This window comes from Symphalangus syndactylus, chromosome 14 (assembly GCF_028878055.3).
Source record: "Symphalangus syndactylus isolate Jambi chromosome 14, NHGRI_mSymSyn1-v2.1_pri, whole genome shotgun sequence".
NCBI lineage: Eukaryota > Metazoa > Chordata > Mammalia > Primates > Hylobatidae > Symphalangus > Symphalangus syndactylus.
The window spans coordinates 63014300-63084724 of NC_072436.2; the positions used below are offsets into that span (position 1 = coordinate 63014300).

Below are 70425 nucleotides of genomic sequence, written 5' to 3' on the forward strand. Positions count from 1 at the left end.
TATTTATTTTTTGAGACAGGGTCTCACTGTCACCCAGACTGGAGTGTGGTGGCACAATCTCGGCTCACTGCAACTTCCACCTCATAGGCTCAAGTGATTCTCCTATCTCCAGCCTCCCAAGTAGCTGGGATTACAGGTGTGCACCACTACCACCTGGCTAATTTTTGTATTTTTAGTAGCGATGGGGGTTTCGCCATGTTGGCCAGGCTGGTCTTGACCTCCTGACCTCAAATGATCCACCCGTCTCAGCCTCCCAAAGTGCTGGGATTACAGGCATGAGCCCCTGCGCCCTGCAGTATTTATTTTTAAAGATGGGGTCTCACTATATTGCCCAAGCTGGTCTTGAACTCCTGGGTTCAAGAGATCTTCCCGCCTTTGACCCCCACCGTGGACCCCCAAAGTGCTGAGTTACATGAGCCAGAATGCCTGGTGGCAATCCATTTTTAAATGAATGAAAAGGGGAAGAAAGGAAAGTAAATTTTCCATATGGGTATATCTGTCAACAGACACACCAGGCTTCTTGACTGATCTGCAATGTGGGGAGTTAAGAGACTGTGGCAACACCCCTGCTGCTCCTAAATTTAAGACTGTACAGCTTTGGAGGGGGAGAAAGCTCGTTGGAGATGAATTAGCTTTGGAGAAGAAACCACTCTGTTGGCTGCTCCCCGTGGGTAAGTTGTGGGCTCCAAATGACAGCCTGGGACGCTCGTGGTGAAAGCTCCACCCACTGTTCCAGGCAAAAGGGGTCTGGTGGAGTTTGCTGCTGTCTCTCTCCAGGAGCAGGTTAAGCTCCAGTTCCTCCTGCTAAGCTGGCTGTTCTGGGTCTGCAGTCAGGTTGCTGTTCAGAGGATGGCTGTTCAGAGGATGTTTAGGAGGGTCAAGGTGGGCCTGCCTGCAGGCTGGCAGGCAAAACAGGGGCCCAGAACCCACTTCCCCACCCCACTCCTTTCCCTTGTGGGAGAGACTAATGCAGCTGAGACGGGAAAGGGAGATGACATGCATAGTGATCAGACCACACTCCGGCTTGTGCATTCCCAAGGCTTCCTTCCTAGTTCGTGCAGGGCCGCCCAACAAGTCAGGTCCCACTCCAGCTCCGAGACAATGGAGGCCCCCAAAGCCAATCTCATTTGGGTACTGAGATGCAGTTACCGGCCGAGTGAGGTGGCTCACGCCTGTAATGCCAGCACTTTGGGAGGCCGAGGCAGGCGGATCACCCTAGGTCAAGTTTGAGATCAGCCTGGCCAATATGGTGAAACATCGCCTCTACTAAAAATACAACAATTACCTGGGTGTGGTGTCACGCACCTGTAATCCAAGCTCCTTGGGAGGCTGAGGCAGGAGAATCTCTTGAACCCCAAAGGTGGAGGTTGCAGTGAGCCGAGATGACGCTGCTGCACTCCAGCCTGGGTGACGGAGTGAGACTCCCTCTCAAAACAAAACGAACAAAAAAAACAGTGACCTTTAGGGGAAGTTCTGGAGAAAGATCAGGGCAGAAATAAGTCCTGTCCCTGGTCCTGTAAGAGCAGCTGGAAGCCATGCGAGAGCCCCATGACATTCGTTCAAGCCCCTCTTTCAGTCCTGGCACGGAAATCGCGACTGGAATCTGCTTCTAAGCCTCCCACCACATGACCCTGCTGGAGGGGACCGCTCCATCTTTCAATACCCTCATTATTCCCTGCAGCTGAGGAAGTCAGAGACGGAACGCACATTTTAGTACAAGTGGTTTATTTCTCTTCCAGGTGAGGCCGCACGTATATAAGCAAAGGTTTGCCCACCTGGTTCCTTCAGGAACTCCCCGAGGAATCTGTTTAGTTTCCATGCATTAAAAACAACCCTCTAGTTGCCAATAATGAAACTTTAAGAAGCAACACTTTGATGTCACAGAGCTCCTCTCTGCATGTGACGCGGACATACCGAAGTGAGTTTATGGTATACAGTATGCATGGGTTAATGTAGGTGAGACAGGGTGTCCCGGCTGCCCTGCGGCCCCATTCCGTTGTGGGGGCTTCGCTGGGAGCTGAGAACACCCTGCTTTGTCCATGTTTTGATGACAGGTGGTTCTTCCAAAACAGAAGCACCGAGTCACCCCACTCCCCTGCTTCAGTGTGCGAGGCCGTGGGGCTCTGGTGTTGTGAACTCCAGGTTGGCAGGAGGTTGGAAGCACCAAAGACCCCAACTCTAGTCCCTCAACAGGCAGTATTAGGGGACATTATTCCCTCCTGGCCAATAAGCTCCTGTGGCCTGGCAGGCCAGGGGCCCAGGACACTGGGTAGGAACAGGTGGTGGGGGTGGGGCAGGGCAGAGGCGTATCCTCCCATAAAGACAGTTGTACCACTTTGCTAAAACCTTTTCTGGCAAACTTACTTGGAGACAACAGGGAAGGGACAGCATTTGGCTAGTCCCCTAGAACAGGGAACTCTGGCTTTTCCTCTTGGCTTTTTTCTCCTCTTAAAGATCCTCTCTCTGTGGGTGAGATGAACCCAGATCCCCACCAAACAGTAGCTTGGGACAGGATGCCTCACTGATCCTTATTTAAGAATCGACTCCTCCCTGTCTCCTCCAGATCTGTAGATCTCCAGATCAGTGCCAGTAAAATCTGCAAAAGTAGTGACCTAACCAGGGTAAGGAATGAGCTGCAAATCTGTTGTAAAAACTGGATGTGCTAGGAGTTTCAATTCTTTGGATAATCAACGTGTTTAAAACACTGGAGAAAAGAAAGACCTAAAGTCGTTTCAAAGTGTCTGTTCATACCTGAGACCGTGCCTATCTGCAGCTAACACATCTGCAGCATTGATTCTGGAATAGAGGCAAGGCAATGGAGGGTTAGGGAGACAGGTGGAATGCGGCAGGCTTTCACCTCTGTTCCCACTGGGGTTCACCAGGCTGTGATCCCCCAGCCCCGGAGCCACTAGCCCCCCACTGCAGAGCTCTCCTGACGCCTCCCCTCTGTGGTCCAGGAGGAGCCTGTCTGGCCCTGGGAACTGTGATTTGGGCTGTTCTGGTGTCATCAGGGGCGCGACCTTCTTAAAGAGCATCTCCTGATCAGCCCTTCTCATGTTACCTGCAGCGAACAGAGGACAGAGGTGACTCCGAGAGGGGTTGTCTGGGCTCTTGGCAGGGCTGACAAGAGGCAGAGTCATGGTTCTGAGACCAGAGAGAACACACAGCTCTCTGATGGTGGCGCCTGACCTGGCCCTCTCCTCACTGCCACTCCCCTCCTGGCAAGAGCGAGGCGTAGGGGTGAGCAGGGCCAGGCAGCCAGCTCAGGGATGGTACCTCTGAGGCAGCCAAGCACCTGGGGGCATTTCTGGTGTGGAGCAGAAGAGAGAGGCTGGCCCACGTGGTGAGTCTTCTGACCCTTCTGGGGCTTTGGTCGGGGATCCCAGCTGCTCCTCTGCCACAGCAGGAGGCCTCTCAGGCTCCAGATGCCTTTGGTTTCTATTAAAGAAATGCAGCTTGTATTTGCACTAATTAAAACCAAAACGGAAAAAGGAGGCAGGAACCCCCGAAAGTCTGTTAGGCTGGAAACTGATTCCCGTAATGCCTCAGGTGCTCATCCGCCACGGACAGGTAGGTGGCTCTCATGCTGGGAGAGTACTGCCAAGAGAGAAGAGAGGGGATGGTCAGAGCTGGGTCAGCCAAGCACTGCACCAGCAAAGATGCCGGGGACTTCTCAGAGTGGAACTGGGCCGGGTGTCTTAGGGAATGAGGGAAACCCGGCCGTGCCTCCACCCCGCATCCATCAGGACTTCTGGCTCCCAGCCTCAAATAAAAAATGCACATACAGACCAGCTGTCCTCCAATGTCCACTCTGCCCCAGCACACACCCCCAGCACCCAGCCTGTCCCCTCACACTGGGGGCAGCGTCAGGGTCCACCAGCACACGGAGGAGAAGTCAGCAGCCAGCAGGCTGGGGGCAGAGGCCCAGAGACTCAGAGAAGCAGGTTCAAGTCCCAGCTGTGCATCTTACCCCGTGACCTTGGCTTAGGTTCTCCAGCCTTTTCTAGCCTCAGTTTCCCTACCTGCAAAATGGACATAAGAGCACCCAGCTCTTGAAAGGGCGAAATGATACGGAGCAGGAAGAGCCTTAACACAGCTGCTCTCAAACGGGGCTGCTCGCCAGAAACACCTGGGGAGCCTAAAAACATCCCGATGCCCAGGCCACACCCGCCAGTATATAAATATGTATATTCTTGTTGATGCAAAATGCACATAACGGTGGTGACCCATACCTGTAATCCCAGCACTTTAGGAGACAGAGGCAGGAGGATCGTTTGAGCCCAGGAGTTTGAGACCAGCCTGGGCAAAATGGCAAAATCCTGTCTCTACCATAAAAACAAAAAATTAGCTGGGCATGGTGGCATGCAGCTGTAGTCTCAGCTACTTGGGAGGCTGAGGCAGGAGGAGAAGGTACTTGAGCCCAAGAGATGGAGGTTGCAGCAAGCTAAGATCACACCACCGCACTTCACCCTGGGCAACGGAGCAAGACCCTGTCTCTTTAAAAAAAAAAAAAAATCACACACATAACATAAAACTAAGCATTTTAAAGAGCTATCAGTGTTTTTAGAGCTCTTTAGGCAATTCCAGTGTGCATTCAAGTTGGAGAAGCAGTGACCCGGGACAGAGTAGGTGCTTGACAGACCTTAGTTACTTGTCCTTGGCAGTGGAGAGGGCCTTTCACTCTATACCCTGCACACAGGCTACCTGGAGATCTTGTCCACAGGACCTGAGATTCTGCACTTCTAACAAGCTTCCAGAAGCTGCCACTCTCCCGACCCAGGGAAGTTTCAGGGGTCCAGTCCATTCACATCAGGGGAATGGAATGCTTCCACTTGGGCTGGTGTTGGGGAGGAGGGAGCATGAGGCTCTTCGACCCAGTGGGTCTCAACCAGGGGTGTTTTTGCCTCCCAGGGGAATTAGGCAATGTCTGGAGATATTCTGGTTGTCACAACTGGGGACTGGGGTGCCACTGGCATGTAGCAAGTAGAGGCCAGGGATGCTGCTAGACATTCTACAATGTACAGGAACCCCCCACCGAGAATGACCCTGCCCATCAATAGCTCTGAGGCTGAAGAAGCCGGCCTCAGAGCAGTGGTTCTCCAAGCGCAGTTTCCAGGGCAGCAGCATCAGCTTTACCTAGGAATATGTCAGATATGCACATCTCCGGCCGGGTGCGGTGGCTCACACCTGTAATCCCAGCACTTTGGGAGACCGAGGCAGGTGGATCACCTGAGGTCAGGAGTTTGAGACCAGCCTGGCCAACATGGTGAAACCCCGTCTCTACTAAAAATACAAAAAATCAGCTGGGCGTGGTAGTGGGGGCCTGTAATCTCAGCTACTCGGGAGGCTGAGACAGGAGAATCGCTTGATCCTGGGGAGCGGAGGTTGCAGTGAGCCGAGATCATGCCACTGCACTCCAGCCTGGGCAACAAGAGTGAAACTCCGTCTCCAAAAAAAAAAAAAAAAAAAAAAAAAGCACATCTCCAGGCTCCAACTCAGATTTTCTGAATCAGAAACAGGGTGGGTCCCTCAGGTGATTCTGAGGCATATGCAAGTATGAGACCCTCCTTCTTCTTTTTTATTTTCTTTGAGACAGAATCTCACTCTGTCACCCATGCTGGAGTGCAGTGGTGCAATCTCAGCTCACTACAACCTCCGCCTCCTGGGTTCAAGTGATTCTCCTGCCTCAGCCTCCCGAGTAGGTGCGATTACAGGCACCCATCAGCACGCCCAGCTAACTTTTGTATTTTTAGTAGAGACGGGGTTTCACCATGTTGACCAGGCTGGTCTCGAGCTCCTGGCCTCAAGTGACCCACCTGCCTTGGCTTCCCAAAGTGCTGGATTACTTATAGGCATGAGCCACTGCGCTGGCCAAGACCCTCCTTCTTAAAGCAGTATTTCCCAACTTGAATGATAATAAGTTTGTTAAACTTAGAATCTCCCAGGCTCCTTCCCCAAGATATTGTTTCTATGAGTCTGAAGTCTCAACGTCAGTATTTTTAACTGCCCTGGGTCATTTTTCTTCACTCCATTTTAATTGCCCTGGGTCATTTTTGTTCATCAAGTCCAGGAAACAGTGCCTAAAAGGATAGGAGAGATTATTCCTTGAAGGCAGAACTGGAGGAAGAAACATTTCCAGCAAGGGACAGGCTGTATATCCCGATCACCAGGTGTGACATCACCCACCCAGTGAGGTCCCCTCACTGTCCCAGAGAGGGCGCTCAGCAGAGGGAGGAGTTTATCCACCTCTCGAACTTGCTCAGTGCTAAGGAGTGTTTAGAGCAGGCAACCCGGGGAGGGTGGGGCACAGCCAGCTGTGCTGTCTTTACTGGGGCAGACACCCACACCCTCCACGCTGTGGGGTTCCTTGGTCTGCAGCATCATTAGATGTCTCTCTAGGTCCCTTACTGGGCATGGAGGTGGAAGGGTCTTCCCAGGGCAGGCTGGGCTAGGTGGGACTGGGCAGTCAACTTGGCCAAAGCAATAAGTGTTTCTGGGCAGGTCTTAAATCTAGGGAGGAAGTGTTTTCTGTCCTTGAGCCTTGGAAATAAGGTCAGTTGCTGATTATCTCTGCTAATGGCAGGACGAGTGGCCTGGATCTTTCAAACAGAAGGTAATCTGAAAATCATTTTTATTTGGCATCACAATGCATAGAGTCATTCTTTTTTCACAGCAGATTTCCCCTTATTACGTTGTGCTTAGATTAATATTAAAGTCAGTCTGCATTCCTGGGGCCACAGCAGCTGGTGGTTGGAAAAAGTAACCCGGGAGGCTTCTGATTAGTGAGAAGCTAAGCTAGCATTTAAAAGGTGCTGAGTTTTAGGCTGGGCATGGTGGCTCATGCCTGTAACCCCAGCACTTTGGGAGGCCAAGGCAGGTGGATCACTTGAGGCCAGGAGTTTGAGAGTAGCCTGGCCAGCATGGCGAAAACCCATCTCTACTAAAAATGCAAAGATTAGCCGGGCATGATGGCACGTGCCTGTAGTCCCAGGTACTTGGGAGGCTGAGGCATGAGAATTGCTTTAACTCAGGAGGTGGAGGATGCAGTGAGCTGAGATTGCGCCACTGTACTCCAGCCTAGGTGACAGAGTGATACTCTGTCTCAAAAAAATAAACATAAATAATAAATGGTGCTGACTTTGAATACAGGTTCAACCAGCCCACTCCCAAGGACGCCAGGAAGAAAGAACAACAGGAGGCTGGGGCTTGTGTTTGTAAAGCTGCGGGATGGGACAGCAGGTGAAGTGCTCCAGGCAAAAGCACCAAGGTGGTGGCACAGAAATGAATGACAGGGCGATTGGTTCCAGCAGGCTTGCTAGCAGGTAGAGGCCGGGGATGCTGCTAAATATCCCACACGCAGAGGACAGGCCCCATAACCTACGGACATTTGGGGCTGCACCATGCTTTGTGGTGGGGGCTCCACCCACTAGATGTCAACAGCATCCAGCCCCCATCCCCAGCCTCCAAGTGTGGTAATGAAAATGCCTCCAGACATTGCCAAATGTCCCCAGGGGGGAAAACTGCCCCTGGGTGAGCCCCTGCTCTACACTGTGGCTCAAATGCCACCTATTAAATAGAACCTTCTGGAATCCCCTAGAGCAGCAGCAAAGACAGCTCCTTCTTTCTGGTCCCAAAGAACCTTGTAGCACTTTCTACAGGCAGCCTTCTTGAGTGCCCCTTCTATAGACTGGAACTTCCTGAAGACAGGGACTGGGTCCCACTTGCTCTTTTCTCGGGTCTGACACTATGATTTTCACTAAGCGCCATGACCGGGAAGCTGACTCCCTGGGTGCCTGTGCGTGCACTTCCTGGGTTCTCAGGACCCAGGTCTATCACGCTGGTCCCAGGTATTCGGGCCCCAGTGCTTCTGCTTTCCTGTTGGATGTCCCCTTCCAAACTATCTGGATCGGGGCAGTGAAATGCCTCGCCCGGCCCAATGAAGGGAGACGCCTGGCTCCAGGACCCTTCTGCCCACCCCGTGGCAGACTTCTGGCCTTTGATTCCCCTTGTCCTTTCTTATAAATGCCACAGCTCTGGCCGGGCGTGGTGGCTCACGCCTGTAATCCCAGCACTTTGGGAGGCCAAGATGGGTGGATCACCTCAGGTCAGGAGTTCACGACCAGCCTGGTGAAACCCTGTCTCTGCTAAAAATACAAAAATTAGCCAGGTGTGGTGGTGCATGCCTGTAATCCCAGCTAGTAGGGAGGCTGAGGTAGGAGAATCACTTGAACCTGGGAGGTGGAGGTTGTAGTGAGCTGAGATGACATCACTGCACTCCAGCCTGGGCAGAGAAGACTCCATCTCAAAAAAATAAAAAAATAAAATTAATAAATGCCACAGCTCTGTGGAGAAGGTGGGGTGGAAGAAAATCACAAATAACAGCTCACTGTCCTACAGCACTCACTGGATGCTTCACAGGTATGCTCTGATAACAATCAATTTTCCTAATGCACACACCACCAAGGAGGAATTTGCTAGTATTCCCATACCCATTCTATAGATGGGGAAACTGACGCAGAGCAGCAAAGTGCTTGTCCAAAGTCACAGAGGCCATAAGCGATGAGCTGGGATTTGAACCCAGGCCTTTGGCACTGGAGTCTGTGTCCTTGAACCTTGGTGGTCACTTCACTGTCTGTTTGCAGCTCTCTTTGTCTCAGCCAGTATTTCTGTGTCCTTTGGATACTTCTCTGGGATGAGACAGCATGGTCTTTTCTTCTCAACCTCCCACCCTAAGCTACTCCCCTGAGGCTGCATCTGAGGTACCCTGGCTGGAGGTAGTGGGGTGGACAAGAGGCACAGGCCCCACTCGGGCACAGTCCTACGGACATGAGGAGCTGAGACGGATTGAGGAAGGCTGTGTTCGGGTTCGGCCCTCCAGACCCGCCACCACAGCCAACACACCCTCCAGCCCAAGAGAGACCAAGGATTAAGGTAAACAGAAATCTAAAAAGAAAAAAATGTCCTTAATTTTCTCTGGCGCAAAAAGGGAAAGAGACCCCCTCTCTTCTTGCAGTATTTCCTTTAGAAAACTTATCACTGTAAATAATTTCTGTCTTTTGAGATGTCTGCAAACCTTCTTAAAGGCTGAATATGGCCCTTGCCGGTGTTACAATCCAGGGATGGTTTCTTCAGGTCTGGGAGCCAACTCTTGAAAGTACAAACATCAGGAAGACAGCACCGCATCTCCTTCTCAGTGACAGTTCACTTAGGGGCCTGGCTCCAAGTTGTAGCTACCTGATTGTCACGGAAATAGTTTTATTTTTCCTCTGGATAAAGGCAATTAGCTGGCTGGGTGCAGTGGCTCATGTCTGTAATCCCAGCACCTTGGGAGGCCGAGGAGGGTGGATCACCTGAGGTCAGAAGTTCGAGACCAGCCTGGCCAACATGGTGAAACCCCATCTCTACTAAAAATACAAAAATTAGCCTGGCGTTGTGGCACGCACCTGTAATCCCACCTACTTGGGAGGCTGAGGCAGGATAATTGCTTGAAACCTGGGTTGCAGTAAGCCGATATTGAGCCACTGCACCCCAGCCTGGGCAACAGAGCGAGATTCCATCTCGAAAAAATACAAAAATAAAGGCAATTACTTAACCAGGATGGCCACCCCAATTAGCAAGTGGATTAAGGTAGACTACTGTGACAAATGGTGCCATCAAGTCCTCTTGCTGGATGACAGGTATGCAGCGGGCTGCGTCTTGTTCCTGCCTGGCTAAGGGAAGGAGTGAGATTTCTTGTGTCTTTGCAATCTCCTTAGCGGACTGCCTGGGATACCCGCGACGGTCTGGTTTAGTGCATACTCAATAACAGAACAGTTTCATTCTTTTCTGCCTTTGTGGACAGGATTCACTGGGTTGGCAGGAGGTTTGGTCTTTATGTATTACCCCAACAAGGAAGGGCCAGAGCCCCAATTACCGTAGGCGGAGGGGAGGCTCTCCCGATGAGTGGCACGTTCTCGTAGCATGGGTTCCTACCAAACAGCATGGCTTCGTTCCTGCGGGGATGAGAGGAGAGCTCAGGAGGGGATGGTGTGGGAGTGGGGGTGTGTGTAGATTTCTACAGGAGGGTCCCATGGGTGAGCACATGGGAGGTGGGGGATGGAACTGAACCACAGATAGAGTGGAGGGGGTGCAGTGGGCAGATATGGAGAAGAGCACCTTGGGAAGCCTAGGGACAAGTGGCTGATGGGCAACGGAGGCTGGGAGCAGCGTGGCCTGGAGAAATGCAGCTTCTCGGGCCTGGCACCTGTCCCACAGGCTTGTGGCAGAGGCTGCTGACATCAGTGGGTTCTTCCCCCAGCACATGTGGATGTGGAGGGGTGACCAGATGCTCCCTGGGAACCTTTCCTCCAGGCACCCCGTGGCTGTAGTGGGGACCACGGGTGGCCTTGGATGCCCTCCTCCTCCCACCTGGCGCTGTGGACCCCACCCAACATGCTGTCCGGGCAGTGCTACCCAGCCTGGGTGTGTGTGCAGGCCGTACATGTACTCGGAGACAGGGGCGTTGGAGATGGTCTGGGCGGGGGGCTGCAGGCTGGTCTGACTGCCCAGGCCACTGCTGTAGCTGCAGAAGCTGTGAAGCTGTCCCCTTGGGGGATTGTGGGCCGCCAGGTGCCAGGCTTGGGGGTTAAAGGGGTCATCATCATCAATGTCGTCGTAGTCTCTGTTTCTAGAACAATGGGTAGAAGATGGCCGGCTGTGAAGGGTGAGGGAGGCTCCAAGGCAGCCAGGGCCTGTCCTGCTTCCCTGCCCTTCCTCCCAGGACTCTCTGGCCACCTGTGTCTCCTTGAGGCTCCTCTAAAACGCGGCCCCCGGCCTGCCTCCTGCAGATCATTCTGGCCCATTCCCAGCTTCACGACCAGCTCTTCCAAGTGCCCCACCACGCTGACTGTGCACATGTGGGTCCTCCCTACCCTGCGTCCTCTTGCCTAATCCACTGACGAGGTGCCTACACACCATCTGTCCCTGCCCATCTCCTCAAGGGGACTGCAGGCTCCCTGAAAACAGTAACCCCATGTATCCTTCTTGGTATTCCTGGGGCACCCCTCCCAGCACCACGAACTCTCCTCATTCCAGATCGCAAAGTCCTGGTGAGAAGAGAGAAGGGAGGCCAGACTGTGGCCTGAGGGCTATCACCACCCTGGGCCCCAGCTCCTGCTCTGGGCCCCACCGAACTCCTTTGGAGGGTCTGTGTGGACTCTTGGGGAAGCTTCTATAGAAGTCAGCCAGCCTGTTGGGCTGAATGCCCAGGCCCTCTGCTGCTCTCCTCAGTCCTGGGTTATCAGCTAAATCGTAGAGCAGAGGCCCCTGTCTGCTGCTCTCCCAGGACAACCCCAGGCTGTGGGAGGCTCCCCTCCTTACTAGGCAGCCCACCTGGTGGTGAAGTGCTTCCAGGCCCTTGGCCCCGCACAGATCATGGTGGAGAAGGCGAGGGTGGCAGGAAGGAGAAGAGGCCAAGGTACAGCAAGCCCTGGAGGCCGTCGTAGCAGATGCCAGCAAGGGCGTCCAGATAGTCCTGGAGGAAGAGGAGGGACATGCAGCTAGTGAAGGAGTAGGGGCAAAGCCTGGGGGCCATGCTCTCCTCTGGAAGTCCCTTTCCCCCGAGCCTGGACCTGGGGTCTCCTGGCTGCTCCCCATCCCGAGCGCCTTGCAGCACCATTAAAGTCCGCACTCTGGAGCCTAACACAATGGGGCTTCTTGGGTTCACTCTGGAAACATTTGCTGAGCACTTATGTGCGCTAGGCACTAAGAAGCTGGCTCTGAACAGGGTGGAGGAGGTTGCAGGGTGGGGAACCAGAGACGGGGGCACTGAAGCCGAGGACAGGATGGCAAGAAGCAGCACACCTTAAGAAGAGGGGGCAAAGGGGACAGGCTTGGCCTGTTCAGGAAAGAGAGAGAACATAGGTCAGCAGGGGCCGGGTCATGCTGGGCCTTGCAATGCAGGAGAGGAGTACGGACTTTTAAAAGGCATCAGAAAGACATCGGAGGGTGTAGGAATGGAAGGGATGTGATCCAACCTAATTTGCAAAAGGACTGCTCTGGCTGCATGTGTGAAAGCTCATGGGTGGTGAGGGGGCAAGAGAAAGTAGGAAGAGGCCACTGTCTGCTGGAGGAGCAGGACGGGATCATGGTGGAAGCCATGAAGAGAAAGAGAAATGGATGGATTCAGGGTACAGCTGAGAAGAGAGCTGCCAAGACTTGCTGGGGATTAGATGTAGAAGGGGAAGAAGAGAGGAGATGGGTGACTTCCATGTTCTTAGCTCGGAGGTCAGACTACCAGGATCTAAACCCAAGCCCCTGATGGGCCAACTCAGGACTCTTCAGTAAGCCACTTTATAGATACACACACACACCCCCCCACACACACATGCACCGCCCACATGCATACATGCACCACACACACCACATACATGTGCACACACACGGGCGCACAACACACACACACCACATACATGCACACACCACACACACACCCCACATGCATACAGGCACATACACACACACATGCACAGCACACATGCGCACAAGCATGCACATACCACATACATACACACACCACATATGTGCACCCACAACTGCAGACACACACACGCACACACACACACGCATGTGCACACACGGATAGCTATATCTATGCATCTATCCATACACATGCACATGTAAGCCAATTTCCTAGGAAATAACATGTGTTTCACTGTGAGAACTGAATGACATACTGGATATAAAATGCACAGAACAGGGCCAAGCATGGAGCTGACAGCTATGATGATGACAAAGACTGTCTGCACTAAATCCATCTGGGAGGTGAAAGCTGTCGCCATACACTGGCTCACTGCTTGGGGGTGGGGGGCTCTCACGTGCTCCCCATGTGTTCCCTGCATCATTATCTGTCTGATATTCCAAGTTCCTGGAAAGAAGACTCTGGCAATGGGATTGGGACATCCACTTGCAACCCATGGAGACAGATGTGTTGACGAAATGGCCAGGAGTCTGGACAATGAGGAACAGCCTCCCTTGTATTGTTCAGGGTCCCCCAGTGACCCAGAGCCAACCGCATCCAACCCTCCCATCCCTAACCCCTGGTCCCTTGTACTGAGTCTCCCTGTCTCAGCCCCTGGAGAGAGGCCAGGCACCCCCTCCCTTCCCATTATCTGGCTTCAGTTCCATTCCTGGGCCTGAAGGGGGCCCAGGCCATCGCTCCCCTCGGCCTCTACTGGCTTTTCTCTGGAAGGTGTGGCCTGCTGGGTGCCCTCACACTCTCCACGTGCCCCCAGGGTCCCCATGCACCTTGTGCAGCCCTCGGCAGTCCACCATGGCGGTCAGCTGGTGAAGGCTGGACTCTGAAGAGCTCAGCAGGAGCTGGATTGCAAGCAGGTCTTCCTGAAGTGGGAAGAGAGAGGGAGGGAGGCTGAGGGGCTGTGGAGGAGAGCTGGTGGAGAAAACCACCACAGCAGCTGTGCTCGGGGCCTCTAGAGCCAAGGGAGGGAGCCGAGTCACGAGGGCGGGAGCGTAGAGCCAGCAGCAAGCTGTGCACAGCCTGGCCCTGGGGCCGGGGCAGGGGAAAGGGCTGTCAGGGTTCATCTGGGGCTCCCTTCTTCCTGCACAGCTGCCTTACCTCTGCGGTGGAGAAGAGGGGCACGGCAAACTGCAGCAGCCCCACGACCTGGATCTGCATGGTGGTGAGCGCACGCTGGAAGGTGGTCAGGGTCTGGGCCAGGAGAAACACAGCCCCACCGTGAGGCTCCATCTCCCAGGAGCCCCACAGCGGCAGAGGGGCCTATGCTCCTGCCCCTCCCACCCTCCCACCTGGCTGCAGCTGCACAGGCCCTTCCACTTGCAGAAGTCTCCCCCTACTCCTCTGGCTTCTTGAGAGCTGCACAGTCTTCTCCCTGCTTGCAGCTCAGATGTGGTCTTTGGACCAGCAGCCCTGGCCTCACCTGGGAGCTTGTGAGAAGTACAGAATCTCGGCCCCACCCAAGAGCTCCTGCACAGCATCTGCATGGGAACCAGCTCCCCCACTGAGCTGCATACATGTTAACCACCAATCTAGAACCCATGACCAAAAGCACGCCCCCCCTCACAGAAGCAGCTAAGGAGGGAACCAGGGTGAGGCAAGGAAGGCCCTGCCACCTCCGCCATCCTGGCCAGTGGTGGGGCTTAGGGTCAAGGGGGAGCAGCTGTGGGCAGGGTGAGGGCAGGCCTGGGGGGGCTGTACCTGCTGGAAGGGGCTGCTTCCACTCTGGCTGCAATACAGGTAGTAGCGAGTCACCTCTGCAGGGCAATGGCATGGCGTTAGGCAGCTCACAAATGACCAGATGAGATCTCTATCACCCTTGGTGGCCAAGCCAGACCTCCCTCCCCATCCCTGAGCTCCCAAGGCAGTTTCTAGCAAATGGCCTAGAGCATGAGCTGGACTTGAAGTTCAGAGTTGAGGAGGGGTTGCATGGCTACAGGGCTGAAAGAGGCAAGTAGGGGCACACAGTCCGGCCAGCCATGCATCCACAGCAGTGGCCTGAGAGTGTGTTACCTGTGCTGATCTGGCCCTCCGTGATGTTCAGGATGAAGGTGTCAGGAGCCACACAGAAATCACTGGTGGCCTGAGTGAGGGAGAGAGGGACAGGGTGGAGGAAAGTCAGATACCAGGACAGCGGGGCCCTGGGAGGAGCCAGAAGCCCATCACCCCAGCCCCTTGAGCTCCCTCCCAGGTGGCAAAGGACAGTCTGGAGCCAGCTCCTCGGTTCAAACCTAGCTCTGCCCCTTCCTAGCTCTGTTGCCTTGGACAAGTTACTTATTCTTCCTGTGCCCCGGTTGCCTCATCTGTGACATGGAGACGATAATGCTATTCACCCAATGCATGTAAAGTGCTCAGAAAAGTGACTGGGGCAGACAGCATGCTGTTACTCTTATTCCCGAATGCCTCTTCTGGGACAGACCCTTGGGGGCCAGCATCCTGGGCCCGAGGGCAGCTGCAGGCTGTGTGTGTGGGAGTTCATTACACCATGGCTTCATCTGCTCATGTCTGCTTTACATTTTGTCTTGCTGTGATCAAGTCCTACAGGGACGGGTGGTCAATCTATGAAGGATCCCCCAAACTCTTTCTAAAGAATGAGGTTGGTGCTGAAGCATCTGTAAGCCTTGGGAGTCGGTCCTCACCTGCCAAGACAAGGGGTGGGAAGGGCATGGAGCTGAGAAGCGGCTGCCACTTATGAGCTAAAGGACCTGGCCCCACAGCACGGCCTGGCTAAGTGACTGCTAAGGCCCATGCGGCAGGGTGGGAGCAGACACAGGCCCCAGGCCCCAGGACAGGTGGCAGCAAGGACATGGCCTCCAAGCCAGGCGCACCCCAGATCTGGCCTGGGGTGCTCTAGGGACTGGATAAATTGGGGGGCCTCTGCCTTCCAGAGCAGCCAGGGAGAGCTCAGGTTCTCTGGCCTGTTCCTTAGGGGCATCCCCCTCCTCTGGCGCATGCTCCCTGGGCAGGGGACCCCTCTGAGTGCCCTGCTCTGCCAATGGCCCCATCCTCCTTCAGGGGTCCACAATAGAGCATCACTCACTAACTTGCTAAGTTGATAGACATTTGTGGGTTACTTACTTGGTGCCGTGCAGGGTTCTAGCACCTAGAGGTTAGTGCGACACAGCACTTACGGTCTAGAAAATGTGTGTACAGCAAGGGTGGGGAATAACATAGCCCTCTAGATACAGACCTTCCTGAGAGCCCTATGTGTGCGCGGGCACGTGCACATGCACACACTCACACACGCACGCACTTAAGACCCTGGGAGAAATGCTTTATACACAAACCACTAGCATTCATAATACATCAACCTGGCTTATTATTACCTATCAGAGCTGTGGCGCCAGCAGGCCCGGTGGTGTGCCCCCACCCCCTGGCTGGAGTGGCAGAGAGTGCAGCCAAGCCCAAGTGGAGGATGGGGAAGCCTTGGGAAAATGAAGAGCGAGGCCACCATCTCAGTTTGGGTCACCCCCAAGAACTATGGGAACCAAGAAACGAGACGAACAGGAGGCCCCAGTCCAAGGCTTCACAGTGACGTGGTCTTCCTGCCTCCCTCCTTCCCCTCCCAGGCCAGGCCTGCTCTTCACACCCCTTGGCCACCCTAGAGCCTCCATCTCCTGGGATAGGTACATAGGATGGTTTGGGGTGTGGGACTCAGCGAGGAGTCAACTCTCCTATTAATGAAGACAAGCACCTGTGTGCGTGTGCATGTACATGTGTGACGCATATGCACTTGTGTGTGTGCATGTTGATATGGTTTGGCTGTGTCCCCACCCAAATCTCATCTTGAATTTCCACGTGTTATGGGAGGGACCTGGTGGGAGGTAACTGAGTCATGGGGGCAAGTTTTTCTCACGCTGTTCTCGTGATAATGAGTAAGTCTCACAAGACCTGATACCTCAGGTGATCCCCCTGCCTCAGCCTCCCAAAGTGCTGGGATTACAGGTGTGAGCCACCACATCTGACAGATCTGATGGTTTTAAAAACAGGAGTTTCCCTGAATAAGTCCTCTCTCTTTGCCTACTACTATCCATGTAAGACGTGAATTGCTCCTCCTTGCCTTCCACCGTGATTGTGGGGCTTCCTCAGCCATGTGGAACTGTGAGTCCAATTAAACCTCTTTCTTTTGTAAATTGCCCAGTCTTGGGTATGTCTTTATCGGCAGCATGAAAATGGACTAACACACGTGTGCATTACTCACGCCATGGTGATAGGGATGGCAGGAGAGGGGACAGGAAGGTGGTCACTGAGCATAGTTGGGGCAGGTGGGAGAGGTTGCCCAGTAACCAGCCCAGGCAATGGCTGAGCCTGCAGGCAGCTCCTGAGAATGGAGGTGTGGGTCTGAAGGGGCCCCGCATGACCCTAGCATGATGATGATGAATGCACAGGAAGCCAGTGGTGGTCACTGTTTATTGGACATTTTCTGTATGCCTCCCAGGATTAACCCACTCATCTTTCCCTAGCAACAGCCCTTTGAGGTAAGTCCTGTTATTCTCTGTGTTCACCTAGGAGGAAACTGAGGCACAGAGAACCTCAGGAGCTTTCCTGGGTTTCCACTGCTGGGAAGGGGTGAAGGGAGGATGTGGACCCAGACAGGGTGGCTGCAGAGACCACACTCCCACCCTCTGACTCAGGGGCAGGCCTGGCTGCCCCTTGGCTGGAGGAATCCCCAGAAGTGATCTGTCCCCGGGCTTGGCGGCCAAAGCACTTGTGACAGCCCTTGCCTCCCTCCCTCACAGCTGAACCCATTTCCTCCCTGTTCCTTCTTCCAGGGCTTCCCAGCCTCTCTGCCTGCTCTAGCCCCTCACCCCAGACACCTCCTGACTCGCAGTGCTGACCACGAGCAGTGGCCCCAGGGCCTGGAAGCTTGGAGCTCGGCTGCTCAAGTCCTGCCGGCCCTCCTCTCCCTGCCTCACCCAGAGCAGATCTCCAGGGCAGTGCTCTGTCCTCATGCAGTCCTTTCCAGGGACAGGGAGTGGTAGGGGTCCGGGGTGGGGAGGGGAGGCCTTGTCAGTCCTCTGGCCCCATGGCTCTCAAAACAGGCCTCAGAAGCAGGGTGGCATTGGGAGGCCACACAAAAGCTCTCCACAATAACCTCAGGACAGCTGGTGCCCTCCCCGCCCTCCTGGCTCCTCCACACACAGCTTCCTATTAAAATGCAGCAGCATCTCCAGCCAGTCAAAAGCCCATTCAGCTCCACCGCCTGCTCCCCCTCTTGCACACAAGGGCCTGACTAGAGGAATTAGGGAAATGGCCTTTCTCCCCAGCTCCCTGCATTCCAGGGCGCCCAGCTCGGAGATTAAATGGCCTCTAGTTTTCGTGAACACTGAAGCTGGGTGAGAGGGAGGAGCCCCCGCCGGGAGGCACGGCCACCACAGGGCAGCTCACAGCGGCAAGCTGGAAGCTACCACTGCCTCCAGGAGGCAGAGGCTGCCCAGAAAGCAGGAGGGGCCCTGGAGGAGCTCGACGTGCGTTCCCTGCCCTGTGTGCGCCCCTGGCCCCAGAGGAGAGGCTGCAGGCCAGGCAGCTGCGTGCGTCACCCTGGCCAGCAATGGCACTGTTTACAGCCGTCCCAGCTCCTGCATGTTTTCAAACATGACTTGGGCCTTTTCTCTACCCGTTCTTGGTCCGTGATCACTGCACTGGGGTGGCGGGGAGCAAAGACAGGACATACCCCCTCTTCTCCCTTCTGCACAAGCCTCTGCTTAAAGTGCTAAGTCAGGCAGTGCCAGAGTCCCTGAGGGCACTGTGTCCATGCCCAGAGCTAGTGGCCAGCCCCCAAGTCACTGGACAAGGTGTGAGTGTGGTTAGGGAGCTTCTGGTACAAGGCACCCCCATCTTATCCTATCAAGCCCCAGGTCACTATGGCAGAACAGATGCATGTCCCAGGGTTAGTCTGTGGACTTTGAATCAGTGAGGGGTTCCTTGAATTCCCCTGGTAAACTGTGCTCTCTTCTATCACATGCATGTGCATGAACACACACAGACACACACAAACACACAAAGACACACACACACACACACACACTGCACCTCCACTGTATCAAAGCCTGGGGTTGCAGTGATCTACCTACAAGTCTTGCTTCCAAAGGCTGGAACTTTGTCAACAGCAAACATCACGTCCTCTTGGCTTCCGCAACCCCAGGTGTCTTGTACCATCGAGTGCCACCCAGCAAACAACGTCAGCTGAGTGAATGAACAGCCTCTTGCACACAGCTTAGCGCCAGTGTTAGGTCCATTAAAGATCATGTGGACCTGCATAGGAAGCCCCCACCTTTTTTTTTTTTTTTTTTTCAAACCATTTTGAGGCATCACATCCAGAAATATACAGCACATGTGCTTCAGACTGCAGGAGTCCTGGGACATTGGGACGGAAGGCAAGTCAGACACCACATTCTACAGTCCCAGGGCCTGGGGAGCTGGCAAAGCAGCAGCTTCTGATGCAGGAGGGATTCCCGGTCTGAGGCTCGGACCCCTACCCACTCTCAGGAGACCCGGTCAGTTCTTCACACCCAGAGAGAAGCCCCCTGGTCACCCAGGCACGCCTAAGCCCAGGCAGGCAGAAGCCTAAGCATGCCTAGGCGGCCGGGGGCTTCTGAGTATGAAGCATGAGTGTCTTATCCTGGCTCTGACCCTGGGCAGTCCCCTTCCTTTCTCTGGGCCTGTTTCCCCATCTGTAACGAGAGGGGCCGGTTCAGACGGCACAAGTCCCTTTGGTTCTGAGATCCTGGGATTCTACGTTAGGAGCTGGGACCAGAAGCTGGCCCTGCTTGGAGATACACCAGAGTGTCCTGGCAGACCACCCACCACCCACCACCCACCCCCTCCCCCAACTCACCACTGCTGCAGCGGCATCAGCGGCCAGGGACGCCCAGCTGAGGAGCAGGCTCAGTGCCCCACAGCACAGCATCCTAGGAGAGAGGCAGGCGACAAGGTTGGCAGGTGGGGTCCCCTTCCTCTCAGCCATCACCCCGTCCACCCTGCCCCCCAGATGCTTGCAATGGATCCAAAGGCAGCCTCAGTCCCTGCCCTGCCGTGGGCCCTGCTCACTACTAGGAAAGGATCGTGGAGCCCAAGTCCTTGGAGCTAAAGAGACCCAGGCGTGAGGGCACAGGCTAAGGGGGCAATGGTGGCCAAGACGGCCAGAGGCTTTCATGCGTGGGCCCATGTCTCTTAGCTGCTCAACAGAGTCAGGCCCAGAGAAGGAGGAAAGCCTAATGCTTGCTCGTTTGGTGACCAGATGGTGAGTTGGTGGCTGCTGTCTGTCTCCTCTGCTGAGTGCTGAGGATGGGGCAGAAGGTGGCCTCAGGCAGCCTGGCTGTTTTCCCCACACTCTGGAGCTGGCCAGGACCTTGTCTCTCTCTGATGATGGCATCCTGCCCAGCTCTTTGTCCCAGGTCCACAGGTAGGGATACTCACGAGGCCAGGAGACACTTGGAGCGCTTGGCCAGTCCCAGGCAGGCAATGAGGCAGATGACCAGGTCCAGGATAAAGAGCAGGAGGTAGGAGAGCCACCTGGGTAGAGGGGCAGGGATGGTCAGGAGCAGCAGGGTGGAACTTCTGACCTGCTGGCCACCTGGGAGGCCTGCACGGCAGCCCTGGGACCCACTGGACCCTTTACTACGAACATGCTGCCCAGAGCCAGCATGCACCTAGCATGCGTGGGCTGAAGGCTCGGGAGCTGCACCCCCATTGCTGCCTGGACAAAGCAGTCACTTCCCACCCCCTGCCTTCACCTCTAGGCTAAGTGTCAAAACCAGCACTGTGCACTAGAACTTTCCCCAGTGGAGGAACTGTTCTAAATCCCTGCTGTCCACTCTCTTCTTTTTCACCACCCGCAGGTGGCTACCGAGAACTTGAAATATGGCTTGTGCAACTGAAGAAATACATTTTAAACTTTACTTAACTTTAATTAATTTCAATAGCCACACATGGCTGGGGCTACCACCCTGGACAGCACAGCTCTGAAGTGCCTTTCTGTGGCCTCCCAGCAGGCATCTTCTAGGACTCTGCTTCCCTTTGCTTCTAGAACTCGCAGACAGCATCAGACCAGCCAAGGCCTGATGTTTATAGCCACAGATCTAACACAGCCCCTAAGGTGACTGCCTCTTTGACAAACACTCAGCCTGGCTCCCCAAGGCCTCCCATCTTGCCCCCTCGCTGGATGGGATCCATAATTTAAGACTTTTAGGTTCAGGCCAGGCGCAGTGGCTCACGCCTGTAATCCCAGCACTTTGGGAGGCCAAGATGGGCGGATCACTTGAGACCAGGAGTTCGAGACCAGCCTGGCCAACATGGTGAAACCTCATCTCTACAAAATATACAAAAATTAGCCAGGTGTGGTGGCAGGCACCTGTAGTCCCAGCTACTTGGGAGGCTGATGCAGGAGAATCACTTGAAACCAGGAGGCATAGTTTGCAGTGAGCCAAGATTGCACCATTGTACTCCAGCCTGGGTCACAGAGTGAGACTCCATCTCAAAAACAACGACAACAAAAAACTTTAGGTTCATTTTCAAACAATATTTGTGCCAGGCACTGAGCTTGGCACCAGGGATACCCAGGTGAGTGGGCTCGTTTCTGACCATCAGAGAGCTCAGTGTGGAACTCGGGAGTCCAGGTCAGGGTACCTACAGCTCTACAGACCTCCAAGCTCCTCCAAGCCCTTCATTCCTCTGGTCTTTTTGTCCCCAAGGCTGGGCTGATGGGGAAAGGCAGTCATACCCCAGCTGGGAGACCTTGGTAAGCCACTTCACCCCTTGAGACCTTGGTTTCCATATCTGTAGAGGGAGCTGGAACCCCTCATCTGACAGGGCCAGAGTAAGGATTAAGTGCTTGCTAAATATAAAGGTTGACAGGGCAAGGCAGCCAGGGACTTCAAAGGCCCTGCCCTCCTGCTTCTCCAGAGAACAGGCTGAAGAATCAAAGTATCTTAAGCCCACGGGCACCGAGAAGACCCCAAACAAGTGCCCTCGTTCCTTTCCCTTCCACACAGGTCCCCAAGGTGGTCCTCACAAGGCCCAGTGGTCTCCCCTGGCAGCCATGCCCTTTGCCCTGTGCTGGGCACCAATGGGAGAGTGGACAGAGGAGGGGGGTGCAGAGACAGGGGCTTCCCAGTCCCCAAAGAGGGAAGTATTTTGATCATTATTTCTCTTGCTGCAAGAGCCAAGTAAAGTCACTGACCTGTCCTCTCCAGCAGGGGTTTTCTGCTTCACTGACATCATAAAGGGGAAGAAGGAGTTTGAAGCGTGGGCAAGGAGTGCCCTGGAGCTGGCAGAAAGTGGCAAAGAGGCTCCGAGGGAGAGAGGGGAGGGAGCAAGCTGGAGGCCTGGCAGCCAAGGGAGGTTCTTTCTGACTCCCCAAATCGAGGCTTACTGCCAAAAGAAGGGGACTAATCAAAGTCCTTGTCTCTGCACAAAGCAGGGGGCAGCACACACTAGGTCTCTGGGGTTCCCAGGAATGGAGCTGGGGGCTTTGGGGAGTGGGCAGAGCCTGCTGCCACCAAGAAGCCAGCTTCCTTAGACTCAGCTCAGAGCTGGAAGGAACCTCGCAAAACATTTAGTGTTTGGATCACATTCTTATTTTTACACACACACACACACACACACACACACACACACACACACACACACACATTATAAAGACAGGGTTTATGTTGTCCATGCTGGTCTCAAACTCCTGGACTCAAGAGATCCTCCTGCCTCAGCCTCCCAAAGTGCTGGGATCATAGGTGTGAGCCAGATCCCATTGTACAGATTGGAAAGCCAAGGCCCATGGTGGGCAGAGCCTGGCCCAGGAATTCCACGTTGTCTACATCAAGCTTCCTGCAAGGGACACAGCCAGCCACAGGGCACCTCTCGAAATACCCAGTTCATGCTTCAAACTTAAAAGATTTCTTCTCACCACTCGCCTCCGCTCTGCAGAGCAGCAGGAAATCCAGTTAGGGGTGCTTCTAACCCACTCTCTGTGGCTGTGATTCAATGTATTTTCCCTGCCTCCACGCCTCATGTTGTCAGGGGTTCCTGGAAACATCTCCTCTAGGCAGGTGTGTTTTCCCAGAGGAGCTGGGCGAGGACTGGGGGATATATTCCTAACCCAGAACTCGGCTCTGCCTGCCAGACCCACTCCCACCCGGCTCCGTCCTCCCTCAACCGTAGCCTCTCAAAGTGGAGCCCCTTGGCTTTTTATCTCCTCCAATACTTCGCCAGGCCTTGTATGAAAATGCCAGGAAATATTTGCTTTGCTGCATGGTTGTGCTCAAGGACTATCCCAAAAGCAAAGACAGGGGCCCTTCAGGGGAGGGCTTTTTTTGCAGAGCAGCTCAGGTGAGTGGAGATGCCACAGACGGAAGCAAAGACAGGAGAAGGGGTAGAATATCATTGCTGTTCAGGAGCCTTAGGTGCCAACCTTGGACTAGACCTCTGCTTTTTTTTTTTTTTGAGACAGAGTCTCACTCTATTGCCCTGACTGGAGTGCAGTGGCGCAATCTTGGCTCACTGCAGCCTCCGCTTCCTGGATTCAAGCAATTTTCCTGCCTCAGCCTCCCAAGTAGCTGGGACTACAGGCGTGCACCACCACATCCAGCTAATTTTTGTATTTTTAGTAGAGATGAGGTTTCTCCACGTTGCCCAGGCTGGTCTCGAACTACTGGCCTCAGGTGATCCACCTGCCTCAGCCTCCCAAAGTGCTAGAATTACAGCATGAGCCAAACCTCTTCTGCCTCAACCTGAATAAGCAGTGGGGAGTGGGGGATGGACTCACAGGGGGTCCTGTCAATCACCCATGCTGAAATAGCTGATGTGCAGTTGGCACCATCCTTCCACTATTTTAATAAAATCGCCTTAACAATAAGCCGCCTTTGATATGTAAATTCTGACTTAATTCCATCAGTGTCATTATCAAAACGCCCACATGAGGCCCTTAAACATACACAGTCCTCTGCTAGGTGTGCTCAGAGAAGAGTAAGGTCAAAATGGATACCTTTGTACCCCCTGCCCCTGCCTGACATAAGATTTCGAAGGCCCAGGCAATGAATGGCCCATGCATCAGGGGACTCATCAGACACCCCTGTTTTGGGGTCACGGGAGGTCACAGACTGTCCTTAGAGCTGGCAGTTTCCTTCTGTCCCTTGGGAGGGAGGCATTTTTGTCCATGAGCATCCATCTGCTGGGGAGCAGGACCAAGGTCCTTTCAATCCAGAGCATCCAGGACATGGCGGAGACACAGGGGCTCGACGGGCTGGGGAGGCAAGGTGTGGGGAGGACCCCCATAGCTGGGGACTTCATGAGCTCCCTCTGCTCAGGGACCTGCCACCTCCTATTTTTGGGAAGGGGAGAGGCCCCTGGACTCAGTCCAGCAGTGACCTCCTGTGGTGGGGCTTTATGACACATGGGGACACAAATCCAGAAAACAGGAGTAAGTTGTGCAACCCTGAGCTAAAGGCTCTGACTTTCATCAATGGCTTGAAGAGGAGCCAACAAATGGAGGGAGCGGGCAGGGATCCAAAGAACTGATACTCGCTCCTCGTGACTCATGCTTCCACTCCCCGTGACTCATGCTTCCACTCCCCGTGTGCCTCCTCCATGCTAGGCCCGGGCCCTGGGAGCACAAGCCCAGGCCACCATTCAGCCGAGAGCCCTCCAAAGGCTGGGGCTGCTGCCTCCTTCCTGTGCTCGCCCCAGAGCAACCTTCACTGGACCCTGCACCTGGAGAGGGGCAGCAGGTCCCTGCTCCGCTGACTGTGTCCAGTGCATCTGGCTAGGCTGGGGTTTGGCGAATGGGGAAGCAGGGGAGATGTAAACAAAGCCCCAGAGGTCAGATGACACGGGCATGAGTTTGTGCAACTAAGTGAGGGGGGTGCCCCTCAGCCCCCATCACTCAGGTTCTACATAAGTGAGGCTGGTCTGGGCATGGTGGCTCATGTCTGTAAATCTAGGACTTTGGGAGGCCAAGGTGGGAGGAATGCTTGAGGCCACGAATTTGAGACCAGCCTGGGCAACAAAGCAAGAACCCTATTTCTAAAAAAATTTTCTTTTTTTTTTTGAGATGGAGTTTCCCTCTTGTTGCTGAGGCTGGAGTGCGATGGCATGATCTTGGCTCACTGCAACCTCCACCTCCTGGGTTCAAGCAATTCTGCTGCCTCAGCCTCCCAAGTAGCTGGGATTACAGGCATGCGCCACCACGCCCAGCTAATTTTGTATTTTTTTAGTAGAGACAGGGTTTCTCCATGTTGGTCAGGCTGGTCTCGAACTCCTGACCTCAAGTGATCTGCCTGCCTTGGCCTCCCAAAAGTGCTGGGATTATAGGCGTCAGCCACCAGGCCCAGCTGCAAAAAAAATTTTTTTTAACTAGCCAGGCGTGGTTGTGTGCCTATAGTCCCAGCTACTCAGGAGGCTGAGGCGGGAGGATCATTTGAGCCCAGGAGTTCAAGGCTGCAATGAGCCATGATCACACCACTGCACTCCAGCCTGGGTGACAGAGTGAGATACTGTCTTAAAAAGAAAGAAAAAAAAAAGTGAGTCTGGGGACACAGCCTCATTCCTCCCTTGTGCCTCCTCCACACTAGGCCCAGGCCCTGGGAGCACAATGACTTGTTGGTCAGAGCCTCCCCTGATGGCAACTTCTTAGCACCCTTAGCTGGGTGCTCATCTCTTCAACCCCCCGTAACCCTGTGGCTGTGTCTGTGGGTACAAGAAATCCTGTCCCATGAACTCTGGCAGGCGAAGAACCTATGAAGCATGTGGCGTTTCCACCCTGCACCAGCCACGAAGAATGCTGGTCCCAGAGAAGCACCCCGTTGTGCACTGGAGGCCGACGCCGGGTCCAGCCTTTGGCATGGGGAGCGTGAACACATCCCTACCCTCTGTAGCCTCTGCTGCCTGTCTATTAAGGAAGCTATCCTGCATGCTCACCACATGGTCCCTGTAAGCTCCCGTGTTCTCTTGATTTTGGCCAATGGCTTATCAAGACTTTCTGGTGGGCCAGGCATGGTGGCTCACACCTGTAATCCCAGCACTTTGGGAGGTGGAGGCCAGCGGATCACTTGAAGCCAGGAGCTCGAGAGACTAGCCTGGCCAACATGGTGAAACTCTGTCTCTACTAAAAATACAAAAATTAGTCTGGCGTGGTGGCACACACCTGTAATCCCAGCTACTTGGGAGGGAGGCTGAGGCAAAAGAATCTCTTGAACCCAGGAGGTAGAGGTTGTAGTGAGCTGAGATCACGCCACTTCACTCCAGCCTGGGCAACAGAGCAAGACTCTGTCTAAAAAAAAAGAAAAAAAAAAGAAAAAGACTTTCCAGTGGCCCTCCTCCACCTGGAGCTCAACATGCAGGTTTGGATAAACAAAGCTGATGTAGCTGCTGCTGCCCCTCCCTCTGCCTCCCGCCGGCCCTTCACCTGTAGTACTCCACGTAGCCAGTCTGGTCGGATAGCTTGGTCAGCTCCATGGTGACCTCCCTCCACATGGGCAGTCCTGAGAGCTGAACAACAACGCTGCCTGCCATCTGCTATATGAACTTCAGGGTCTACATGTAATCGCCCCAGGCAGCAAAGATCTCACTGAGCTGGGCCAGGTGCTGCTCTAGGTCCACCTTCATCTTCTGGGTAGTTCCGGAAACCTAGGGAGGAGCAGGGGGCAAAAGCCAGGGAGGTAAAGCTTCTGATTCTCATCCCGGAAGAGGTCTTTGCAGGCAGCAGAAGGTGGCCTGGCCAGGTGCGATAATTATGCTCATGCCTATCATCCCAGCACTTTGGGAGGCTGAGGGAGGCAGACTGCTTGAACCCAGGAGTTTGAGACCAGCCTGGGCAACATAGCGGGACCCTGTCTCTACAAAAAACAAAATATAAAAATTAGCCAGGTGTGGTGGCATGTACCTGTCGTCCTAGCTACTTGGGAGGCTGAGGCAGGACAATCACTTGGACCCGGGAGGCAGAGTCTGCAATGAGCCAAGATCGCACCATTGCACTCCAGCCTGGGCGACAAGAGTGAGACTCTGTGTCGAAAAAAAAAAAAAAGGTGGTCTGGCCTGCTTAGGCATGAAGGAACACACCATGCTGCCCCAGCCCTGAAGATCTTCAGCCTGTGCCCCTGGAGGAAGAACTGAAGACAGAGGCCGCCACTACCCACCCAGCCCTCATGTCCCTCAAACCAGGGGGCAGTCCGACCTGGCCTTAACCAGGAATTAGACTCCAAGAGAGAGAATGCTGGTGCCAGAAGACCACACCATTATGTGTTGGAGGCTGGGGCCTCTATTGCTGTCAACTAAGGAGGCTATCCTGTGTGCTCACCACATGGCCCCTGCTGTAAAGGGCTGGAATAAACGTAAGCATTCATTACCATACTTTACTATATATAGAGAGAGACACCCAGATGGAGAAACCAACAAAATAATCCATTCTTTGAAGATTCTGTTAAAACTTTCAACACTTTGGCTTACGAATTCTCTTTTAGAGAAACAGACTCTATGTTGCTACCTTGACCTTGTATCCCCACAACAGGATTGCTAATTGTTCTATAAGAGAAAGGCTTTGTTGTGCGCTAGCCGCAGCACACTGGGTCCCGAACGCTGAGTGAAGGCAGGACAATGGGACTTTGCAAAAACAAAAACAGTTGCGATCCTGTCTCTGACGAGCCTGGACATGAGGCAGGAGGAGGAAACCAGCGCCTTCTCCTTGTATTCAATCCTCCCCTGGACATGTGTCCTGCTGGGTGGGCAGACAGGCTCCTGTCCCTTGGCTGAGCCCTAAGGGCCTGGGGTTGAGTGGACCCTGAAGGAAACATCTGCCTATGAAAAGACAGAAATAGAAAGTTGATGGCTGGCCATCCAGTTAAAAACATTATTTATTTATTTATATTTAAAGGTACTGCTCTTTGCAGAGCAGGGCTACCCTCTAGGCAGTGTGCCAGAGTAGCCTGTCCATCCATTTCTTTCTCTTTCTTTTTGTTTTTTTTTTGAGATGGAGTCTCGCTCTGTGTCACCCAGGCTGGAGTGCAGTGGTGCAATCTTGGCTCACTGCAACCTCCGCCTCCCGGGTTCAAGCAGTTCTCCTGCCTCAGCCTCCCTCCCAAGTAGCTAGGACTACAGGCGTGCGCCACCATGCCCGGCTAATTTTTGTATTTTTAGTGGAGACAGAGTTTCACCATGTTGGCCAGGCTGGTCTCTCAAGCTCCTGGCCTCAAGTGATCCACCCACCTCGGCCTCCCAAAGTGCTGGGATTACAAGCATGATCCTCCACGCCTGGCCATGTCCATCCATTGCTCATGGTCCTAGTGGTCGACCCTTGCTGGCTTCTGAAGAGCACAGGCAGGGCTCGTACTGGTTAGCGGGGCTTTCCCACGGCCCACACCCAGGGTGCCTGCAGAGCCCCGGGGTGCAGCTTGGCAGCCCCAAGCACGCCCTTGCTGGCAGCGAGGGGAGAAAGGGCTTTGTTGTTCTGAAACTGTCACGCTAAACCAAGAAGCATAATGGGCCGGGAGTGGGGCAGTGTCCGCTAATCCACACTCCGCAGCCTTCAGCTCCCACGGGTCTGGGAGATAAAAATGACACAGAAGAGGCAGAAACTTCCCACAGTGAGATTAGCAAGGCCGATTAGATTCCACTCTTGGAGGCCAACGGTGTTCTCTGTGTTATGGGGACTTCACATCAGCTGCGTGGCCTTTTACATCTGCGCTATGCTGGGAGTTCCTGGTTCCAGAAAAGAGAATGGCTCTCTTTGTTTCATTTTGTTTTATTTTTTTTCAGTGTCAGCGGCTTGTTCCGTTTTCTGGCTTATGCTTGGTTCTTACGAGCTGGTTAAGGACTAAGAGATACCAGAGTACAGAGACACTCTACCCTATACAGATTTGACAGCCCGTAGCACAGGGGAAAAGACCCCAAACCATGTAAAAGTACATTCAGTAACTAAATGTCATGCAAGATATGTCATGTACAAGATAAATGTACAACCACTTTGGAACCATTGATACAAATGGCACTATTATCAAAGAATAGTGCCATTCTGAACAAACCCAGTAACAGGTGACATTTCTATATTTCTATATTATATCAAGCAAACTTCAGAGCAAAGTGTTGTTAAAATATTATCTGTAAACTTTTTCTGTAAGGCCACTTGTTTTCTCCTTCACAGTTCTACATTTTAACTTCTCTATTTCTTAAACTCCTCCTTAGGGAAAAAAAAAAAAAAAAGGAAGAAGAAAGTATTTGTATTTGTCATGCCTTCTCCTTCTTCCGATATTTTTCCACAGGAAACAAAACTAAAAAAATTGTTTTTTTGACATGGGGTCTCGCTATGCTGCCCAGGCTGTTCTTGAACTCCTAGGCTCAAAAGATCCTAAAATTTTAAAAAATAAGAATGACAGCAGTGACCTACTTACAACTCCCCACTTATCTATACCATCCCCAATTCCTTAAAGGTTCGGGACATAGTACTCCCCACAGGGACAGGTGGGATGACCCAGAGATGGAATCAGGCTCTCTCTCATGGGAAGTTCTGGGAACAGGAGGGACAGGTCAGCTTTCCAGGCTGGGCAGACTTAGGGATGAGCTACAGGTGGCGGAGACCATGGTCTAGAGGAAAGAGCAGTTCTCAAGTGTGGTCCCAGGACCAGGGGCATAAGATGCACCCCCTGGGAACTCACAAAAGCAAAGGCTCTCAGCCCTGCCCCAGGCCCGCTGAATCAGAACCTCCGGGGGTGGGGTTCTATAATCAGTGTTTACCAACCCTTCCAGGTGATTCTGATGCAAGCTCAAGTATGAAAACCTCTGGGAGGGAGGACTCTCCAGTGCTGAGTGAGCTTATCTGGAAGGGTGGATGGGCCAGGTCAGTGGAGGTAAGGGGTTAAGACCAGGAGGCCTGGGTTCTGGTTTCTGCTCTGAAACATACATTTTCAACCTCAGACCAGCAATGCAGCCAGCCTGTGCCTGTTTCTTCACCTGAAGGCTGCCCATCAGCCTGCTGCGGGCTCACATGAGAGAGCCTGGAGGGGCCGTGCTGGGTACCAGGTACAGGAAGTTTTGGTATCCCGAAACGACTCCTCTCTACTCCCCCAGACTGGGGCATGCAGCCCTCCCAGGACCACCTGATCCCTGAACCACCGCCCCTACCCACCAAGGCACAGGTGTCCCTCTAGTTGGACGCGTATAGGTGTGGGGCTTCCAGTCCAGGAAAGGAGGACTTGGAGCAGGGCCCACCCCACTCTGTGGGTGCATCCCTAGAGGGCTTCTTGTTGGCCACTCAGCTGCATGATCTGGCCTCTGGCAAGGCCCAGATCCAGGTCCTGCCTGACCTGCCCACGAGTCCTCCATCTGCCTCTGCTGCCCACAGCGTCCCGGATCCCAGCCTCCCGTTGACCCCAAGGTGATTACAGTAATTACTCTAATAGCACGGTAATCACAGTCATACAGCTGAGTGTACTTTATAGTCTACCAGCACTTTCACTGACATTATCTCACTAATGTCATTTATCTGATATCTGGACTTCTCCCCTTGGATCTGGGAAGTCTTCTAAGATCTGCTGCCTCCCTTGGAGCCCTGAGGACTGGTGTGCTGGGTGTCCACCCTGAGGCCCAAACCATCCTCACAGGTCCTAGCAAGGACCCAGGTGCCGCCTTTCCACCTGGAGGCAGCAGCTACACCTGGGCCCTAGGGGTTCACACCAGAGGGGGAGGTGGCCACCCGCAGGCTGGAGGCAGCTATGGGCTGGCTGGACCACTGTGAAGCCCTGGGACTCCTGACCTCACTTCTCGGTAACAACAGAGAGGACAAGGGGCTGATCTCCAGGGATACAGAACCCTTCCCTTTGGGAACATGGGGGATTTCAGAGAGTGGGGCCTGCTGTGAAATGTCCAAACCTGGCCCTGGAGCACCATCAGGCGGTGGGGTGGAAGGCCCCAGCCTGGGGACTTGTTCCCAGCTCCCCTCCCTGGCAGCTGCCATCCTGTGGGATAGGGACTTCTAGGACTTGATGTTTTCCCATAAGGGAGTTCTGGGAGTTTCTCTAAACCCGTGAAGGTCATGGCCCTGGTGCCCTCCTGGGGAGGGCAGGGGATTTTCCTCTCAGGGCTAGGTTCCTCCTCCAGCGATCCTGGTACTGGTGGGTGAAGAGGAGGCAGGCAGCAGGATGGCAGGGAGGGGCAGAGAGAGCCTAGAGGGCAGTGACCATGGGGCCCTTCCCCGCCAGGGCCTGGGGCAAGGGTGGGTGCCCAGAGGCAGAGTTCTCCCCAGCCAGGCCACATCTCTGCCTCCCAGGCCAGAGCTGGCTGTCCCTCAGCTCCTCTAACCCAGCCACCCCAGCTCACCCCGCAAGGCTGTTCCAGACTAGCATCTACACACCGGGAATCAGCGCTCAGCTATGGGGATGGGTCCCAGTGGACACGGGCGGCGGAATGAACTCTGCAAAGGACCAGGGCCCCTGGTCTGGTAGCCACCCTCAGCCCCTTTCTGGAGGCCAGGGCCTCCTCCCACAATTGACTTGGTCACAGAGGAGCAGCACAGCTGTCTCTTTAAGGTGACTCCCCTGACCCCCCTTGTTGACTGAGGGATTAAAGCCTTAGAGGAGCTTAAGGGAGCAGGAGGGGGGTAAATGGGGTCCAATCCTCTTCTGGAGGATGCCGGGGCAATGGCCAAATTCTCCTGTTGGGGCTGGATTTTGTGGCAGAGGCTGCTGGGATAAGCAGCTGAAAAGGTCTGGTGCTTAGAGTGAGAATGACGTGTGTGGGGGTCAAGGTCAAAATGTGGGAAAACTCCAATTCCAGGCAGCTGGGGTAGAAAAGGCAGAGACAGTTTTTAGGGAACCAAGTCCTCAGATGTTCACCCTTGTCGTGCTCCTCCCTGGGCCAGGTCCCCAGCAGAGGGGTGGCAGCCCCAGCAAAAGGCTCGTGTGTATCAGGCAGCCTCTGCCACAAAATCCAGCCCTGCTTGGCAGAGTAGCCTTCCCCTTCCCCTAAGAGTCTGACACCTCCCCTGGCCAGGCCAGCGCATCCTTCACTGCGAGCCCTCACCTGGAAGCCAGAGCCCCGAGGAGCTGGGGCAGGTCTCCACCACCCTACGCCATGGGGCTCTTCAATTTTTTCTTTTTTGAGATGGAGTCTCGTTCTGTTGCTCAGGCTGTGGTGGTGTGATCTTGGCTCACTGCAACCTCCGCTTCCCAGGTTCAAGTGATCTCCCTGCCTCAGCCTCCCAAGTAGCTGGAACCACACCACAACTGGCTAATTTTTGTATTTTTGGTACAGACAGGGTTTTGCCATGTTGCCCAGGCTGGTCTCAAACTCCTGAGCTCCACATGCCTTGGCCTCCCTCAAAGTGCTGGGATGACAGGAGTGAGCCACCACGCCCAGCCCTCAGTTGTTTCTGAAGAGAGTTTTTTCCTCTTGGCATCTCCTGGACCCCGCAATACTCCATATGCAGCACTTAAAATGAACACAAAAAATGCAGTGGGGCTGATTTTCCACGTTCAAGGTCTCCTTTGACAAATCAGTGTTCAGCTTGCTGGAAAACGAGGTTTGATCCCACAGCTGCCTCCTTTGGTCCTCACCCTCATCCCTGCCACCCCTCCAGGCTTGGGATGCACAATTGCCCATTTGCCCCAGCAGAGGCAACTGCAGAGCAGGCGGGGGTCCAGCCCTCGGGCGTCACACAGCCCCTCCGTGTGCAGCTGAGCCAGCTGGGATCTGATGGGGACCCTTGCTCTGACCACACTGACCTTGTGGGCTGTGCCTGTACCCGGCCAGCTGCCTGGGAGACTTACCAGAGCATCGATCCCAGAGAAGGTGTGGTTGGCATCGTCCAAGGAGTACATCAGCTGGTACGCTCCATCGTTGGTCTCGCTGTTTCCATAGAAACCAACACCCACTGCAGCACTATAAGCAAGATCCCAAACAGAGGTTAGAGGTGATAGAGAGAGGAGAATGTTTGTTTATATTAAAAAATAAGCTTAGGGCCAGGTGCGGTGGCTCATGCCTGTAATCCCAGCTACTCAGGGGTTGAGGCATAGAATTGCTTGAACCCAGGAGGTGGAAATTGCAGTGAGCCAAGATCGTGCCACTGCACTCCCTCCTGGGTGACAGAGCTAGACTCTGTCTCCAAAAAAAAAAAAAAAAGCTTGTTTTTAGAGCAGTTTTAGGTTCACAGCAAAATTAAGTGGAATGTAGAGAGTTCCCATATATCTGCTGCCCCACACACGCACAGCCTCTTACTCCACTCTAAAATCCTGCACCAGAGTGGCACATCCATTACAACCATGAGCCCAGACAGACACATCGTCATCACCCAGAGCCCACAGCTTCCACTAGGGTTCATTCTCAGCGTTGCACATTCGATAGGTTTGGACATATGGATGACATGCATTGGCTGGGTGCGGTGGCTCACGCCTGTGATCCCAGCACTTTGGGCGGCTGAGGCAGATGGATTGCTTGAGCCCAGGAGTTGGAGACCAGCCTGCGCAACATAGTGAGACCCTATCTCTGCAAAAAATTTTTAAAAAATGAAAAAATGACGTGTCCACCATTACCATATCATACAGGGTAGATTCACTGCCCTAAAATTCCTCTGTGCTCTGCCCATTAAGTACCCCCTCCCCTTTAACCCCTTTATTTTTATTTTTTTGAGACAGAGTTTCGCTCTGTTGCCCAGGCTGGAGTGCAATGGCGCGATCTCAGCTCACTGTAACCTCCGACTCCTGGGTTTAAGTGATTCTCCTGCCTCAGCCTCCTGAGTAGCTGGGATTACAGGCGCCCACCACCACGCCTGGCTAATTTTTGTATTATTAGTAGAGACGGGGTTTCACCATGTTGGCCAGGCTGGTCTTGAACTCCTGACCTCAGGTGATCCACCTGCCTCGGCCTCCCAAAGTGCTGGGATTACAGGTGTGAGCCACTGCACCTGGCCTTAACCCTTGACCTTTTCACTTTCTCCTTAGTTTTGCCTTTTTCAGAATGTCATAGAGTTGAAATGATACAGTGTGGAGCATTTTCAGATTGGCTTCTTTCGCTTAGTAATATGGATTAAATATTCCTCCATGACTTATTCCAGCTGGATAACTCATTTTTTTCAGTGCTGAATAATATTTCATTGTCTGGATGGACCACAGTTTATCCATTCACCTATTAAAGACATCTTCGTTGTTTCCAAGTTCTGGCAATTCTGAATACAGCTGCTATAAACATCTGTGGAGAGCAGGTTTTGGACTTTAGCCGAGGAACTCTTTCCTGGGGGCTGCGGTGAGTAGGTGGATGACATCTCACATTCTGGCATGTAGGGTTGGGGGTGGGAAGGTGAAGGTTCAGGGTCCCTGGCAGGCTGGCTCTACAGGACATTTTATTCGGGCAATAGGAAAATACTGTCCTCTAGTCCTGTGACTCCAAAAGGTGGGAGACTGTAGCCAGCCCTAGGGATGCTGACGAAGTAGGTCTGGGGAGGGCCCAGGTTACCTGCACTTTTACCAGCCCCCAGGGGATTCTGACACAGGTGGGCCTGGGAATCGCTGAGGTCTACTGACATCACACACCCATTGCCAAACTTGGGTCTCTCTTGACACTGCCAGGAATTGTGCACTCCCTCGACATCCTCCACCCTTTCCCCCAACATCCTCAGGCCACCCATGTCAGTCTGTTCTTCCACTGCGAAGTCCCAACTTATAGAATGTTCCTTCTTCTACTGAGCTGACACCTGCCTCCTTAAGCCACTCGCACACTGGATCTTCGTTTGTGTTCTAGGGCAGCCTGGAAGAAGTTTCCAGTTCTGCACAGTGCCCCATCAGACAGCTGAACCTGGCTTCCTCATAACACTCTCACCTCATGCTCTCCAAGTGGGCAGGTGTCCTTCTTGGGACTAAGGTCTCCAGACCCTTGCCCACGCCATCACTGTCCTCGAAATGAAAGTCTAATTGGTTAATGTCACTCTTAAATGTGGCCTGAGTGAGTCAGTCAAGTCCAGGTTGTTAATCAGCTCTGAGAGCAGCAGGGCTCATGCCTTAGGTCCTCCACTTCCCGGGGCACTGACCTGAACTTGCGCCCGCCCTGGTTCCCCCCGCCCCCACTGATCTTGTGGTCTACAAACAGCCCCTGAATTTCTTCCCAAGAATTGTTGTTAAGCTCAGTCTCTCCTCCTTCCTGTAGTGCTGTATTGATTTTTGTGTTGTTTTAACCAAAAGCAGAACTTTAAATCTATCCCTGTGAAATCTCATCTAGTTGGTTTTAGTCCAAAATTCCAGCATGAACAATCATTTCAAATCTTGACTCTTGTCATCCATCATATTCCATCTGACCTGCACCACTTGAGACCATCTGAAGATTGATTAAGCAGCCTCCTGAGTTTTCATCCAAAATGCTCATTTGGGTTGGGGTGGGGGGAGATGAATGTACACGTCCACACTTATATTTGTTATATTGTTCTTCAAACAACACAGGATCTAGGACGGAACCCCCTGGAGGACTGTGATAGAAACCTCCTGCCGGGTGCAGTGGCTCATGCCTGTAATCCCAGCACTTTGGGAGGCTAAGGCAGGCAGATCACCTGAGGTGAGGGGTTCAAGACCAGCCTGGCCAACATGGCGAAACCCCGTCTCTACTAAAAATGCAAAAATTAGCTGGGCATGGTGGCGCATGCCTGTAATCCCAGCTACTTGGGAGACTGAAGCAGGAGAATCACTAGAACCCAGGAGGAAGAGGTTGCAGGGAGCAAAGATTGTGCCATTTCACTCCAGCCTGGAAGACAGAGCAAGACTCCATCTCAAAAAAAAAAAAAAAAAGCAAAGAAAAAAGAAACCTCCTTCCCAGGTGCCCTCGATTCCTAATTTAGTGTTTTTCAGGATGTGGTCCCCGGACCACAGGAACAGAATCACCTGGGGAGCCTGCTAAGTGCAGATAAGCAGCCCGGCCCATTCCATCAGTGTGGTCTGGGAATGTGCCTTTTAAAATGAGATTCCTGTATCATCCAAGATGTGGGGGCAGGAGACATTAAAAAAAACGAGGTTCCTGCCTGCTTTACGTATCTCTCTCTTTCACACACCCACTCTACAGTTTAGAAATCCACTGCATAAGTCAATATTCATTGGATTCAACCAGAGTTGTGTAACTAGCTTTGAACCCAGTTAAATGCACCATCATAGAAAATGCAACTGTATCCACACAGAGGTGAGTAGCTTCATCAAGTGCTCAGCTGAGATATTCATACATTAAATGAATTGTCTTCCCATGATCCTCCAACTTGTACTTTATTTAAAAGAAAATGAACCAATTGTATTGTGCTCTGAGAAGTCCTTTTGTTGACTCCTTGTGTTCATCCTTTTCTAGCTCTCTGAGTCACGATTTAGTGTTTTCCGGGGATTCAATATGATGCCAGCATTTTCCCATCCTTCTCATTCTCTCAGACCCTGCGGGCTCATCAGCGATGGGCCAGGAGGGGCTGTGAAATTATGCCTCGTCTTTGGGGATCAGAAATCACCTTGGGGCTCAAGCATGTAATCCCAGCACTTTGGGAGGCTGAGGCAGGCAGATCACCTGAGCTCAAGAATTCGAGACCAGCCTGGCCAACGTGGCGAAAACCCATCTCTACTAAAAATACAAAAATTAGCCGGGTGTGGTGGTGAGTGCCTGTAATCCCAGCTACTCAGGAGGCTGAGGCAGGAGAATCTCTTGAACCTGGGAGGCAGAGGTTGCAGTGAACCAGGACTGTGCCACCGCACTCCAGCCTGGGTGACAGCGAGACTCCGTCTCGAAAAAAAGAAAGAAAAGAGAAAGAAAGAAAGAAAGAAAGGAAGGAAGGAAGGAAAGAAAGAAAGGAAAGAAAGGAAAGAAAAGAAAGAAAGAAAGAAAGAAAGAAAGAAAGAAAGAAAGGAAGGAAGGAAGGAAGGAAGGAAGGAAGGAAGGAAGGAAGGAAGAAAGAAAGAAAGAAAGAAAGAAAGAAAGAAAGAAAGAAATCGCCTTGGCTGTTTAATGAGGGTCTCCTGGTCTCTCCTGGGGTCATTGGTCCCGCCTGGGCCATGGGAAAAACTGTTCTGCTTGAGGGAGAATGAGTGAGTTGGTGGTGTTGCCTTCCCCCTGGTGTGTTCACATTACTCTTTCCCAAATATAAAATCACTACCATACCCCCAAAATAGAGGAGCACAAACAGGTATATCCTCCTATCCCTTTTGCTTTTTCAGGAACCCCTTGTTGGTCTTTTCTTCTGTGGATTCAATCCCCCGCTTTCAGGTGGAACCACGTCAGCAGAGCTCATGTGTCCTCCCACCTCAGTTCCCCAGCCTTTACCTCCATCCCTTCTCCTGCTGCTGTCCCGACTCTCCTTCCTGCCCTTCCCATAACTCACAATCTGGCTGCTCCTGTGTCCCAGTGGACGCAGCTCCAATGAAGGTGACCAATGACCTCCCTGCCACTTAACCCAAGGGCTTTTCCCAACCCCCTCCCACATGCAGTGGTCAGCTTGGTTCCTCTTCCTGCAACACGCTGCCCCGTGACTCCTGTGCCCTTGCGGCATTCCCCGGCCCTTCCTGGTGGGACACTCGACACTCTTTCCTGGTCTCCTTCACAGGCACCTTTTGCATCCCAGCTGTTGAACACTGTGCTTCCTCCAGGCTTGGCCCCAGCCCCCTTCTCTTCTTACTTTGTGCTTCCTACGGCAGGTCACCCGTGTGTGTGACTTCCACACCGGCCACCCTCATGACCCTGGCTTTATAACTCCAACTCCACTTGGATGTTTCAAAGGCACCTTAAACTCCATCTGTGTACAACCAAACTGTGACCGCCTGCTTCTCTTCTGGTTCCCTGCCAATGTCCCGTGCCTTGGAGGATAGCACCGCCACCCCATCCGGGGGCTTAAGCCAGAAACCTGCAGATGAACTTCAGCAGCTCCTCCCAGAACCTCCCTAGCTGACTCTTCCTCTGGGCACTCCCCTCAGGTCACTGTCCACACCCAGGTGTAGGCCCGCTGCTCTCCAGCTGGGCCTCCCTGATGGCCTGAGTTTTACTCTTGCTCGCGTCTATGCGACCCTCTGCCTGGACCTGTCCCTCCTCTGTCCCCTGCCCTGTTCTCCATCACAGGGGGCTGATCGCTCACACTGAATGTCTCTGGCTCCCCTGCCAGCTGGCTTCTGCCGATGGAGGTGCTAGTAGGAGACTGGAGTTGGTGGTAAGGCAGCCAGGGCCCTGCTTCCCTCGTTCTGCAGCCGCTGATAGGCAGACTGTGTGGCTCCAGCTTCCCTGGTGACATGGCCTCTCCCTGTGTCCCTCTGGCCTGCAGGTGGTGGTGGCTTCTGCTGATGCTAATCCCAGGGTCGCTCACTGCCCTCATTAGGCCTCTGAGCTCTTCGGTCACCTGGTGGCCACTTCTTCACATTCAAGTCCTGCTGTTCCGAATACTCCCGCCGACCTTGTTTCCATTCAACCCAAGTTATCCGGTCACCCTACCTCTTTGCAGAGCACCTGCAGTGGCTCCCCTGGCTCTTAAAGACCCCGACCCCTATGAGTTGCTCCATGGTTTGGACCCCATCTGCTCCTTGTGTCTTCTGACCCCGTGACACTTTCCCCATCCCACTGCCCTTCACTGCTCACCCGGACCCTCAACAGTGCCCCCAACCCTCTCATCTGCTCCCTCTGCTCCGGCTACATTGGCTTCCTTTAGCCCCATGCTCACTCCTGCCTCACGGCCTTTGCACGTTCCTCTTCCCTCTGCCTGGAGGTGTCTCCGCCTCCCCTGCCCCCACCTTTGCCAAGTTAATGCCTTTTCATCCTATGGGTTTGGGTGCCCATGTCACCCAGGAACGCCTGGACTCAGGTGGGCCATCCACTTCTATGCCTGCTCCTTTCCTTGAGAGCTCTCTCCTTAGTTTTTTGGTTTTTCTTTTTTTGAGATGGAGTCTCACTCTGTCACCCAGCCTGGAATGCAATGGCACAATCTCAGCTCACTACAACCTCCGCCTCCTGGGTTCAAGCGATTCTCCTGCCTCAGCCTCCCAAGTAGCTGGGGTTACAGGCACCCACCACCACGCCCAGCTAATTTTGTATTTTTAGTAGAGACAGGGTTTCCACCATGTTGGTCAGGCTGGTCTCGAACTCCTTACCTCAAGTGATCCACCCACCTTGGCCTCCCAAAGTGCTGGGATTATAGGCATGAGCCACCACGCCCGGCCCTCTCTCCTTAGTTGTAATGATTCAAAACAAACTGGTGCACAGTTCTCAGCCTCTGCTGACAGATCATGAAAGCAGACTTGGTGCCTGTTTTCTTACTGCTGGTGCCCTATTGCCTGGCACAAGTAATGCCCAGAATGTTGTGGGATGGATTCTGCCACGCACATTCCTTCCACCTTGAGTTTTCCCTACACTGCAGATAATTCTTCCATACTGGAAGAATTGACTCCTCATGCCATTCTTACCATTCCAAAGTATTCTTCAAAAAACAAGTTTGTCGCGTGTGTGTGTGTGTGTGTGTGTAAGAGACAGGGTCTCACATCACCCAGGCTAGACTGTGGTGGAGCAATCATGGCTCACTGTAGCCTCCGCCTCCTGGGCTCATCATCCTCCTGCCTCAGTCGGGACTACAAGCATGCACTACCATGCCTGGCTCATTTTTGTAGAGGTGAGGTCTCACTACATTGCCCAAGGTGATCTCGAACTCCTGAGCTCAGGTGATCCACCTGCCTCGGCCTCCCAAAGGGCTGGGATTACAGTTATGAGCCACTGCGCCCGGCCATGCAGGAGGATTTTTAACACCACAGTCGCTTCTCAAAGCTCTTCCACTCTACTGGGAACCACACTCGACTGTGACCTCCCGGCCTGTCCAGAACTCTGTCCTCTGAGCCTCTTATTTCAGCCCCGGCCATGTATTGCAGCAGCCTTGGTCCCCTTCCTTGTGCTCAGAGCTTTGTCCGCCTCACAAGGCTGCTTTAGCGTCTCGCCTGAGTTTTGGCTTAGGTGAGCCTCACACTACAGGCAGGACAAGATCAAGAACATCTTCCAACAGAGAAGAAACTCACAGTGGCAAGGTGAGCTGCCTGGGTATGAGAGCCCAGACATCCTCACCCCCAGGCTGACCGGGACCTGCCTGGCTGCCAGGCTGCTGCTGGGTAGTGGGAGACTCTACTCTCTGGGGTGAACACACCCCAGAAGCATCTCTGCGTGGACACTAGAGGCTTTTGGAAAAGCCTCTATAGATTTAAAAACAAAAATGCAACAACTCCTGAAAACAGCCAGCATGCATGTGGACGCTGGCTGGGGCGGAGTGGTCAGGCAGTGTGGTGGGCTGGGTATGGACTCCTGCACGGGAGTTATAAATCCTCACTTTAAGGCCCAGTATGGTGGCTCATGCCTGTAATCCCAGTGCTTCTGGAGGCTGACGGGGGAGCAATGTCTGAGGCCAGAAGTTGAAGACCAGCCTGAGCAACATAGTCTCAGCCCGGGTGTAGTGGCTAATGCCTGTAATCCCAGCACTTTTGGAGGCTGAGGCAGGTGGATCACTTGAGCTCAGGAGTTTGGGATCAGCCTGGGGAACATGATGAAACCCTGTCTCTACCAAAAAAAAAAAGCCAGGCATGGTGGTGTGCACCTGTAGTCCCAGCTACTTGGGAGACTGAGGTGGGAGGATTGCTTGAGCCTAGGAATTTGTGGCTGCAGTGAGCTGTGATCGCACCACTGCACTCTAGCCTGGGTAACAGGGTGAGACCCCATCTTTAAAATAAATAAATAAAAGAAATTCTCACTTCCTCATCCAAAGCAAAGAACAGGCTAACGGGACTAAAAGCTACTGATCTCACAAGAAGATGGAATTAATTTGTGCTGGAATCAAACTTTCTTCTGACCTCACAGACCCAGGGCAGCAGCTGGCAGGTGCCAGGCACACAGACTGGAGATGCCCAGTGTCGGTGCAGAAATGCTGCCTGCACGGCTGCTGGGCACAGGACAAACCCACATTGGGGCAGGGTTTGGGGAGGGCCACTTGGGAGACCTTTCTGGAGACTCCATCACCACCCCAGACATCTGATTCCTGATGCTTGGTAAAAAAAAAAAAGGGACAACATTCATTTGGGGACAAGCTTTTCCATCAAGGTAGCCAGACCTCGGTCAGGAGAACATGGTCAAAGAGTCCCTCGCCCCTTGCAGAATGAGCCGCACACCCCAGGCCCAGCGTCCAGGCATACTCACCAGCAGACGAGCCTGGCCACCACGGCCGTTCAGGTGATGCAGCAGGAGTGGCGCTGCTTGGTCTGCACTGCATCATCCTGCTGGCAGCAGCACGCACAAATCAGGTAAGCCACAAGGAAGATGAGGTTCAGGCCCAGGCAGACAGTGGCCACCAGCCCCAGGAACAGCAGCCACTGGAAGAGAGTGGAGGCCTGTTGTCACTCTTCATCCCTGCAGTAAGGGGCTCTGGAAGTGCCCTGCCACCTGGGCTGCGCATAGGACTGGGGCTGAGCTGCATCTCTCGTGCATCCTTCCAAGCTCCACCTATGGTTCAAGTTTCTACTCTGTAAACAGAGGGCCTGGTGCTGAGGCACTCGGGTGGGAGTGATGGAGCTTACAGGGCATGAGGCCAAGTGGTGGGCCTGGTGGTCAGTGAGGGAGGGGTGCCAGAGCTGGTTCCCGGTTTCTGGTTCAGACCCTGGATGAAGATATGGACCAGGCCCTGCTGATGAAGAGTCTGAACCACTCAGGAGACAAGGCAGGAATCCCCGGTTAGCAGGGAGGGCTGTGGGTGGTGAGCTCCATGGCCAAGGGAAAAAGGCAAGGAGAGGGACGTCGTCCAGGACCAGAGTACCCAGAGGCCTCGGGCGCTGAGTTCCACTGAGACAGGGCCTGGAAGGACAGCCCTGTGTATCTGTTGCCTCTTCCATGCAAGGACCCCGCTGTCCCAGTCTGGGCATCATCCTCTAGCAGAATGTGAAGAGCTTGTTCTAGGTGTTGGGGTCCATCCTGAGAATTGAGAAGCCAGCTCCATGCTTGGGGGATGCGTGAGGGGGCGGGACAGTCAGAATATGCAACTTGTGGAGTACTTTCCACTGCACCCCAACAGGGACAGCTGAACCTCCAGTGCCAGAGGCAGCAGCAAAGCCAGAATTCTGAAGCGGCAGGAGGGGCCTGAGGTCTGCCCAGCACCTTGGGGTCCTGCAATGGGAGCCAGTCTGTCAGGAGGCCTGCTGCCACTCTCTGCTCACAGATTTCTTGATTTTGCCAGATGGGCACCAGATGGCACCGGGATTGGCGGCCGCCAGCCAGGGCTGGACCTGGCTCTAAGTCAGGCTCCTGAGCTGACAGCCACCCCTGCTTCCCATGCACCCGATAGGGGTTCCCAGTCCTGAATCCCTAGTGCCCCGGGGGGCTGCCAGGGAAAGCCTGTTTCAGGGAGCCCTACGCAGGGGGTGGCAATCAGCAGGAAGGGGGTACTCCAGGACCCTGTGGTCTAAGGGGGAGACGAGACTTGTGCAGGGGCAGGCACACACAGAGATAGCCCTGACAAACCAAGGCCAGGCTCTGCAGTCCGGGGCTTTGGGGCCATTTTCCAGGGGGACAGACACCTGCTGGACGCCACGCTGCGAGCCCTGTGAGATGCGGGCAGGCCTTCGGGCCTCTGACATGGACTGCTCTGCTGGTCACTCTTGGCTGGCAGACTTCTCAGCTGAAGTGGTGGGGGCAGACCAGAAAAAGGCAGGAGAGATGGCTCACTTGGGAGGGGAACAGATGGATTTGACTTAAAATGTGGCTTTCTGCCAGGTGTGGTGCCTCACGCCTATATCCCAGCACTTTGAGAGGCCAAGGTGAGAGGACTGCTTGAGCCCAGGAGTTCAGGACCAGTCTGGGCAATACAGGGAGACCCTGTCTCTACAAAATTAAAAAATAAAAAATTAGCTGGGCATAGTAGCATGTGCCTGTAGTCTCAGCTACTCAGGAGGCTGAGGCTGCAGTGAACCATGATTGTGCCACTGCACTCCAGCCTGGGTGACAGAGGGAGGTCCTGTCTAAAAAAAAAAAAAGTGGCAGCTGGGAAGCCAGGGCCCAGTAGATCTGGACACCTCCCTCTCCCAAAGACCTCACAGTGTGGCAGGGGCTGGGGCTGGGGCTCTCCCCGCCTGGACCACTCATTAGCACGGCCTATCCCCGGGACTGACCCCAGCAAGCCCAGGGGTAGAAAGAGACGGTGGAAAGTCACTGCCCTTCTTCTGGTCCTCAGTCCATGCCCCTTCACCAGAGGGCCCTGCAGCCCAGGCCAAGGCAGAGGCGGCCAAAACAGCCGGGAGTTGAGAGCCTCTTTCCTCAAAGTGAAGTTTACCACCCCATGACCTGTGGCCCTGACATCTGTGAGCTTGTTAGAGGTGCAGAATCTCTAACTCCGCCCTGGAGCCAGTGAATCAGACCTGCCTCTAGAGATGATCCCAGGCAACATATATTCCGTTGAAGTCTGGGCAGCACTCGATTGGTGTCAACAGAAGTTCTCAAACTTTTTCCAGTAGCTTAACTTTTTCTTCAAACTGACTTGCTTAGCAGAGCCCTGAAACACAGAGCTCCATCTGAGTGAGGAGTGGATAGAAATGCCACGTTTTGTCCTGGCTGCCCCTTGGCAGCCGCTGAGGCCTCTCTGCTAAAGCCCAGGGATCCCCCTAACCATTTGCAAACCAGCGAGGCCTGGTGGCATGTACTTGCAATCCCAGCTACTGTGGAGACTGGGATGGATCACTTGAGCCCAGGAGTTTTGAGTCTAGCCTGGGCTAGGCAACATACTGAGATCCCATCCCTTAAAAAAAAAATAACCCAACCTCCCAAAGAAAACCCCAAACCAAGCCAAAAAAAAATTGCAAATCATTGTGTAACATGCATGCCATGACCCAGCAATTCTGCTTTACAGAAAGGAGAGCTGTGTCCCTCAGAAGATACACAAATGTTCACAGCAGCTTCACACAGCAGTCACAGCCTACACCCAAAAAGACACAAACGTCTACCAACAAGAGAAAAGACATAGAACACGGGTTATAGTCTCAGAATACTACACAGCCATGAAAAGGAAACTGCAGCCATACATGACGGTATTTCTGGGATGAATTTCCCAGAAGTCAGGCTGAGGGAGAAAGCCAGACACGGAACAGCAGAGACAGTATGGATTAATTTATACGAAGTTCAAAGTCAGAGATACTCATCAATAGCCAGAGAAATGTGAATCATCGAATCATTGCTACCTTTGGGAGGGTGCGGACTTCAAGAAAGCATGAAGGGGGCTTCTGGGGGGTCAGGAATACAATTTGATTGGGATGGTGCTGCTCACACACACACACACACCACGCATGCAGGTGCTCGAGGGTATAAATTCATCGAGCTGTGCACTTAAGATTACACTCTTGCCTATAAGTTATTCCTTTTTTTTTTTTTTTTTTGAAGACAGTGTCTCACTCTTGTCGCCCAGGCTGGGGTGCAATGGTACAATCTCGGATCACTGTAACCTCCGCCTCCCAGGTTCAAGGGATTCTTTTGTTTTTTTTTTTTTGTTTGTTTGTTTGTTTTTTGAGACAGAGTCTTGCTCTGTCACCAGGCTGGAGTGTAGTGGCGTGATCTCGGCTGACTATAACCTCCGCCTCCCAGGTTCAAGTGATTCTCCTGCCTCAGCCTCCTGAGCAGCTGGGATTACAGGCATGTGCCACCATGCTCAGCTAATTTTTTTGTACTTTTAGTACAAAAGGACCAGGCTGGTCTCGAACTCCTGACCTCAAGTGATCCACCTGCCTCGGCCTCCCAAAGTGCTGGGATTACGGGCGTGAGCCACCACGCCCAACCAAGTTATTCCTAATAACAAAAAAATGTAAGGGAGCCCCAGATAACCCTCCTGTGTAGCCTGGAGCCCAGTTACCATCCAGCCTGCCCCCAGCTACCCTTTCAGTTTGCCTCCTGAACAGTCCCAGTATCATTTTATCCCCAGTGGGAAAAGCTCCTGCATCTACCAATGTCCCCACCCAGCAAGGAAGGCTCGTCCGAGAAGGATCAGGCTGTGGGGGATGCAGCCGGCTCCTCCGTTTCACTCTCTCAAGCCTCCTCCAGCCTCCCGGTCTCCCCCTTCGGCAGCCGCTGAGCCTCTGTGGCCTGGGGCCTCTCCAAGCTGGGCAGCTGGCCTCAATTAGGTTTCTGATAATGCTGTCCAGCTCCAGTGAAAGCGAGGCCTGGGAAACCCAAACTCGGAGGCTTTTTTTTTTTAATTTCCTTTTTCTAAAAAAAAAAATACAGACAGGCTCTCACTATGTTGGCCAGGCTGGTCTCCAACTCCAGGGCTCATGTGATCCTCCTTCCTTGGCCTCCCAAACTGCTGGGATTACAGGCATGAGCCACCCTGCCCAGCCTTTGGAAGCCTTTTGTTAGGGAGTTACTTCCCAAACCCTCCTGGGAACCCTACCTAGGTGCTGGGAAAAAATTGGGGGTGGTGGTTGGGACAGGGTGAGAGGGTATAGGGGGAAAAGGAGTTGGGAAGGGAAGAGGAAAGAAGAGGGAAGGTGGCAAGGGAGGAGGAAGGAGGAGGGAAAAGAGGAGCAGGTAGGAGCCTGCCCCTCTCCCCCCAACAAGCAGCACCCTCTTCCAGGGCCAGTTTGGTGGCACCTGCTGCTCCTAATGGGCAATTATTTTCTTGCTCCTAATTAACACTTCATGTCCCGTGTGCATGGAGGTGGAGGGGAATGGAAGAGGGAGCCAAGAGTTCTGCTTCCAGGCCCCCCTGCTCAGATGGACAGAGCTTTGCCAAGACAATTTCCCACACCTCCCCACGCCTCCCACTGTGCCCTGCAGCCACCTCCTTGTCCCAGAGAAACACCAGGCCCCCAGCTCCCACACTGGTGCTTAGACTCTGCCTCTCCCGTCATCAAAGGGACTTCAATTATTTCTGATTTGTCACTGTGGCGTGAAAAACCCAGAGCGGAGACCGCCAAGCTGGGACCCAAGTTGGGGGCCGCAGTGACCATGGCAGCGTGACCCCAGGGTCTTTAGCACTGGACAGGGGACGGGACAACAGCCCCTGGGCCCAGAAGACATAGAGAGAGGTGTGCCAGTCTCAGGGGGAGGCTGGGAGAGGGAAACTAGGAGCACCTAGAGGGAGAGGCTCCCTCCCAGGCCCACTGGGAAAGATTAAGCCCTCTCCCAGGCGCAACATGACTGTCTGATGACCATGACTCAATTTCACACTGGATGAATGGGGCTTCCTCATCCCAACCTCAGCTCTTCTCAGATCTCGGCTGGGATGGGCTTGCTGCCTGGTCCTTCTTCCTCAGACCTGCCCCCAGGTCAGAAGCAGGAAGTCCTGCAGTTCCGGTCCAGTCCCCAACTGTGTACCCTCCACTTTGTACTTTGGCGAATCTATGAACCGAATCAACCAATGAGAGAATACATGGAAATACATGCCTAAATACAAAAAAAATTAACAACATATCCTCTGCCTCCTAACATACGTCCTGAAAGAGCGGCTGGTCGGCTGATCCTGGGCAAGGGAAGCTGGAAGAGGAAGCACACATGCGGCCACCTGCCTGTTGACAGTAGCAATAACTAACACTTGCACAGCCTTTGGGAGCTTACTAAGATGTTTCAAGAACTGAGCTCATCAGTGTCTGGTCTCCCCTGAGGGGCTGGCTGGATGGTGACGGTGGCACTCACGCCCAGGCAGGGACACCGAAGTGCCTCATTCATTTGCTCAGAGAGACACTGCTGGATTCAGTGCCAGATGCCCATTCCCTTCTCCCCAACACTGCCCAATGGACACCTGGCTGGCTGCAGTCTTCTCCTTCCCAAGCAGCGATTGTAGCAGTTTCCAGTGTGCCAGGCACTGGCCACAGGCTTCATAATCCACGAACTCTCTAGTCCTTTTACCATCTCTTTAGAGTAGGAATCGTCTCCAAATTCAATCCTCCTCATCTGTCAAAGGTGAGAAGACTCAGGCTGCAGGTCTAGGCTGATTTGCTTCCAGACATACAGCCACATCTGGCAGCCCAGAGCTGGGTGCCTGCCAGGGCCAGCGTGCACTCATCCACAGCCCTGCCTTGGTGCTAACTTCTCATGCCTCTACTGACTGGAGGGTAGCCTCCCCACAATGCTGGTGACACAGGCCAAGTGGCCTTTGTGAGGACTTGGGCTCAAGTTCACTGAGGGGAGAGGGGCGAGGATCAACTATCAGGAGGACTGGGGGCTTCCATGGCTCCCAAAGACCCCAGAAAGTGAGAGCCCCTACTTCCTCAGGAAGGTTCTGGAACACTGAATTTGCTCAGGAAATCCCAGCTTACCAGGTGACCTGCTCTTCACCATCTCTGCACTTCCAAGAACGCTCTTGCCTTTGAGATCCCCCGCACCACCCACATCCCTAGGCCAACACCTGCCTGTTTCCATCCTTGCTTAATGTCTGATGCACATGCACCCACCCCCACTCCCCACACAGCCAGCACTGTGCATTTGACCATGTGGGGCATGAGCTGAATCCCTTTCTGCAGGCGTTTTGTTCAGTCTCCCCCAATCAGAGTCTGTGGAAGAGATCTCCTTCCTCTCCATCCCCCTACAGGGTACTGTCCTGAGACACAATGCTGAACCTCATAGCCATTCCATTGAATGATCTGTGTCACTGGCTCCTGTTATGTGCTATGGGACCCTCTCTACTAGGCATATGTGGAATATCTCATCTAATTCTTGCAGATGAAGGGAGCAAGTCTCAGAGAGGTTAAGACACCTACCCGTGGTCACACATGGAAAGAACCGGGAATCCACCCCAGCCAACTGGAGGGCAGAGCCCCCACCTCAAACTGCTTGGTGTCTGCCACAGCACTGTGCCCAGAGCCCAGCCGCAGAGAATCCCCAGCAATTTCTCCTGAAGACCTGCTGCCTTCGTTACCATGGTCAGCCCACGCCTGGCATGGCACTTGCCCCAGTCAAGATTGCTGAAGACTGGGATGACCGACGGTCCATCTGACTCTGTTAGTGACTGGTGCTCAGGAGGAAAGAAGACGTCCAGGAGAGACCTGTGGTCACAACAGGGGAACTTACCAAAACAGGAGCCGCCTTAAATAACACCCAGAGCCAGACTTCCGGTCCTGGCCCACCAGGCTCTCCTACTCAGCCATCTGAGTGGTGGGGAGGGGTGAGCGGGACCAGGAGCCAGTGGGCAGGGCTGGTGTCAGCTGCCCAGAAGCAGTGGCCGATGGGAAGGGACACCCTCTGGAACCATTTGATGCCTGGCACAAAGTGAGCCAGGGCCGGAATCCTGGGAGAAGAGGCAGAGGCTGGAGGTAGGTTCATCTGGCTCAACTGCCACCTGTCCATGGGACTGAGGGGGCTGTGGGCAGGCCCAGGCTCCACCAGCCACGGCTGTTGGGCAGATAGGAACTGTGTCTGGGGCCAGCAGGGTGAAGGAGTCCCCTTACCATCCCTACCCCCATCTAGGGGTCTTCTTGATGCAGTGAAAAGTTTAGATTTCCTCCAGTGGAGAGGAGAAAACTATGGCTGGAGACCCCAGGTGTGGGATCTGGGGCACAGGGTTTGGGATGGGGACACACACACACACACACACACACACACACACACACACACACACACACACAGCTGTCTCTGAAATCATATCTGCCTCTTTTCATGGAGGAGGAAGATTCCCTGGAGCTATGCCCAGGCAGCCACATTCTCAGGGAACACAGACTCCCACAGGCTGGGCTCTGGGGGAGGGGGGGTGTGTCCACCGACTGCCGTCTTGCTCCTGAGTGCCCACTGAACCCCAGGAAGGGGTCCTGATGCTCCCCTCCCTCTGGTAGGGCAGGCACCATCTGCCTGGGCCTGATGGCAGCCGGGTCGCCAGGGGTTATTATTAGACTCCCTGTCACTGGCGCTTGGGCACCTCACACTGGATCAGGATTCCCTCCAAGAGGCCCTGCTTTGCCCTGACCTGTCCCGTATCTGGAGAACTTGACACAGGGAGAGGCCGCCGGGGGCCAAAGTCCTGAGATGGGCGCCTGGCTCTGAACAAGTGGACCCTATCCTGGGCCACTGGCCCCAGAATCTTTGACCCAACACAAGGAACTGATACAGGTGGGCTCCCGGGGCCAGAGCAGGCGTGACCAGACCTGAGACGGGCTGGGAGATTCTGCAGCTTTGTTTGTCTGGGCAGGGAGGTCTGGGGAGCCCTGGCCCTGTCTGTGGGGTGCAGAATCCTGCCAAGGGCCAGCAGAGTAGGGAAAGGGCGGGGAAGCAGGGAGTGACTGCCCTAGGCCAGAAATTCAGGGCTTAGAAGGGGTGGGGTAGAGAGAGGGGCGTGGGGGAACAGGAATGGGTGAGTCTAGGACCAGGGGACACAGAGAGGCTGACTGTCAATGCAAGGGGGTCCTCAGGACAACAGTGTGAGATGGGCTGAGGGAGGCCACCTTCCTTCGCTGGAACAAGCCCAAGCAGCTGTGGATTCTCTGCGCTAGAGGGGAAGTGACCCATGCTGCTTCCCCAAGCCCTGCAGCCTTCCAGCTGGGACTCCCACCCTGCAGGCCGGGGCTGGGGAGGAGGGGTGCTGCGAAGACCGACTCGGGAGACTCTACTCGGTTTCTGTCAAACTTTCCTAGGCCACTCAGCCCCGGAAAGAAAGCGCCCCATCTTGGAACCTCAGATGGTCGAAAACGTCGGGGCACCCCTCAGCAACCCCGCACCTCGAGCGCCAGGATTACCCCGACACGAATGCGCCTGTCCCTACCCCTACCCCGCGCCGCCCTGTCCGCTCAGCGTTCAGCCCCTCACCCCGCAGGCGGTCTCGCGCCCTTCCTCCCCTTCCCCACGCCCACTTCACTCTGATCTCTTCAGTTTTCCCGGCCCCCCAGGTTCCCAGACAGGAGGGGACGCGGGCCAAGGGCCTGGGAGGATAGGGGAGAAGGGGAGAGGGGAGACGGGAAAGGGCTGCGTGGGGAGAGAAGGGGTCTGAGAGGCACGTGGGAAAGTGCAGGCTCTCGAGGGGAGAGGGGGTAGTGCGGGGACTTGGGGCGCACGTGGCTGGGGTCTGGGGCGGCGTGAACTCACCTCCTGGTAACTCTCATCGCTGGGGCTGAAGGTGCTGTTCATGGGCTGCAGGCGCAGGCCGAGGTGCGGGACGCTGTGCAGCCACACGACCCACCAGGGAGCGATGTAGTCCACGCGCGCCGCCTGCATGGCTCGGCCCGAGTGCTGCCCACAAGCTGAAGGGCAGCTGCGCTCACCTCCGGGCCGGGGCCACCCCACCCCGCTCCCCGTGCCTGCCCCGCCCCACCCCACCCCGCCCCGCCGCGATTCCAGTCTACCTATCCCAGTCTATGGTCAATAGCCCCTTCCTGGGCGGGGATCTGTCCTGGCCGGATGGCAGGAGGGAAGTGAAAAAAGCTCCCAGAATTCTCTAAGTCAGCTTCAGTCTCGAGGTTCCCGGGCTGCTTCTTATTTATGATCAGATCAAGGGTATAAGGTGTCAGTGGGGGCAGCCAGCAATCATAGGCCAGAGAGGGGCGACTGCCCGTCCCAAGGGCTTGTCACAGGGTAAGTAACCGACAGACTGGGAAAGGAAGGAGGAAATCTTCAGCCACTCGGTCACTCATTCTAAATTCACTCTCATTTTTTGGGCATCTATTGTGCAAACGCTGTGGACTTAAAAAGAGAAATAAGACGCCGTCCCTGCCCTCGGGAGCTCCTGGCGCATCTGCCCCAACAACTCACTGAAGCCGCCTACAGGATGCCTGAGTGAGGACAAGGTGTCTCACTCAAAATTTGCTTGATTCTTCCTGGCAAGTGGGACGGGTGAGCTTCCCAGAGGAAGGGACCTTGGAGCTGTGTAGCGGAGAAGGTAGGAGAGCGATGAGAGCGCCCGGAAGGGACAAGCATTAGGGGAGACTGAAGCGCATGCAACAACAAACTTATTGAGCACCTACTACATGCCAGGCACTGTTACATTGGTGATGTAACAAAAGCCAACAAAAACCCTCACCCCGAGCGCAGGCACCGCAGAGGGCGATGATGACCCGAGAAGATGCCAAATGCAGGCCAGGAGGGGGCTCTGGGGAAAAGCAAAGGAAGGGGAGGTTGCCCATCGGGGAGCCTCGCGTCCCTGGGCCCTCCGTACTCTGCACATATGCAGAGGCCCCCACCCGTCCTGTAACCGCAAACTGCTTGGCATGACTTGGTCAGCGGAGGGAGGAGCCCAGGCTGGAGGACAAGCAGGAGTCAGGGGTAGGTGGGGGTGGAGTGATGGGGTCGCGGCAGATTGGGCGTGGAAACCGCACTGGGCAGCCAGCCTGAGGGGTGCGTAGCCACTGAGGCAGGGACGCGGGTGAGAAAGGAGCCCCGGGAGGATGGGGGCAGGGCTCCTAGGGTTCTGGCTGAAGGGACCGGGTGGATGCGGGCCAACTGAAAACGCTCGCAAACACACATGGCTGCTGGGGCCCCATTCACCCAGTGCTCAAAGGCCCTGTGTCCATTAGAGGAAGTCCTGGCGTCGGGGCCTCTCCTCGTGGCGGTGATCCCACAGTTCTGGGGCCCCGCGGGAGCCCAGAGCTGAAGAGCCCCAGAGGCTGGAAACAGCCGTTCTTCTCTAATTGGGGTGCCTTTCAACAAATTTTCTTGAGCACGTTCTCTGTTCTAGAGGATACAGTAATGGATAAAACACACGTTCCCGCCTGCATGTTGTCTACAGCCTAGTAGGCGAGGTGAGGTGGACTTGTATCCTGCAAACAGAGATTGCAGGCCTTGCGAAATGTCAGAGTCCCTGCCGTAGGAAGAGGGCACAGTGACATGAGCTGAAGGATGATCGGGAGTCAAAGAGGGGGGTGCTGGGGGAAGCCTCTGTGCAGAAGGAACAGGACCCTGTGAGATCAGGGACTAAGGCCAGTGGAAGGGGAAGCATGCAAGTTCCAGAACAGGAAAGGGGAGCCGGAGAACTGCAGGAGCCAGGCGATCAGCTTGGAGACTGCGGCAGGGGAAGGAACTTCTTTGGGTGAAAATCTCATTTTAAAAGGTCTTGGTCTCTGACTCAGTCCCTGCAGTTGCTGGGGAAAGTGGACTCTTCAGGAAGGGCTCTGGTAGCCGCCTTTAAAGCCCCTGCCCTCAGAGGCCCCCCAAGTGGGAAGGGCCTGCCTCCTAGGCAGTGGGTGGTCACCGAGGACTGACTTTGAACCCGGGGCAATGGAAGACCCAGAAGGCTGGAGGCCTGCACATGGTACTGGAAGAAACAAACTGCAAAGGCTGTCCCTCAGGGCTATCCCCACAGCCACTGGAATGCAGCCCGGAATATCCAAACCTGTCAGCCCACCTGCACCCAGCCAGACAGCGACCATTCTAGCTGCTTCCCCGGAGGCCTACTGACCCAGAGAGGTGTCAAAAAAAGCTGAGGCACAACAGAGACAGACCTCTCAGACTGAGCAGGGAGTTGGAGAACAGTCTGCAAACCAGCAGCTGTAGCCCACCCCCCCCCCATTCACCTGGTATGCAGCCCTTAGGGGCTTGCTGAAGCCCCAGCAAGACAGTGGCCCACCTGAGAGCTTGGAAACACACCTATGCCCCAGACCACCGCAATCGCAATCTCCAGTTAGCCCCGGCCACCACAGTGAACTGCCTAAGTGCCCCAGATGACTGAGTCACAAGCCAGGGCTGGGAGGCACTTCACGAAAGGCGGCCTTCTCTAGACAAGGCTGGACACACCCCGGCAGGGCCTGTCTCCTAGGAGCTGGGATGAAACTCTGGACGATGTGCTGGGAACAAAGAAAACCCACGTGGTAAAGGCTGCTCTTCCTTGGGAATCTGCAAATGTTTACAGAACGGGGAAGGCTGAGAGCCGCCCACAGTGCCGCACCTGGGCCTGAGGGCTGGCATACCTACCCTCTCCCGGAGGAAACAAGACCCACGACCAGACTCACAACCACCTCACACCCTCACAATCCTTACAGAATATTCAAAGACTGGCACTTCAACCTTACAACCTGAGCGCGTTTAAATGCCTAACACAATACCAAGCACACTGTATACCACACTTTTAAAAGGTAGAGAGCTTAAAAAAACAAACACTATCTTGGGCACGAAGACAGGTTTTATGATGCCGGTCATTTCCAGGGGTGCTGTCCGCTATGGCACAGCACCACCTGGTGGCCACCCCAACCCACGCACCCCCCCCCCCCCACAATCCCAGCACCCTGACAGCAAGCCAATGAAACAGGTGTTAATATGGCTATTTTCCAACTGAGGAAATAGGCAAAAGTGTAGCATTTCTCCAAGTCAGTCAAGTTAGCGAGTGGTAGATGTGCTATACCTTGTTGCACCCATTTTGGGACCTGTTTGAATGGCATGCCCCACCACCGCTCCCACATCTGCCAGTTATGTTTAACCCCACGTGCTACTTCCACCATGGCCTCCCCACATCTTATTTTCAAACTCGGGCTTAAAACACATGGCCTCATTTGCCCACTGAGACCATGCTCAAGATTAGGGATGCGCTGGGCACGGAGGCTCACGCCTGTAATTCCAGCACTATGGGAGGCTGAGGCAGGGAGCGAAACCCTGTCTCTACTAAAAATACAAAAATTAGCCAGACTTGGTGACATGTGCCTGTAATCCCAGCTACTCGGGAGGCTGAGGCAGGAGAATCACTTGAACCCAGCAGATGGAAGTGGTAGTGAGCTGAGAACGCACCACTGTGCTGCAGGCTGAGCCGCAGAGCAAGACTCCGTCTCAAAAAAAAAAAAAACAAAAACAAAACCCAACAAACAAAAAAACAAAGATGCAGGAAGGAAGCAACAGGACCCGCATCCTGTTCCCATCAGAAGCCACTACCAGGTAGCATTTTTCCCTTTCCCATCTGCAAAGACTAAAGACAGTTAGGATTTTTAGTATTTTAACACAGTTCCAATCAGTGTGTCTGGTTCATTTCAGTTCCTTCACTGCCAAACCTAGAGGGAAAGAGACAAAAGCCATCCAGAAGACACATCTGAGTTGCTACTGCTTGTCTAGATTTTGTACTTAAGCTAAAGAGAGCACACAAGGTTCAGAAATTAGATCCACCAGTGAAGTTTCGGTTAAAATATTTAGTGTTTGATAAAAAGACTTGGTCTATTATATTCTATCTGTTCCCCTGTAAAAAATGGGGACTATCAGTACTAGCACCAAACTTGAAGGGTCATGAACAGGATTAAAAGAGCTCTAACCAATTGAACAATGAGAACTCATGGACACAGGAAGGGGAACATCACACTCCGGGGACTGTTGTGGGGTTGGGGGAGGGGGGAGGGACAGCATTAGGAGATATACCTAATGGTAAATGACGAGTTAATGGGTGCAGGAAATCAACATGGCACATGGATACATATGTAACAAACCTGCACATTGTGCACATGTACCCTAAAACCTAAAGTATAATAATAAAAAAATAAATAAATAAATAAATAAAAGAGCTCTAACCTCTCTTCTGGCCAAGGAAATGATTTCTGGCACTGTATATAACCTGAGAATCACAACTATTCCTCACACTCCCAACAGCAAGAGCAGATTCTTAGACCATAAAACAGGCTCTGAAATCAGAGGGATTCAAAACAAGATATAACATGGCCACACACAGCAACCTTCCAAACCCCACCCACCCCTGAAGTGACTTCAGGCTCACTCACCAGGGGGCAGGGACTGCTTCAGTTTCTCTGCCTTCTCTTTGTCAGTGATGACCAGGGTGTAAAGGTATCTGCTGCATCGAACTTTAAACTTCATATTGTCCTTATTTTTCTTGATCTTGACAGCTACCGGAGACCAGAATCAGGAATTAAATTGTATCACAGAAAACAGATGTGACACAGTCCATGTGCAAACACACTCAAGCAGTAAGCAGTATGCAGGAGATAGTCAGCACCCACCTCCAGTACCGTCCCTCTGCGCAAACAGAAAACACTATTACCCGTTCCTCCAACTTGTGACTTTTATTGGGTACACTGAACACAGCATTGTAGAATATCCTCTATCAACCTTATTATCTTTCTTATTTCTACTTTCTTTTTTGAGACAGTCTCGGTCTGTTGCCAGGCTGGAGCGTAGTGGCGCAATCTTGGCTCCCTGCAACCTCCGCCTCCCAGGTTCAAGCGATTCTCCTGCCTAAACCTCCTGGAGTAGCTGGGATTACAGGCGCGCACCACCACAATCACCTAATTTTTTGTATTTTTAGTAGAGATGGGGTTTCACCATGTTGGCTAGGATTGTCTTGATCTCTGGACCTCGTGATCCGCCGGCCTCAGGCTCCCAAAATGCTGGGATTCCAGGCATGAGCCACCACGCCTGGCCTATTATCTTTTTTAAAAGGGATGGAAGAAGTGATAAAGTAAGGAGACGGGCCCTCTGCTGGGACTGAGCGCTTTTCAGCATTCCACTCCCGGAAATCACGTCTCCGCATGTGAGATGACATTCTGGGCCAGTAAGAGCTCGTTCTTCAGGATGCCTCCAGCCACTGCACACAACATGCACCCAGGCTTTTCCTTGAATTTATGTGGAATCCATTTTCTGGGTTCTTTCCTGCTGCCAAATTCTACCTCAGGATCACAGCTCAGATAAGACACAGCTAACATGTACCTCAAATTCAGCTGTGTGGGGTTTGAATTGTGCACCACTCTGGTTATGTACTAGCAGTATCAATGCATTGCCATCTGGCTGCTGTGAGATAACCCCTTCCCAGGAGTAGTTACCACTCCATGTACTCGTTGAATGCCTTGTTCCAACTCTTTAAAAACTGCTCAGAGATACTCCCAGGATTTGTTATAATAGCAGTGATGTGCCAATCAAGAAGCAGGTGGCCGAGGGCTAAACATGGGCTCTAAGGCTTCAACACAAGCACCTGGCCAGACGCAGCACACATCACTTAACCTGGCAGATGCAGCACAAGATGATCTTGTCCTCGCAATTCCGCAACTCCATTTCTGCCAGTAACTGCTATAGGAATGGGGTACATCAGAGGAAGCAGCACTGTGACTCAGAGCCTGCCCAAAGCACAGGCTGCCTGGACTCTTGTTCTTAATACATCCAGACACCTGGATATTCATCCAAACTAACCCATTTCAGTGTAACACTGCCCCTAGCAGCTGAACTAAGCTGAACACCACTTGTAAAAACACATGGAGCTCTTCAAAATGTTTATTCAGTTGGGCGCGGTGGCTCATGCCTGTAATCCCAGCACTTTGGGAGGCTGAGGTGGGCGGATCACCTGAGGTCAGGAGTTCGAGACCAGCCTCACCAACATGGAGAAACCCCGTCTCTCCTAAAAATACAAAAATTAGCTGGGCACCTGTAATCCCAGCTACTCAGGAGGCTGAGGCAGGAGAACATGGGAGGCAGAGTTTGCAGTGAGCCAAGATTCTGCCACTGCACTCCAGCCTGGGCAGTAAGAGCGAAACTCCATCTCAAAAAAAAAGTTTACTCAACATTGCCGTACGTGCAGCAATTCCATTTCTAGGTATATACCCCAAAGAACAGTTAGCAACCACAGAAATATTTGCACACCCATGTTCAGAGCATTATTCACAACAGCGGAAATGTAAAAGCAACACAATGTCCATCAATAGACGAATAAACAAACCGTGGCCTATCCACACAATGGAAACTCTGGTCTGGGTGTGGTGGCTCATGCCTGTAACCTCAGCACTTTGGAAGGCTAAGGTGGGAGGATTGCTTGAGGCCAGGAGCTGGAGACCAGCCTGGCCAACATAGATCCCGTCTCTAAAAAAACAAAAATTAGCCAGGCATGGTGGCGCGTGCCCGTAGTCCCAGAGACTCTGGAAGCTAAGGTGGGAGGATCACTCGCACCCAGGAGATCAAGGATGTAGTGAGCCATGATCACACCACTGCACTCCAGCCTGGGCAGGAGTGAGACCCTGTTTGAAAAAAGCAAATTCCGGGCCGGGCACGGTGGCTCACGCCTGTAATCCCAGCACTTCGGGAGGCCAAGGCAGGTGGATCATAAGGTCAGGAGATAGAGACCATCCTGGCTCACTCGGTGAAACCCCGTCTCTACTTTAAAAAAAAAAAAAAAAAAAATTAGCCCGGCATAGTGACAGGTGCCTGTAATCCCAGCTACTCGGGAGGCTGAGGCAGGAGAATGGCATGAACCTGGGAGGCGGAGCTTACAGTGAGCTGAGATTCCACCACTGCACTCCAGCCTGGGCAACAGAGTGACACTCCATCTCAAAAAAAAGAAAAAATAAAAAGGCAAATCTGACACATGCTTGAGGACGTTTGAAGAGAAGCCAGTCACAAAAGGTCAAATATGCAATAGCAGACCCACTTGTATGGGGCAACCAGAGCAGTCACATTCAGGGACAAATTGGAAGGTAGTTGCCAGGGGCTGGGGAAGAATGGGGAGCCAGTGTTTAACAGGGAGTTTCAGTTTGGGAAGATCAAGTTCTGGAGATGGGGGGTGATGGTGGCAGCTGCTCAACAATGTGAATTTACTGAATGCCACTGAACTGTACAATTATGCTTTGCTGCCCAGCCCGGAGTGCAGGAGCATAACCATGGCTCACCGCAGCCTCAATTTCCTGGGTTCAAGCAATCCTACCTCAGCCTCCTGAGTAGCTGGGACCACGGGCACAGGCCCGGCTAACTTTATTCTTTTGTAGAGACAGGGTCTCACTCTGATGCCCAGGCTAGTCTCATCCATCTGCCTCAGTCTCCCAAAGTGCTGGGATTACAGATGGGAACCACCATACCCAGTGTAAATAGTAAATTTTATGCTACGCTTATTACACATTAAAAATTAATGCAACAATTTTAAAAAGCTTTTTCAACAAACAGCTACTGACACTATACTATCCCCAGGGGACTGTGACTGCTACCTTTAAAGCCACATCATCTAAAATCAAGATTCCCAATTTTTGAGACAGTCTCGCTCTGTCACCCAGGCTGGAGTGCAGTGAGACAATCTCAGCTCACTGCAACCTCCGCCTCCTCGGTTCAACTGATTCTCCCGCCTCAGCCTCCTGAGTAGCTGGGACTGCAGGCGTGTGCCACCATGCCCGGCTAATATTTTTATTTTTAGTAGAAACAGGGTTTTGCCATGTCACCCAGGTTGGTCTTGAACTCCTGGTTCAAGCGATCTGTCCGCTTTGGCCTCCCAAAGTGCTGGAATTATAGGCATGAGCCACCATGCCCGAACCACCACCCTTTTAAAACACAATCAAAGGGTGGTGTCATGTTTAACTTGCTGAGAAGGGTAAGTTACCTGCTGGTAGAGTTGGGCTTCGAACTAGGCAGTGACCCCATATGGTCTGAAATAAAACTGACCTGATAACCTCATCTCTTTATACAAAACCCTGGCAGACAGACATCATTCCCACCAGATGCTATTTGTTCCCACAGGTGGTCACTACCTCAAAGGTGACAGCCTGTTTTGGGTAATGGGGACACAAATATGACCCCCATCTCTGCGTACCCCCAACTCACTGAAGGACTCTCCCTGTACACCAACCACCGTCTGACACCACCGCTGGCACAGAGCATTAGAGATGGCTGGTGTCTTAGCCTACCTTAACAGACCTGTCCCATGCAATCCCACTTCCACATGTGACCTGATTCTATTTCACGCAGCTGAAAAAAGATGACTCTGAGTTAAAGTAACAACATAACTCAAGACCTAGCTTGTATCAAACACAAGCCCCCAAATCTCCTTCAAGTATCACAAAGAGGTAACACAACTACCTCTCACGCTTGGTGTAAAAATTTAAGTAACTGGGCAGCAGAGATTGGTACCTATCCATCGAAAACCTGCTGTTCAAGGTTTTTCATTAATCACCTTCTTTCCCCCGTATGTACAAGTTGGGAAACATACCTATGACAGTCCAACTTAAACTTTGTGACTTTACAATGATGATAATGCGATATACATTCAGTAGAAGCCCTGCTTCAAATTTTGATCTTGGTGGGTCGCAGTGGCTCACGCCTGTAATCCCAGCATTTTGGGAGGCGGAGGCAGGTGGATCATCTGAGGTTAGGAGTTTCAGACCAGCCTGGCCAACATGGTGAAACTCTGTCTCTACCAAAAACACAAAAATTAGCCAGGCATGGTGGCGCGCCCAGCTACTCTGAGGCAGGGGGATCGCTTGAACCTGGGAGGCGGTAATTGCAGTGAGCCAAGATCGCACCACTGCAATCCAGCCTGGGCGACAGAATCAGACTGTCTCAAGGAAAAAAAAAAAAAAATTTTTTTTTAAATATTTTTCTGGGCTAGATAGGTATACCTTCTGACACTGGCCGGCGACCACAGGATCACGACGTAAACGACTATACTGCAGTGTGCCGTCCTCAATACACTACATGCAAATATCCGGCACTTTATTACAAAATGGGTTTTATGTTAAGATTTTGCACAACTGCAAAGAACCTAAACTCTGTGTTTATGGGACGTGTGTCTTGAGGCTTTCGCGCAGTGGAGATTCCGTTCCGAGAATTTTCCGTATTATACAAAAGAAAACAACACAGGGCAGCCCCTGAAATGCTCGCGATTAGCTAAAGATAGTCCTAGAAATTCCAGGGCCTCAACGTGCCCCACACAGATCTTTCTCATGGGAAATAGGATGAACCACTGCTCCCAGAGAGCCAGGCACACACCCAGACGGCCTAACCCGTCTCCTGCCTGACATTCCGGGTAAGACGCTCCCGGAGCAGTGCCAGGGTAGGCACCGCTCATCTTGAGCCTTCGGAGCAACTACTTACATTTGGCATCCTTTCGTCGGGCTGTGAGCAGGACGTCCTTAATTTCTTCAATTTTCCGAGGCTGCGGCACAAAGGAAGCGAGTAAACAGATAGGAAAGAAACACGTCTTTCGGCGATGGTCCAGTCCACCAGCTCTTCCCGGCCTCCGGAGATCCTTGGGAGGCTCTCTCGCCCTCGCCCCGGGGCCCCACGAGCCCACCCCGGGAAGGCATCAGGCAGGGACTGTACTCACCATGGCGACGAGGCGCGCTGGGCGCTGGCGCGGACCCGGACCTGCGGGAAACAGTCCTCGGCGTTAACACGGCGCGGGGGCTGGCAGCGAACCCCGTTTTCCCGCTCTCCCCCGAAATATCGGCCCCATCGCACTCCCCTTCTCCTCCCCGACACCCTCCACGCGGACCTGGAGTCCCCAAATTTCACCTGGCCGTGGATTGCCCCAAATTACCTTTCTCACCCGCCTATCACCCTAGAGATACTCACAGTAAGCGGCAACCGGGAAAATGGACGAAAAAGAACGAGACTTCCGTTTCCGGGCAGTTAAGCCCTCCCAACGAAGGAAACTGGATACGGTGCCTGTCGAGGGTCAAGACTCATGTAGGCGTTCGCACTTCCAATTTCAGCAGCCCTGCCCCCTTGTGGTCGAAGTCAACAGTGCAGCTCCAAGAATGGAATGGACCATCCTGGCTGCCGCCCTCCCTCCGCCTCCCTCCTCCTGCTCCTCCCCATCCCTTCCTCCTATGACCCCCGCCTCTTCCCCATCCACCCCTTCCTGTCTTGCCCCGCAACCCCCAAACCCCAACCTGCCTTTGCTAGGTTTTAGCTCAGATTCAGTTTGAAGAACTAACGCTTATTCTCCACGGCTTTCATTGGACCTGCGCACGGGCATCTACACAGAAAATTCTTCATTTAATGGCAGGGACCCTCGTGTGCACCTTGTAGAGCCTCTTGTTCTGGCGCCTCACGTTTTCTTCCGGTCTCTTTTTTGGGACCTGAATCATGACCAGGGCCCTGGGCTCTTCTTTCCATAAGAGGGAGTGTTCCTGCCGGCTGCTTCCAATTCCCTTAGGAATGGGTGTACAATGAAAGCAAGTTAAGGCCGGGCGCGGTGGCTCATGCCTGTAACCCCAGCACTGGGGGAGGCCGAGGCGGGCGGATCGCTTGAGGCCAGGAGTTCGAGACCAGCCTGGGCAATCTAGTAAGACCCCCCCCCCACCCGCGCCATCTCTAGCAATAATAATAATAATAATAATGCTTCCAACAGCTGTCGCAGGGCTGCCCCTGGCTAAGTGTCTCACCCCTAGGGCTGATGGTGTAGCAGCGGGAGTGCTCCTGCTCTTGCCAGGTCTCACGACCGCCCCGCAGGGGAGAGGTGGACTCAGGACTTGAACCCCTGCTGGGCAGATCTCCCAGCCCAGGCTCCGGCCACTTCTTGGGGAGGCTTGGGAAGCCTGGGGAGGGCAGCGTTCCTTTCTCCCCCATAACATCCTTTAGGTTAGGCTCTGAGCAACCTGTGGTTATCAATTTTATTTTTATCTTCCACTTTTATTTTATTTCCAACCTCTCTACAAATGTCTATATTTTATCATATTTGTTTCCCCCAAATTTAATAACCACACTGCTCTGTGCTTTGTGCTTATTATTACAGAGCGGCCCTTCTGAAGGGAAAGAGCACTTTGCCACGAGCTTTACTTAGAACTTATTTAACTTCCCTTCCTTTCTTCCTCCCTCCTGCCCTTCCATTAACAAGCTCAGGCTGAGCACCTTCCTGGGGGTGCTGGAGATACAGGAACCAATAGACCTTGCTGCAGAGAGATCACAAAATCCTGTAATAGCACTGAAGAGTCTTTTTAAAAAGCTGAACGATGTCTCTGCAACTGTAAATGTGTCGGGGTTCTAGCAGTGGGAAAGGTTAATTGGCAGAAGCCTAATTTTAGATGTCTGAAGGTCGGATCCGATGTGAGAAGCAGGAGTGCTTCAGCTCTGACCTAAGAAGGACTTTCCCATACCTCAGAGCACGGCTTTGCCAGCCCTTCCCATCTCAGGCGATGCCTTTCTGGTCTTTTCTACTCCACTGCTCCTCCACAAGCAACCACCCTTTCAGCCAAGCCGAGGGGCACTTTCGGGCACTTTCCGCCCTCCAGGTATTTGCTCTGCTGTCCACTCTGATGCCAAGTGCCACTGGTCCTTCCGAGCTCAGCTCCTGCCTCCCCTTTTTCAGGCAGGACCCTTCACCCTTGACTTATGTCGCTTGCCACTCATGCAGTGATTCCTCGCAATCACTTCTCCGTAGGCTGCGTGGAGGTGTTTAACTTTTCATACATGCGTACCACTCTTTTTATTTTTAATTTTTTAAAACTTTTTTAGAGACACGGTCTCCCTAGGTTGCCCAGGCTGGTCTCGAACTCCTGGGCTCAAGGGATCCTCCTGCCTCGGCCTCCCAAAGTGCTAGGATTACAGGTGTGAGCCACTACGCCCCACCTTACCACTTTTCCTTGAAGGCAAGGACAGGTCTCAGCATTCTGTCTATAACTCTCGAAGTGCAGTACCCATCTGCACAGTAAGTGCTCAATGCTAACATTGCAGGATGATCCAGCTGGATGCGGCATCTGAGATCACTCACCATATGAAGGGGTGGTGGATGGAGGGAGGAATTCAGGGAGAGCTAGAAGGAGACACTGATGTGCCTGAAGCAGTGCCTGGCATGTAGTAGGTCCAAAAACTATTTGTTGAATGAATGAATGGTGCTTCTCGCCTCACTGCGGGCCCAACAGGACAAGGACAGGGATAGAAGGAGGAGCTGCACCACCCTTTTGTCAGCGATCCCAGGGAGACAGATGTTCACCCTCTTGAGTTGTATAATTTAAGGGACCATAGATGTGTAGTAGCAAAACACAATGGCAAATTTGTTCAAATACCAAAGACCTCCAGCTCCCCAAGGGGGACAAATAGCAAAATAAGCTGCAGCTACTAAAAGTGAGGCAAGGCGCCCAGAGGGCACGCTTCCCTGCTCCATGGGAAGATGAGCCCCAAATGTCCTGGAGTGGCCGGGGACTGTCAGAGACCAAGGAGGGCAGAGCCCTGGCCCTGAATGCCACAGCCTGAGACCTTGAGTGGATGCTGACCTGGACATGAGCCTCCCTGTTGACTCCCATATACACATGAAACGAAACTCTCCAGGGCCCGGGGTGGATCCTCCAGGAGAGGAAAGCCCCGGACTCAAGGTCAGGATGGTCCAGGCTGCCTGTTATGGTCACTCTGGCCGCTGGTAAGCTGGAATGTCCAATGCTGGCAGCTGCGGGACGGTGAGGGCTGTTGCTGTTGTCAAGAGGTGGTAGGGAGGGTCTCAAGCAGTGTGTTGCAGCATGGCTGGAGGCTGGAGAGGCACAGAGGGCATGTCCGGAGCTACAGGACACAATCCAACCCTTTTCCCTCCTTCCCTTCCCTCACTCTGCTGGCTCTGGGCAGACAGGGCCTCAGAAGGCACAGGGCCTCCCCTCCTGCCTCCAGCAGCCCCACTCTGGCCACCTCTGAAGGCCAAATGGTTTAGAGTTCTCTCTTCAGTTTTCAGAGACACATTGGAAAGAGGACCAGGATCGGTCAAAAAAACCCCAATGCCCCAGCTTGCAGGTGGGCAGAGGGCTGGCATGGCACATGGCTGGGAAGACCTCCCAACCTCCAGGATTTTCTCCCATTCAATCCATTCCATTCACTTGGTGAATGTCGACTGAGCTTCTACTCTAAAGCAGGCACTGGGCTTGGCTTGGGAATAAGCAGAATGCGGTTCCTGCTCCAAACACTCATCACTGCTGGGATCCGATAACAAGCTGTGGAGGATGCCCAGAGGCTAGGGGTCTAATTCCTCCTGAGGGAGTCCTGGAAGGCTTCATGGAGGAGGGGACACGGTGTGCTGCCTCCGAGAGGGGTGCGCAGCAGCTTGCCAGGAGAAGGACTTCCAGACAGAAGGAGGGAGGGAGCTGACGTCAGCCCAGGGTCAGGAGAATGCGGGGTGTTTCTGAGAATGAGTGGGAAGTTCAGTGTGGCAGAGGTAAGAAGGGTCTGGGGCAGGGGGTCGGGGAGAAGAGGCTGGAGGGGGAGTTGGGCTGGAGTCCAGGGCCTTCAGGAGTTCCCCTTCCAGCCTCACTTACGCCCGCTGTGGTCATCGTCACCGAAGGGCCCATCCCTGGGGTCCATAGCACCTCCTTCACTGCTCAGCGGTGATCTTCCGAGCCTTGGTTTCCTGGTTTCTAAAGCTCTGTGTGTGTGTGTGGCGTGCACGTGTGTGTATGTTTTGGGGGTGGGAGTGTGTGTGCTGTCGCCTCTCTCCCGCCTCGCAGGGTCGCAGCGAACCTTGGATGGAGTAATTCGCAAAGCTCCAACCCGCACCTCTCAGGCAAGGCCCGCCCTGGGTGCTGTGTCCACTGGCGGCCGCACGGGGGCGCTGAGGCCGCGGCTGGAAACGGAATAGCCCCTTCCGCGCGACTCCTGGGAGCTCAGGCGGAGAGAAATGTACATAAATTATCAGGAATATTTGCATACGATTTCATACCTGGTGGAGTGCTCTCATATCCACCATCTCATTTAATCACCAAGAGGCCCCCAAGAGGCCCCTGCCTTTGGCTGCCGGCAGGGCTGGCCTTTAAACCATCTCGGAAGGGAGTTGTTTATTAAACCTTAAAGGTTGTCAGCAGGCCGGGACTCTGGTCCCTGGCACTGAACTCATTTACCTGGGAAAGGATGGGGAGTGGGGTGGGGGGGAGTTGGTGCTTTATTTGTTTATTTTTTTGAGGCAGAGCCTTGCTGTCTTGCCCAGGCTGGAGTGCAGAGGTGCAATCGCTGCTCACTGCAGCCTCGACCTCTCGGGCCCAAGTGATCCTCCTGCCTCAGCCTCCCAAGTAGCTGGGAACACAGGCAAGTGGTCTTGTTTTCTTTCTTTCTCTTTCTTTCTTTCTTTCTTTCTTTCTTTCTTTCTTTCTTTCTTTCTTTCTTTCTTCCTTTCCTTCCTTCTTTCTTTCTTTCCTTCTTTCTTTCTTTCCTTCTTTCTTTCTTTTCTTTCACTCTTTTTTTTAGAAATGGGGTCCCCTATGTTGCCCAGGCTGGTCTCTAACACCTGGCCTCAAACGATCCTCCTGCCTTGGCCTCCCAAAGTACTGCGATTACAGGCATGTGCCACTCTACCCGGCCCACTGGTGTTCTTTTGGAAACCGAAGATGGTGAGTTTAAAGGGATGCTGGTTACTCACTCTCCCCCTGGCCCCCAAAGAGTCTGTGAGTCCCTGAGAGGTAGACAGGTTTAACATTCTCCCTGCTGCTGAGGCTAGAAGCCACGAAGCAAGGCCAGGCAGACTGGAACAGGGGTTCTCACGCCCCACATGGTTGACCTTTGTGGAAGGGGTCACTTTCACTTTCTGTTTAGGGGCTGGGGCTCTTCTGAGCCTTGTGAGGATCCCAGGCCCTATCTGGTTAATGCTAGACCCTCACAATTGTGAGAAACGAAAATGTCTCTAGACATTGCCAAATGTCCCCAGGGAAAAGCAGGGCAATGCCGCTTGTGGTTGAGAGCCGCTTGACTAGAAGGCCAAAACCACGAGGACATTCTTTGTCATAATGGATATCTCTGTTCTGTGCCTATGGCCAGGTAACTCATGGGCTCAGGCTACTGTCTTATTGGCACCTAGCCTAGGGTTTCAAAGCTTTTCTGTGGATGCTCTAAGGAGGCCGCCCTGGGTGCTGCCTCTGCCTGGGCTCTGCGGGTGGCAAGGCGGGGTGCAGTCGGCTCTAGTTACCAGGAGCCTCGTCCCTACTCTGGGAGGCAAAGCAGCTGATGTCAGCCCAGAGCGGGTGGGGACACCTTTTCCAGTGGGAAGCCTCGGGATGGGGTGGGGAACTGGGATGGGAGAAGGGAGGAGAGGAATGGGGCCCGTCTTTAAGGTGTCTCTAGGTACCTAAGTGGTGAAGATGCAGAAATAAGATCCTGTCCCTGTTCTCATCTCAAGGGACACAGAGACTAGTAAGGGAGGCGGTGATGAGGTTGGGCCTTAGGTGTAGGAAGTGTTTGGAATTGTGGGACCAGATGGAGGCCATGGGGGTCTGATACAGGCTGGGGAAGGGGTGATACAGGCCAGGAATGTCCTCCAGGAGTAACATCGATGGTGATTCACAAAGAAGAGTAGAATATTGCTTTGTCCTGAAAACCCAACACATCCAGAGGAGCCTGCTAGAACGTGCAAACCCTCATAGCAAATAAGTTCCAGGGTGACAAGAATGAAAGAACCATCAGATTGAGTGGTATCAATCCAGGTGGTCTTCCTGGAGGAGGCAGTATGATAGGGTGGGAGGAAAACTCTTCCTGGAAGCAGGTAGTCTTAGATTCAAATTCAGTGTCTGGCTGGGAGAATTTGAATGAGTCTTCTGAGAGCTCTGAGCCTCAGTTTCTGTTGAGTATTAATTCCTGCTAGGATCCAGGCCACTGCGGCTGGTTGTGTGCAGCCTGCACAACTGTCTGCAGCTGCCCTGCTTATGAGAAACCAGAAGGCACCAAGAACAGAAAAATGCTTAGCCTAGCAGCCGGCTCTGTGGCTGTTAATTGAATGTGAGTCCCAGGCAAGGGTTGCCAATGGATTTGGAGGAAAAAACCTGTAACCTGGAGGAAGCGTGGGCTGGAGCGGCGAGGAGCCCTCCTTGCCCAGACCTGTGAGGCAGGGGAGGGCCACCCCGAAAGCCCCGCACCATCTTCTCCACGGGGGGCAGAGTCAGTTTTGACAGATGACACCTCCCCAGCTCCCCCGCTTTTCCCTACTGGCCCCTTTCACTCCAAGAGCTGCTTCCTGGGTGTCCAATCTGCTAGCACAGAAAGGACAGATGAGGCCTCATCTACCAACAGCGAGGAAAATAACACTGAGGCAGAGGAGAATGCATTTTCAGCATGAGGGACAAGCACCCTTCCTACAGATCAATATGTGCCAGGGTGAGGGGACATCAGAGTGAGAAAAAAGGGCACAGACCCTTCAAAGAGGGCCAGCCTATCGGCTTGTATATATCTTGCATTATGCGGTGGGAGAGAGGAAATCAATAGAGCTGTCAGCTGCTTCATGCATTCAGCCTCGCAGACGTCTCCTCCTCGGGATGCTCCAGACAGATGCTTCAAATTAAAAACCAGGGAGTGGGGGGTGCTGGGGGTGCTGGGAGACAAACACCCTGACAGGCCAGAGGGAAAGGAGGGAAGCCACTGAGGATCTGGGGAAATTAAAGTCCATAAATCACAAGCGTTCCGGGCGTGAATGACACGAGCGTCTTAGCAGTAGTGCTGGATGGGTTGTAGGTCCTTCTGCCAGGCAGAGTCCCCCAGGGGAAGGCTGGTGACCCAGTGGGTGGGCTTCTCTCCCCCAGGCTCGGACCCCCTGCAGGAGAGAGGGGAGGGCAGGGCAGACCTCTGGCCTTGCTGATGTTAGTGCTGGGATGGAGGGCGTGGGTGTGGGCTGGGCTGGAGCATGGCGTGGGGGCACAGTGTGAAATGGAGGTGGTCTCATTACCTGGGTTGTGTGGGTGGAGTGTCCTTTGGGTGGGCACAGGTGGGGGGTTTAGCGCTTTGCTCCCTGGTAACTGCTCCTGGGAAGCTCTGGTGTCTGAAGGCTGAAGCCGTGTCTCTGACCCACTCCCTGGGCCGCAAGAGTGGACCCCACGGAGAGCCCCGCAGCCTGCACTCAGTCAGCCCTGCCTGCCTCTCCTCTGCCCCCCGCTGCTGCCTGTCTGTCTGCTCCTCCCACTCTCCCTGTCTGTGAGCCCGTGCTGCCCGCTGGGCACCTGCTCTTCCCTCTGCCACAGAAGCTCCTGCCTTCTGCCCCTCTTATTTTGCAGTGGAGCCCCCAGGTGCTGCTTTGTTCCCTTATTTGTTTTTTCTTTTCTTTTTTTTGCTGGAGTTTCAGTCTCATTGCCCAGTCTAGAGTGCAATGGCATGATCTCGGCTCACTGCAAGCTCTGCCTCCCGGGTTCAAGCGGTTCTCCTGCCACAGCCTCCTAATCAGCTGGGATTACAGGCACTCGCCACCACGCCCAGATAATTTTGTATTTTTAATAGAGATGGGTTTTTGCCATGTTGGCCAGGCTGGTCTGGAACTCCTGACCTCAGGTGATCTGCCCACCTCAGCCTCTCAAAGTGCTGGGATTACAGGCATGAGCCAACGTGCCTGACCTCTTACTTTGCTCCCTCCTTCCAGCCGTGGGCCAGTGGCCCTTTTGAGGAGGGCTGAGTGGTCATGGGTCCCCTCTGTGTCCTGCCCAGGGCTGGCCAGCCTGGCTTGGGGTATGGGGGAGCTGGTGCAGAGGCTCAGGAGGGAAATGTTCGAGGGGGAGAAGGGCTGAGTAACTGTCCCTGTCCCCCCGGGATAACTTTGTGCCGCCCTCACCCTGGGCTCATCTGTCCATGAGGGCCCAACAGAGAAGAAAACCAGAGAAGAAACAGCCGGGAGAGGAGGGGCTGCTTCCCCCAAATGCTGTTCGCCCCCCACCTGAGGAATCCTTCAAGGTCCTAACAGGAAGCCGAGGCACAGCCAGACTGTGTGCTTTGAGGGTAATTTTCATAAAAGGTCTGTTTGCAGGCGTGGGCAGGTACAGGCGTGGGCAGGTGCAGGACACCAGAGAGGAGAGTGTGGAGCTCCAGCGAGTGTCAGCGGGGACTGTTACTACCATGGAGGAGGGGAGGGGGTCACCAGACCCAAGACAGCGCTGCTGTGAGGAGGGATCTGCTTGACGGGGCTGGGACTTTCAGCCAAGCAATGCCCTCAGCCCCTGGCCGCCTCTCAGGGGAATGAATGCGTCGAGCTCACAATCTTTCCTTCCTTCTTTCAGTGTCCTGCCTGGGCACCTCATTGGCTAAGCCCAGCAGGTTCAAGGCGGTCCTCCTTGGGCACAGAGCAAGATATCCAGCCCACCCCCTCCCCAGCACAGTGCGAGGAGCCCATCAAAGGTGGCATCTGGATGGCTTTGTGAGAGATCTTCTCTCCCCTTTCTGGTCACAAGGCAGAGAAGTCCCCCAGGGCTTGGGCTGGCGCTCTTCCATCCTGTCCCACTAGCTCTCAGGAGCCCTTCACTCCCTTATCCCCTAAATCTTGGCCATGCCTTTAGCTGAGGTTGGAGACACACTCTAGCTAGCCTGCACAACACACAGATGAGTCCAGACACTCCTCTCCAATGCACAGCTGAGTCCAGACACACCTCTCCAGTGCACAGCTGAATCCAGACACACCTCTCCAGTGCACAGCTGAGTCCAGACACACCTCTCCAGTGCACAGCTGAATCCAGACACATCTCTCCAGTGCACAGCTGAGTCCAGACACATCTCTCCAGTGCACAGCTGAGTCCAGACACATCTCTCCAGTGCACAGCTGAATCCAGACACATCTCTCCAGTGCACAGCTGAATCCAGACACATCTCTCCAGTGCACAGCTGAGTCCAGACACATCTCTCCAGTGCACAGCTGAGCCCAGACCCACCTCTCCAATGCACAGCTGAATCCAGACACATCTTTCCAGTGCACAGCTGAGCCCAGACATATTTTCCAATGCACAGGTGAGCTCGCATGCATGCACAGTCACGTGCCTGCCAAGGCATCTGGAGAAACAGATAGGCCTGAGGTTGCTTGGTGGTATTGCACCACCCAGGACAAGTTCCACCAATTAAACTGGTGACCATGTTTCCAAAAGCAATTACCAGAGTGCTGCAATGCCTCCCAAGGTGAGGAGATTAAAGACACAGCTCCTGGCTAGAAGCAGGGACTCGAGGGGTCTGTGTGCTGCATATATCAGAGACAAGCCCACAAGTACCTGCCTGTGAGCACATGCGTGTTTAGAGCAGCCAGACCCGGAAGGGATTTGGGGGAAGGAGACACACCAGGAACGCACCTGCAGAGGCCAGCAGCCCCTCAGCACAGGTGGGGCCTGGGTCACTGTGTTCCTTCTTTCTTCTGTTTTCTTTTCTGGTGTGTGCAAGCAACAACAACAAAAAAATCTGTGCGAATCTAGACTCGATGCTGGGGGCTAGGGAGGAGATGTACCTGCTTGTTAAAAAGGGAGGAAGTGGCTGCCATTGACCTAAGTATTAAGAAGCCATCTCTTCCTCACCAGCAGCTGCGTGTTCCCATGTCACAGGAATCACAAAATCTTTGGAAAAAGAGGGATGGAGGTAGAAGTGGCCCTAACCCCTAACCAGTATCCTGCCTGGCTGAGTCTTGGGGAGGAAGGGTTTCTAGAGAGGGCATGGCTACTCTCCATAGTCTGGGCCTCTAAGCCATGGCTCTGTCCCTAACCCCCACCTGCTGTCAGGAGCACCTTGGAGGTGGGCCTGCGCTGTTCCGGTCACTCAGTCATCTCTCCCCTTCCCTGTAGCCCGTGGCTTCTGGAAAGTCAGCCTCAGGGGTAGAGGGAGGAGAAGGGGTAAGGGGAGGGGTGGAGGTGGAAGGGCAGGCTGGATGCCACTGCATCATGTCCCTGGTCCTGTCCACTTCTTTCTTTCTTTCCCTTTCTTTCTTTCTTTCTTTCTTTCTTTCTTTCTTTCTTTCTTTCTTCTTTCTTTCTTTCTTTCTTTCTCTTTCTTTCTCTCTCTCTTTCTTTCTCTCTCTCTCTTTCTTTCTTTCTCTCTCTCTCTTTCTTTCTTTCTCTCTTTCCTTCCTTCCTTCCTTCCTTCCTTCCTTCCTTCCTTCCTTCCTTCTTTCTTTCTTTTTTTGACAGAGTCTTGGTCTGTCACCCAGGCTGGAGTGCAGTGGCGCAATCTCAGCTCACTGCAACCTCCACCTCCTAGGTTCAAGCGATCCTCCTGCCTCAGCCTCCTGAGTAGCTGGGATGACAGGCACCCACCATCATGCCTGGCTAATTTTTGTATTTTCAGTAGAGACGGGGTTTCACCATGTGGACCAGGCTGGTCTCTAACTCCTGGCCTCAAGTGATCTGCCTGCCTTGGCCTCCCAAAGTTTTGGGATTACAGGCGTGAGCCACCGTGCCCAGCCCACTTCCTTCTTACCTTTCTGTTCACAACCTCCCTGTCAACCCTTGCCTGACAGGCTGATCTGCTATTAATGGAGCAAGACAGCTGCAGTTGGCTTGTTAATTACAGCAGATGAAGTCTTCAGCCCAGGCTCCTGGGGAGGGCAGAGGAGGCGTGGCTGCAGTTGGTTGTCAACATGGCCTTCTCCTTGCATTTAATGCCCTGAGAACAGAGGTCTGGCTGGGTTGGCAGAGGGTCAGCGTGTGTGGCTGGCTGGAGTCACATCAGACCTGGGG

At 53.6% G+C, this 70425-nt stretch overlaps 1 protein-coding gene and 1 pseudogene across 1 annotated transcript; both read right to left on the reverse strand.

Annotated features, from left to right (window-relative positions):
• Positions 1-1708: 1708 nt before the first annotated feature.
• LOC129461608 (protein tweety homolog 2-like) lies at positions 1709-53190 on the reverse strand (annotated as a pseudogene).
• Positions 53191-53295: 105 nt separating this feature from the next.
• On the reverse strand, positions 53296-59705 carry LOC129461609 (large ribosomal subunit protein eL38-like). The gene is made up of 5 exons (XM_055240775.2): positions 59636-59705; positions 59388-59428; positions 59156-59216; positions 54082-54204; positions 53296-53367 (listed from the first exon to the last, which is right to left on the reverse strand). The coding sequence occupies exons 2-5, from the start codon at positions 59388-59390 to the stop codon at positions 53342-53344; spliced, it is 213 nt and encodes a 70-aa protein (XP_055096750.1). The 5' UTR covers positions 59391-59428; positions 59636-59705; the 3' UTR covers positions 53296-53341.
• Between the last annotated feature and the right edge of the window lie 10720 nt (positions 59706-70425).

Bases quoted from the DNA above. Each gene is read 5' to 3' on its own strand.
- LOC129461609 (XM_055240775.2), bottom strand. The intron at 54,205-59,155 runs GTAAGTAGTTGC...GGTCTCCGGTAG, and splicing joins CCGACGAAAGGATGCCAAAT to CTGTCAAGATCAAGAAAAAT. The intron at 53,368-54,081 runs GTGAGTGAGCCT...CTTTCCCTCTAG, and splicing joins GAAGCAGTCCCTGCCCCCTG to GTTTGGCAGTGAAGGAACTG.